The following is a 72,089-nucleotide window of genomic DNA, read 5'->3' as shown; positions in this document are numbered from 1 at the left end:
TCGTCTCTTTAATTCATCCCACAGATGTTCAATGGGATTCATGTCCGGGCTTCTTGCTGGCCATTCCATAATAGAGATATCGACTTCGTTAAGATAATCTCGTACGACGCCCGCGGTGTGAGCCCTAGCATTGTCGTGCATGAATATGAAGCCGTTGCCAATAAAATGTGCATAGGGCATCACATGAGGCTCGAGACACTCTTCGACGTACCGATGACAGTTTAGTGCAGGCAGACGTGGCCCAGACACGAAAGCAAGCTCTGTCTTACCGTCGGCGCTGATTCCTCCCCAAACCGTCCACGAACCGCCACCATAGCTGACCTTTTCTTCAATGCAGCATTGTGCATAGCGTTCTCCGTCTCTTCTGTAGACCTTGTTCCTTCCGTCGTTACCATACAGCATAATTTTACACTCATCAGAAAAGAGAACTTTGCTCCACTGTAGGTATGACCAATTTAGGTGCTCACGTGCAAAGTTAAGGCGCGCTCTTCGATGGTCTGCAGTTAATTTCGGCCCATTTGCTGGCTTATGCGGTACCAGTCCACGATCCTTCAACCTTCTTCTAATTGTAGAGTCACTTACAGCCACCCTTCGTACAACACGAAGACGCTGCTGCAGTTAAAAACCGTTAAGGCGTCGATTTCTTAAAGAAGTTGTTACAATAAATCGATCATCTCGCTCAGAAGTGACCCGATTCCTGCCAGATCCTGAACGGCGCGTGAACAAACCAGTCTCCCGATAACGTTTATAGATTCTATGAACAGATGACAGGCTTAGATGCAGTCTTGCAGCCACAACACGCTGACTAAGGCCAGAATCCAGCAATGCCACAACTTGGGCGGCTTCTGTGGGCGAAGTATCCATACGTTTTAGAAAAAAAACCTTTTTTCAGACGTCCCAAAGTCACAGTATTGAAATAAAAAACAAAAAGTTTAAGGATAGGCGCCAATTTTTAGTTTTTAAACGCTAAATGTACTCCAACCCTAAACACACATTTGTCTCAAAACAGTGATTCATTTCGTTTATAAGATAAACAAATGAAATTCTAATTTTGAATTTAGAATTTTCGCTTATTACTGTAATGGCCAAACTGCCAGCTATATATACATTTATGTATTTTTTTTCATCGTATGAATTCTTTTTTGTGTTAAATTCGGACAGAAACAATGAAAACGGAAGTGTTTCGATTTTTTTGATGAGAAGTGTATATTATAGGTACACACAACAAATAACAATAGGTCTTCTTCTATCGTGTGGGTTGTGGGGTGAATTACCAACCTCATCAAACCTGGTGTCGGGGTTATTATTGAGCCGCCAAAGGCCCCTGGCATGGCTCATGTAACGATTACTCACTTACATCATTAAGTAGTCCGAGCCGCGGACGAGGGTATAATAACACTTAGTCACACACACACACACACACACACACACACTTACACTTATAGGTTTCATACGTTTTCCAACATATTTACAAAACATTTACAGTTGTAAATATTTAACATGTTTGTGAAAAAAGACGACAATGGCGGGCAAATTCATTTTTCTATTATCTTTGGTGAATAACAGTGCGCGCGCAGATAGAATTATATAAATGGCGCCAAGCGCCAAGCGGCTAAATAATAAAAAATAAAAGTTGATAGGCTAGTTTCCAACTAGTCAAATCAGTTATTTTTTAATAAACGTCAAAACACGAAATGACTATGGAATTTGTATGAAAAAGCACACAGTGACGTCATAGAAAAACGTGATAAAATGTCGGATTTATTCTTACGTTTTTCTTGATTAAAATTCATAAATAAGTTAAATTTCATAATTTATCTTGCACCTAGTACACGAACCAAATCGTTACTTAATGAAAATATTTAATTTTCAACAAATGAAATGTTTACAATTTATAATATTTTATTCATCACAGTTTGTTTAAAATTCGTGGAAATAGGTATTGACTGTTTTCGTATTTTATTTTTTGAATATAAGAACTCTATGGTGCATATAATAAAAATTGTAATAAAAAAGAAAAACTAGTGCGGTAATGTTACATTACAACACTGGTGTTTATTAAGGTGCTTTATGTGCCTAAAAACGATGCAATACGAGTTACTTCACGAACAAGTGTGTTGAATAAATAATGTTGATTATTACCTATTTATTATTTAAGTAATGAAATGTCGACCTAAATCTAGCCATCTTAATTCTTTCCGGTCAAGTAGTTAATCCATATTCGACAGATCTACAATATAACAAATGTACGAAAATTAACACTTTAATTCATTCGTCGAGTGTGCTAAGATCAACGCGGACTTTCGCTCCGGAGCTTCCGGACACGAAGACGGAGCCACGTCAAAAAAAGTTCCGCGCATATTTACCATCTATGGCTTCGCGGTTCATGATGCTTCATATTTGTCCGCCGTGAATTTACACGTTAGCATAAATACTAAAATGCCAAAATCATCTTTGCTAAAACGTACCAGGTGCATAAAGGGGTTAAAAAGTTACGAAAGCGCAAAAAATCTTCACTCTTCTACAACCGAAGGGGGGTTTAAGGCCACAGAGAAGCCATTCATCTATTTTTTTTTAATTATGGCAGTGGGTCGCTTAGGAGCCATTCATCTAAAAAGAAACATTGCATATCGACATTTCGCATGTAAAAAGTAAGTGCACAATGTCAAGAAACGTCAAATAGTAATATTGTTTTTTTTTTTCAATGTGGTTTTTTGTAGCTTTTTTGACCCCCTAGTTTTCAAATTTTGTAACCAACGCGGCGGGATGTAGGACGACGACCCGCTGTTCACGGTGCCTGAAGTGGAGGCTGTGCTTATGGCGCAGAATCCTTTGGCGTTTGGCGTTTTCTTACTCATATGGTTACTTACGCCTGTACCCGTCATGAGGCACCCAATGTGTGACAATCCGTGCCCCCCGCTCAGGGTGCAAGCCACAAACATGTTCGGCCCAATCCCATTTGAGTCTGGTGGCTTTTCGTCCCACATCAGCGATTCCCGAAAGAGATGGCGTGACGACTTGGACGCTTGCCGGAGTACGCACAGGACCGCGAAAAATGGAAAGAAGAAGGGGAGGCCTTTGTCCAGCAGTGGGATATTCTAGGCTAGATTAGATTAGATGGTTACTTACGTGTTTTTTTAGTAGAGAAAGCTAAAAAATAAAATCATTTGAGATATAACTGGTAATTGCTATACTATTGTATTCTCTTCATTTTTATGACTTGTCATACAATTTGTATACATAATGGCCCCGATTCCTGCAGACATCTCTTAATTTTACTTTAAGTTATACCTGTCATTTTCTTATCCGCCGAAAAGGAAAGGGACGGATGATTGACAGCGCTTAATTTTAGGAAGAATGAGTAAATAAATAAATGAATAACCCGGGCGAATTTTTAGACGGTTGTTTTAGATTTGCGCTTAAAATTGACGTGTGTTCCATAAATTTTATGCTTGTCGATTACCCGTCCCTTTCCTTTTCGGCGGATAAGAAAATGACAGATATAACTTAAAATAAAATTAGATGGTGTTTACAGGAATTAGCACCATTTTATGATATCGCAATAATTTATTAAATATTGGATAGCGAAATCAACTCAGCATAGACTATCATTACGTGCAAGTCTCATCAGTGGAGGTTCTTGGATCGAGTTCCATACATTTTTGCCCATTGCCAATTTCATGAATATTCCGATAGGAAATTCCTCTCGATATCAACTCAGAGTCATAGTCTGAATCATCTCCAAAATGTTTGTTACGATGTTTCTCTTCTTCTATTGTGTGGGTTGTGAGGTGGATTACCAGCCCCATCAACCCTGGTGTCAGGGCCACTAACATTCACATACGCCTGTACGTACTTGAACGGGGTGTAAGTGACATCGTAACGAATACTGAGGGGGATGTTTTGGTTATTCTGAGTTAATATCAAGTGGAATTTTCTATCGTAAAAGTATAGAATTGAAAATAATACAAAAAAACACGAAAAAAACATGAATTTAGCGATGGAAAATTCCACTTGATATTAAATCCGAATCGCGAGCCGAATCATCCCCCTCAGTATTCGTTACGATGTCACTAACACCCTGTATTATGTTGAGGGACTCTCATTACATTGATGTATATTATATTACTAATTATTATATACTATGTTGATCTTATATTATGATTCTCTACGACATAAATCATCACCATCAGCCCATTAACGTCCCCACTGCTGGGGCACGGGCCTTCCCTATGGATGGATAGGGAAATCGGGCCTTAAACCATCACGCGGGCCCAGTGCGGATTGATAGTTATTAACGACTGCTAATGCAGCCGGGATCAACGGCTTAACGTGCCTTCCGAAGCACGGAGGAGCTCGAGATGAGAACTTTTTTTTTGTGGTCACCCATCCTATGACTGGCCTTTGCGAAAGTTGCTTAACTTCAACAATCGCAGACCGAGCGCGTTAACCGCTGCGCCACCGAGCTCAACGACGACATAAATATAACAATTATTTTTACCTTGTGAAATTTGGTCTCGCCAAAAGCTTCAACGTAGAAAAGGCAACATGAAATTAATAGAAGAATTTTTGCAATCATCATTTCTAAAAAATAATTTTAATTTTGATGTAAAATCATAGGTTTACAATTTGATGTGCTGAATAACGGAATGGTCTCATAAATAGGTAAGTAAGTAAGTGTATAAGTGTACATAATTCATTTGGTTTTCTATTAAGTATTCTTATTGGTGTATGTACTATTGCCTATCAAAACAATGCATACAAAAATTGGTTTCGTCACAGCAGTAGGTATACTATAGAGTGCGTAGTCCGTTCACGTGCGGTGGGCCTGACCTGGATTTTTTTTTTGTTTTGGTTTTCCCCGAAGGGTAAGGCAAAGGGAACTATGCCCATACAACCATGTCTTACGTATTTTTTTTCTTGATGATTAATGAAATGATGAAAGGTGATGATGATGAAACCTAAGCCCCCAACCTCGGAGCAGACTCTTACTCCGAACCCCAAACGAATTACTTAACTCAAAAGTCCGCATAAACTTTCGAGTTATGAAGCGGCTTGTTGGCACGAAGCGAAAATATATAGATACACTTTGTTTATTGAATACTCCGATATAATAACACTGTCGCGAATGTTTTCCGACTAACTTAATGCGATCATTAACCACAAAACACCACTTCGTATTAATTATTTAGATTATTCAATGAAGAAAGCAACTGTCCCGCTCCCGTTTCCCGCCAAAAAGCCCCTGGCCTGGAAACACTGACGTTCTAGACAGTGGTGTTTGTCTATGTTTGTTTCTTTTTTCACAGAGAATTTTGCCATAGGGAAGAAAGAGAGCTGTGATAGTTTCATCGTCATTCTAAAATATTATCTGTCCATTCAAATACTTCTTCCTTGGCTTGGCGGTATATGTATAGAACTGTATAGAACGACAACCCTCCGCTCCCCACTAGCGTCTGAGCCTACTTGACGCCCCCTCGGTCTTACTTTAGTCTTCAACTGTACGGGCGATAGACGTCACAAACACAGATGCGCGTGTACGATAACGTCAATGTGTAGTGTGTGTAAAACGAGGTGTTTTGTATGAAGTGTCCGGGGTGTGGCCAGAGTGTGATCTGGGAGTTAAAAAGGCCACATCGGTTATACGTCGTCAAACTCATTGTTACTCAATTTGTAAAGAAAATTGGTAAGTAAGTCGAAGTTTAGTCTTCAATCGTATGGCCGTCAGACGTCACACACACAGATGCGCGTGTACGATAACGTCAATGTGTAGTCTATGTAAAACGAGGTGTTTTGAATGAAGTGTCTGGGGCGTGCCGATGTTCATCATCATCATCACACATCACATCATAAGGTGCTTTATAATGAAATGAAGTGATAAGGGCCTCCGTGGTCCAGTGGTTGAGCGTTGGGTTCACGATCCGGAGGCCCCGGGTTCGAATCCCGGTGGGGACATATCACAAAAAATCACTTTGTGATCCCTAGTTTGGTTAGGACATTACAGGCTGATCACCTGATTATCCGAAAATAAGATGATCCGTGCTTCGGAAGGCACGTTCAGCCGTTGGTCCCGGTTACTACTTACTGATGTAAGTAAGTAGTCGTTACATGAGCCATGTCAGGGGCCTTTGGCGGCTCAATAATAACCCTGACACCAGGGTTGATGAGGTTGGTATTTCACCTCACAACCCACACGATTAAGAAGAAGAATGAAGTGATTCGAACCCGGGTCCTCCTGATCGTGTGTTGTAGGTACTTATGTTTACCGTTCATCAGTCCCAAAAAGGAATTTGTAAGTACATACTTTTAGTAGAAAATTACAAAAGGCTAATTTCCAACTAGTCAAATCACATACTTTTTACTAAACGTCAAAACACGAAACCACTATGCTAGGTTCTCTTTGTAGTCTGTGCTACTATGGAATTTGTAAGAAAAACACACGGTGACGTCATATAAAAACGTGATAAAATGTCGGAATTATAATTACGTTTTTCTTGATTAAAATTATAAAAATGTAAGTTTAATATAAATAAAAAATAATTTTTCGTTAGTTTTACATCTGTTTTTATTTAGTCATCAGAATTTCATAATTTATCACCACTAAATAAATCAACCGGAGGGGATATGGAGCATTCTCCACAACGCTGCTCCACTGCGGGTTGGTAGAGGTATTTTTAAGACTAATAGCCGGGACCAATGGCTTGACGTGCCCTCCAAAGCACGGAATTATCTTACTTTTTTAGGTATTACTATAGTAACATAGAATTATACACAGGACCCCGATACCGACCCCGCCGGCGTGGTCGACGATTTCCCTCATTCAGCGCTTATCGCTATCGACCCACTAGAGTCGATTAATTCTTTCAAATATTTTTCCTCTCAGACGACGCCCTGAGCCGAGGATCGCGCCCAACTGGGCACCCTCAGGCCTGTTGTCTTAAACGTTGTACCGGGTGAGAGCCTTCAGCGCTCCCCATTTGTCCGGCCAAGTAGTTAATGCCATCTGCGGCAAATCTACAATAAGTCACGTCAAAAAAAAAATAATTAAAAAAAAAAAGTTATATCCAATGTGACCGGGTTTTCAGAACTAAGTTTGGCTTTGCCAGTCACACACATTCGAGCGCACGAGAGGAGAGACTGAGGTCCCCGTTGTCGGATACGACAAGGAGGACTATACTTATATATTTGTATTGGGGTAGTTTTCCCTTCGCGGGTTGGAAGGTCAAAAAAAAACGGAACGAAAAAGAATTACCAATGGCACACCCCGGACACTCTATACAAAACGCCTCGTTTTACACATACACATTGACGTTATCGTACACGCGCATCTGTGTGTGTGACGTCTGGTGACGGTTGAAGACTGAAGTAAGACCGGGTTGGGTGAGGCGAACCTAGCTCAGCCGCTGGTGGGGAGCGGAGAGTTGCCATTCTATACGTAGTATTGATGATGATGATGTGATCCAGCCGATTTCGGCTACGGCGACTGCTTCAACTCCGACGTTCATGTGCTCGCATGTGGCTTATATAGCCAATCTTATTGGAAAAGATCCTCGCACATAGTGGTCATGTGAGTACACCATTTAAATATGCATAATTGATCGCCGTAGGCGGTCGGACTTTCAATTCATCGCGCTTGGCGTCAAGCTCCAAGCGCCGTCGATGTTCAAATTCATAAACTTTGGTGTGAACCAAAGCTCTCCATTCCGGGCGATTAGCGGCTAGATTTCCCCACTGACATGGCTCAATGCCGCACTTTTTCATGTGCCGCTTTAGCACGTCTTTGTACCTAAGGAGTTGTCCGCCATGCTTGCGCTTGCCTTCCTCAAGTTCACAATAAAAGACGAAATAAATTCCTTATATATGTCAACTAGCTTTTGCCCGCGACTTCGTCCGCGTGGCGTGTTATAAAAGAGAGATCTTTGTGTGTGTGAGAGTGCATGTCGAATTTCAAGCGTCTAACTTAAGTGGTTTTGATTTTTCATACAAAAGGATTTTCCCGCTAATTCCCGTTCCGGTGGGAATTTCGGGAATTTCTTGTCTTAGTGAAAGAAAGAAAGAAAGAAACGTTTATTATAAAGGGACACCACAGCAACAAATATAAAACAAACAATAAATATACAATAAAAAACACGGAGCAACACATAACTTACAATCAAACACATAATAATAATAAAAGAAAAAGCAACAACATACACGAGAAACACAAACAATCGAGTGTATGGACTGGTCAACGATGGTGGTGGTGTCCTTTAATGCACCTTTAGTGCAACCTCTACGGTACCTAAGTTACGTCCCTTGCAAATTTCAAGTGCCTACGTTTGGCCGTTTAGGCTGTGCGTTGATATGTCAGTCAGTTTCTCCTTTTATATTATATTTAGATTGGTAAGTAGGTAAACTGAGTTTTGCTGAGTTGTCATGCTTACCTAAACTATAGACCACGGACGCCGTTGAGACAGAGAGGAGTGGAGGAAAGGGAGAGAGGCCCTCGCTCTGCAGTTGGATGGTGTGGGTTAATAAAAGTTAATAATAAAATTAATAAAGTACTTGCAATCAATTTTATTTATTTATTTTATTTTATTTAAGAAACAAAGACGTCATTATTTTCGTATTATTATGTTGGCAGTATGATATGTATATTATGTACTGGTATATACATATATGTACTGGTATTTTCAAATTCCTATATATCGGTAGTCGGGAAAGTCCTCCATTATAATAATGTATTTATATCTAAACCGCGATAGCCCAGTTGAAAGAACGCATCATTTACGGTCGGTATGGTTCTATAAAACACAAATAAAAAACAATGTTAGTGACGTAAAAACTATAACGGGTTTAAGGGCTTTCACCCGTATTCTAAGATGTTAACTCCAATCATTCCCCGATATTAACCCCGCCGGCGTGGCCGACGATTTCCATCAACCACCATCAACCATCTATATTTTTTATTAGGGGACGTGGCGTAGAAAACCCTTCATTCACTTCAAAAATTTTACACGTTGTACCGGGTGAGAGCTTTCAGCGCTCCCCATTTGTCCGGCCAAGTAGTTAATGCCATCTGCGGCAAATCTACAATAAGTCACGTCAAAACAAAAAAAAACTTCAAAAATATCTAAGTATTTTTCAAAATTGGCTTACAAAGATAGCGCTTTTTGAACGTTAAAAAATTAAATTACATTATTATGTAACTAGCTGTAAAACTACTACCACATCGGAATCTGTAACGCTGAGGGAAAGACGTGGCCAGAAAACCTCCCAGCACAGGGCCCTAGTCCTACTGTTTCATGGTTTCCTTTCTTTTCTTTTTTTTTACTTACGTTTTTAATCGGGCAACCACCACAGTGCTCCATAGTCATCTGGCGACACTGGCGTACCGTGATCCACCAATCCATATTGTTGATGCGGACTCTGTTGTACGGAAATTCCAGTTTGTGGATAAACTAAAGGATTTTTTACATTATTGGAATTGGAGTTTTGATTGAAGCGAGGTTTGAACTGAAAAAAAAGGAAAAAAACAGTAGGTAAACATAAACAGTGGTACTGATTTCTGAGTTGATATCAAGTGGAATTTCTTGTCGGAAAATTCATTAATTTTTTTGTGTTATTTTTAAATTATTTTCAGTTCTATACTTTTGCAATGGAAAATTCTACTTGATATTAACTCAGAAATATCGCCTGAATCATCCGAACCCAGACCTCCAGGTCGAGAGCGGAACGCTCTAATCCTTAGACCAATGAGGCATTAAAGTTATGTAAAAAAAATGAAATACTCGTAATAACGGCTGCCGTGGCCCAATTGGTGAGTGTTGGGTGCACCCCTCGGGACTTATCTTCCGCGCGGACTGTTTATCTCGCTCGCACATTGTATACGAGTTAAGCGGCACGGCAACGCCGGGTTTCCACTGACGCGGAGATGGGCGGAGAAGAGCGGAGATGTGCGGATTTGACCAATCACAACGTTCGAGAGAGCGAAAAACGAAGACGCTCTGTCAGTCTCTCCCTCACGGTGATTGGTCGATTCCTGCACATCTCCGCTCCTCTCCGCACAGCTCCGCGTCAATGGAAACGCAGCCTAAGAATGAGATTCTTGCATGGAGTATGTTTTTACTTACTTTTTTGGGGCGATATGGCTTACGATTAATACGAGGGTCATCATACTTTTGAGGCTGCAAAACAATAGTAAGAGAACATTTTATTTTTTTATACACCATAGCTGTAATAATAAATTAGTGCCTATTGGTATATATACAAATATCCAAGCCTATGTATTAAAGTATTAAAAACAAACTATGTTATTCAAAAAATGTATTATTGTGTTTTAAAAAATGTATTATTTCATAACTTTTATGTCTGTAACCTGTTACGTGTGTTTATTAAATAAATAAATAAATCATAAATTCACTTGTTCAATACTCGTTCATAACTCAATTATTCATTCCATCATCCTGTGCTGTGCTGGGAGATTTTCTGGCCTGCTGCGATACAGGGGAAACCCTAGTGCAGGGCCCGCTATTAACTTGTGTTAATTTTACTTTATTTTGTAAATAAATATTTTTTACTTTTTACTTCCGATGTGGTAATAGTTTTACAGCCAGATACATAATACGTACTTAATTTAATTTTTGACGTTCAGAAAGCGCTAAGTATGTAAGCCAATTTTTGAAGAATATTTTTTTTGACTCATGTAACGACTAGGTACTTACATCAGTAAGTAATAACCGGGACCAACGGCTTAACGTGCCTTCCGAAGCACGGATCATCTTACTTTTTGGATAATCAGGTGATCAGCCTATAATGTCTTTCTTTCTAATGTCGTAACCAAACTAGGGATCACAAAGTGATTTTTGTGATTTGTCACCACCGGGATTCGAACCCAGGTCCTCCGGATCGTGAGCACAACGCTCAACCACTAGACAACGGAGTCCGTTTTTCAATTAATCGGAGACTTGTCAATTAATTCCATTACAATCAGTCGCCTTCTTTCGTGGCTTGGTTTATTATTGTAAACCTAGTTTTTTTAGCTTTAGTCTTGGTTTTGTAATAACTCCGTTTTTTTTTCGGACTGTTTATCTCGCTCGCACTTACTAGTTAGGCGGCACGGTAAGGCCGGGTTTCCACTGACGCGGAGATGGGCGGAGAAGAGCGGAGATGTGCGGATTTGACCAACCACAGTGTTCGAGGAAGCGAAAAACGAAGACGCTCTGTCACTCTCTCCCTCGCGGTGATTGGTCGATTCCTGCACATCTCCGCACAGCTCCGCGTCAATGGAAACGCAGTCTAAGAATGAGATTTTTACATGGAGTATGTTTTTGCTTACTTTTTTGGGACGATATGGCTTACGATTAATACGAGGGTCATCATACTTTTGAGGCTGCAAAATAATAAAAAGAGATTTTATTTTTTTACGCCACAGCTGTAATAATAAATTAGTGCCTAGTGCTAGTAAATAATAAGTTATATAAAAAAAATGAAATACTCGTAATAACGGCCGCCGTGGCACTGTCTCGCCCGTCCACTCGGTGAGTGTGATCAAGGCATTTATCTCGCTCGCACTTACGAGTTAGGCAGCATGGTAAGAATGAGATTCTGGCATGGAGTGTGTTTTGACTTACTTTTGTGGGACGATATGGCTTACGATTATTACGAGGGTCATCATACTGCTGAGGCTGCAAAACAATAGTAAGAGAACATTTTTTTTTACGCCACAGCTGTAATAATAAATTAGTGCCTATTAGTATTTACAAATATCCAAGCCTACTCAATATACTTAAAAACAAACTATGTTAATATTCAATCATAAATTCCCTTGTTCAATACTCGTTCGTAACTGAATCATTCATTCCAACATCCTGTGCTGTGTTGGGAGGTTTTCTGGCCACGTCTTTCCCTCAGCGATATAGCGTCCAATGTGGTAGCAGTTTTACAGCCAGGAATAGAATACGTTATTTAATTTTTGACTTTTTAAAAGCGCTAATTATGTAAGCCAATTTTGAAGAATAAATATTATTGATTTTTTCTTTTGATCACACTGTATTTTTCTTTACTTTTAAAGTAGTTCGTTAAACGAGCAAGTTGTTTTCCTTTCCTGCGTCCACCTTTGAAATAGTGTTGGACCCAACTTTCGGCACCAAAAGGTCCCGAAAGCGAAACCAGCGAACCTTTTGTGCGACTTTCGGGCATAGGGAAGGATCTAGAGAGTCCGACTGGAACAGGGTTCTGCCGAAACTACACCCGGACACTTCATACAAAACACCTCGTTTTACACAGACACCACACACTAACGTTATCATACACGCGCATCTGTGTGTGTGACGTCTGACGCCATACGATTGAAGACTAAAGTAAGACCGAGGTGGGGTGAGGTCTAGTTCAGGCGCTGGTGGGGAGCGGAGAGTTGCTTTTTTTTTTTGACGTGACTTATTGTAGATTTGCCGCAGATGGCATTAACTACTTGGCCGGACAAAAGGAGAGTTGCCGTTCTACGCGTAGTATTATTCCTTATTGTATGCTGAAACGAAATCTTCAGGATGTCTGCTAAATGCTTCATTTTCTTTTAGTATTCTTTCATGAAGAAATCATACCTACCGAATTAAACGCGGCGCCAAAATCGAATACTCATTTCGCCGAATACCAAATGAAAAAAAAAACGCCATATGAAAAAAGTCGCATTTCGAAATCGCTTGAAACATGGTTAATTCCCCAGTGACTTCAGTATATTAATTTTATTATTGATTGGGACTATTTTACTTAGGTACTTACTTTATTAGAATTATATATAAAGTCGATGTATTCTGTTCCGTAATCCTGCAACAGTTATATATATCTAGTGATCATGTAAAACTTTATTAAAATTAAAAAAATAATATAACATAACATAACCTGCCTATATACGCCTGCCATCCCACTGCTGGGCACAGGCCTCCCCTCAATCAACCGGAGGGGGTATGGAGCATACTCCACCACGCTGCTCCACTGCGGGTTGGTGGAGGTGTTTTTACGGCTAATAGCCGGGACGAACGGCTTAACGTGCCTTCCGAAGCACGGAATCATCTTACTTTTTCGGACAATCAGGTGATTCAAGCCTGAAAAGTCCTTACCAAACAAAGGACAGTCTCACAAAGTGATTTCGACAATGTCCCCATCGGGAATCAAAAAAAAAAATATATAAAAAAAATATAAAAAAATAATATATCTTTTTAATTTATTTTAGTAAATAAACGTAAAATAGAGATCACAACAACAAAAACAAAAATCCTTTAGGAAAGACTGTGTATTTTATAGAATAGTCACTGTGGTTCTGAGAGCGTCGGTTCGAACCCTGGTACCGGACTTGCACCAATGAGTTATTAATTTATCTTAAGTGCAGTTTTCACTAACACAGTTGGCTCGACCATTATAGACGGCGATACGGCCCACCACCTATCACGTTGGTCTAACAGAAAGCTCGGTGAGGTGTGGGTGCTTAGTTCATCTTGCGATGGATGTACTCTCTACCCCAATTGGGATATAGTCATAAGCCCGAGGAGCTCGGTGGCGCTGCGGTAAACGCGCTCGGTCTGCGATTGTTGAAGTTAAGCAACTTTCGCAAAGGCCGGTCATAGGATGGGTGACCACAAAAAAAAAGTTTTCATCTCGAGCTCCTCCGTGCTTCGGAAGGCACGTTAAGCCGTTGGTCCCGGCTGCATTAGCAGTCGTTAATAACCATCAATCCGCACTGGGCCCGCGTGATGGTTTAAGGCCCGATCTCCCTATCCATCCAAAGGGAAGGTCCGTGCCCCAGCAGTGGGGACGTTAATGGGCTGATAATGAGAGATCACAACGTTTTTGTGATATGTCTCCACCGGGATTCGAATCGGATCGTGAGCCTTAAGCTCAACCACTGGACCACAGAGGCCGTTTAAATAGCAAATCTCTTTCAGGCAACCTACCTACTCGTACATACCCACATACAGTCATGAGCAATATCATCTACTCACTTTAGAACCCTGCCGCACTATCATAATTTAACATTTAATGAGACTTACGGTTTAATTTGTCAAAAAAGTTAATGTGACATGGTTTCAAAGTGTATACATATTACTCGTGACCGTACATAAACTGCCTATTTCCCACCGGGGTATGCAGAGACTATGGAATTCCATTGGTTTTGATCCTGACACACGCATGCAAAGCATCGTCTTCACCATCTCCCTAGCATTAACCAGTTTTTCACAGGGTCCGCTTACCTAACCTGAAGATTTGACAGGTCCGTTTTACAGAAGCGACTGCCTGTCTGACCTTCCAACCCATGAAGGGAAAACCAGCCCAATACAGGTTAGGTCACATACCTCTGAAAATGCATTTCACGGGAATGTGGGTTTCCTCACGATGTTTCCCTTAAACAAATGTAATACTTAAAAAGAAGTGTAAACTTTTTTAAGGCTCAGGGCTCTCACCAATCACAACTCTCAAAATTTAATACAACATGCCTGAGGGTGCCCAGTTGGGTGAGAACCTCGGCTTAGGAAGTCGCCTGAGAGAATATTTGAAAACACTTGGACATCACACACAAGCATACATAATGGCCCCGATTCCTGCAGACACCTCCTAATTTTATTTTAAGTTATACCCGTCATTTTCTTATCCGCCGAAAAGGAAAGGGACGGATGAATAAGCCGTGCGAATAAAATGGACATCTCGCTGGTATGCAATCTGTTTGACGTGCTGTCTACTTTATTCTGTCAGGTAATTGGCCGATGTAAAATTTTTAGCCGTTTGTTTTAGATTCCTGCTTAAAATTGACGTGTATTCCACAAATTTTATGCCGGTCGATTACCCGTCCCTTCCTTTTTCAACGGATAAGAAAATGACAGGTACTTATAACTTAAAATAAAATTAGATGGCGTCTGCAGGAATTTGCACCAATATGTATTTTACAATTACTTACGACAACTAGAAAATAATTGCACTAAACATAACTTACCTTTTTTTTTTTACCTGACTTATTGTACATTTGCCGCAGATGGCATTAACTACTTGGCCGGACAAATGGGGAGCGCTGAAGGCTCTCACCCGGTACAACGTTTAAGACAACAGGCCTGAGGGTGCCCAGTTGGGCGCGAACCTCGGCTCAGGGCGTCGTCTGAGAGGAAAAATATTTGAAAGAATTAATCGACTCTAGTGGGTCGATAGCGATAAGCGCTGAATGAGGGAAATCGTCGACCACGCCGGCGGGGTCGGTATCGGGGTCCTGCATAACTTACCGGTGCATTGATTTTACTCTATAAAAAGAAAAACGAGTTTTATTATAATTATTATTGACGTTAAAATCTGGTACAAAAATCGTAGTACGAAGACATTAGGATGCTATTCTACCAGAGATGTGCTATACTGCATAGGTTCCGTAGAGCCACTTCACAACCTAGTCAAATGAGATACTATTTACTAAACGTCAAAACAAAAGTTTTCTTAGGAGTTTGTATGGGAATACTGTCTTCTGACGTCATCAATAAAAGCGGTCAAACGTCGTACTCATTATTACTTAATTCGTAAAGAAAATTCGAAAGTAAGTCGAAAAGTAACATGAATTTGATTTTTGATTATCTTAGATTGGGTTTTATTTCTAGATTAGCATTTTATAACTTACTTTTGGCTCAGGCAAACTGCACTTAAGATAAATTAATAACTCATAGGTGCAACTCCAGTACTGGTGTTCGAACCGGTGCTTTGAGAAGCAAGCTGGTGAATCACAGGACCATTTTATTTTTCTTTTGCCCATTTGTAGGTCAGGCTAAGATCATAAGACCATGCTGCCTAGTCTTCAGTACATTCATAGGACCATAGTGATTTTTTGCATTTGCTTTCCCCCGAAGGGCAAGGCAAAGGGAACTATGCCCATACAGCCATGTCTTGTGTATTTTTTTTCTTGATGATGATTAATGAAATGATGAAAGGTGATGATGATGAATGATGAAACCTAAGCCCCCACCCTCGGAGTAGACTCCTATTCCGAACCCCAAACGAATTAACTCAAAAGTCCGCATAAACTTTCGAGTTATGAAGCGGCTTGTTGGCAAGAAGTGAAAATAGATAGGTACACTTTGTTTATTGAATATTCCGATATAATAACACTATCGCGAATGTATTCCGACTAACTTAATGCGATCATTAACCACAAAACACCACTTCGTATTAATTATTTAGATTATTCAATGAAGAAAGCAACCGTCCCGTTCTTTTCCCGCCAAAAAGTCAGGACCATAATGACTTTTCTTTTCTTTTTTATTAAGTACTTACGTATGAATAGGTCTAAACAAAAAAAATTGAAAATTTTGTTTGTTAGTGAGTATTTTTTTTTTTTTTATTAAAAAGTATTTTGAGCTTCTATGCTGAGCTATGTTCAGCTGCTGGTCTTCTCGGGCATGTCGGAAAATCCGACAGAGGGTTTGTGTCGTTTCTAACATGCATCATGTTTAGGGATTGCAATCTGGAAGATATTCTTGTTGTCTATTTGAAATGAAGTCGATTTTATATATTTGTGATTTATTTTTTATAAACTACCTACATATAAGTGCAGTGACACTTGATTAACTCACTTATTTTATACTAAAAAGCGAAAATCATCTTGATTTAATCAATCGGATTGATGGGGATCCGGTCATATCCGGCCGGATTGAAAATGACGCCGGATTGCAATCACTAATCATATTACATGATGGACAATTGTTATGGGAGATGAGCTGAGCTCTTGTCACAATTTATCGAATTTCTTTTTTATTTTTTTTCGTAAAAGAAGAATAAGAATAATCAAATAATAATAATTGGGGTTTTTGGGGTTCAGTTTATGTGCGTATGTAAAACGCATTCTGTAAAGATTTACTTAAGTCTACTTACGGGTCTTTTTAGTGCTGATAGCTAAAAAAAAACAAAACATAGGCTTATGACTATATCCCAATTGGGGTAGAGAGTACATTTATCGCAAGATGAACTAAGTACCCACACCTCGCCGAGCTTTTTTTAAAGAACGTCTAGGGCCTGCCGAGGCTTTTCTTGCAGCTTCTTTTCCCCGGCTATACAGGTTGTGAGAAGCTGCAGTAGTTTTAGGCGGATGAGACGTTCGTTATGTAAAAATGGACGATTCAAAGTGTAACTATGTTACCTACTGAATAAAGATATTTTTGAATTTGAATTTGAATTTGAATTTGAACATAAACAGCCTATATACGTTCCACTGCCGGTCACATGGCTCCCCTTAGTTAACTCTAGAAGGTATGGAGTATGCTCCACCATGCTGCTCCACTGCTTCCTGGTGGATGTGTTTTACGGCTAATAGCCGGGAGCAGCGTCTTAACGTGCTCTCCGAAGCACGGAATCATCTTACTTTTTCGGAAAATCTGGTGTATCAAGCATGCAATCTCCTTACTAAACAAAGGACAGTCTCACAAAGTGATTTCGACAACGCCCCCATCGGGAATCGAACTCTAACCACTAGACCACGGAGGCTGTTATTAATAATATCCATTATTCAAAATCCAATTATATTAATCTTCTTCTATCGTATGGGTCGTGAGGTGAATTACCAACCTCATCAACCCTGGTGTCAGGGTTATTGAGCCGCCAAAGGCCCCTGACATGACTCATGTAACGACTACTTACTTACATCAGTAAGTAGTAACCGGGACTAACGGCTTAACGTGCCTTCCGAAGCACGGATCATCTTACTTTTTGGACAATCAGGTGATCAGCCTGTCATGTCCTAACCAAACTAGGGATCACAAAGTGATTTTTGTGATATGTCCCCACCGGGATTCAAACCCGGGACCTACGGATCGTGAGTCCAACGCTCAACCACTGGACCACGGAGGCCGTTAATTATATTATTAATTATTCAATTCAATTCAAAATCATTTATTTCGGATAATACAAGTACTTATACATCCATAATTTGTTAGTAACAATGTACTTACTTGCTGGGTTAGTTAACAATGAAATTAAATATTAAAAGTGTTAGTAACAATGGAACTTAATTCTATGTTAGTAGTACCATGGTGCTAATTCCTGCAGACGCCATCTAATTTTATTTTAAGTTATACCTGTCATTTTCTTATCCGTTGAAAAAGAAAGGGACGGGTAATCGACAGGCATAAAATTTATGGAATACACGTCAATTTTAAGCAAAAATCTAAAACAACCGTCAAAAAATTTTACATCAGCCAATAACCCGACAGAGTTAAGTAGACAGCACGTCAAACGGATTACATACTAGCGAGATGCCTATTTTATTCGCTCGGGTTATTCATTCGTTTTAAAATTAACTTGTTGACAATCATCCCTCCCTTTCCTTTTCGGCGGATAAGAAAATGACGGGTATAACTTAAAATAAAATTGAGGTGTCTGCAGGAATCGGGCCATTACCTAGGTATATCCTAATTGTTTTTTTAGGTCTTACCTTATGAAATTTTTTCTCACCAACAGACTCAGTGAAAAGAACATAATTGAAAATTAATAGAAATATTCCTAAAATCATCGCTTCAAAAGCGAAAGTTGAATTTGATTTGAATTTCGATAATGTAGACCTCTGTGGTTAACAACTTCAGCTGAGCGATAACTTATGGTCTGAACACTTAGGTAGGTAGGTGTATATAATTAACTAATAACGTGTTCAATTACTACTTATTACTTGTTTGCTCAACAGCCTCCGTGGTCTAGTGGTTAGAGCGTTAGGCTCAAGATCTGGAGGTCCGGGTTCGATTCCCGATGGGGACATTGTCGAAATCACTTTGTGAGACTGTCCTTTGTTTGGTAAGGGCTTTTCAGGCTTGAATCACCTGATTGTCCGAAAAAGTAAGATGATTCCGTGCTTCGGAAGGCACGTTAAGCCGTTGGTCCCGGCTATTAGCCGTAAAAACACCTCCACCAACCCGCAGTGGAGCAGCGTGGTGGAGTATGCTCCATACCCCCTCTGGTTGATTGAGGGGAGGCCTGTGCCCAGCAGTGGGACGTATATAGGCAGTTTATGTACTTGTTTGCTCACCTTTCTCTGATCCTTACATTAACTACTTTCTTCTCCGGTTGGTTGCTGTGCCCAGCAGTGGGAAGCATACAGGGTGTTAGTGACACCGTACTGAATTCGGATGATTCAGCTCTTTGATAAGCGGTTAAGCATTCACTGCTTGGCCGGAAAATTTAACAAGCAAATCACACAATTTTATGTATCACTCAAACACTCGCCACTCCTTTGTGGCGCGCACTTGCTTAATGCACTTCTTACATCAGCACCAGAGCATAGAATAAGGAATAATACTACGCATAGAACGACAACTCTCCGCTCCCCACCAGCGGCTGAGCTAGGTTTACCTCACCCTCTCTGGGTCTTACTTTAGTCTTCAACCGTGCGGGCGCTAGACGTCACACACACAGATGCATGTGTACGATAACGTCAATGTGTAGTGTGGTGAAAAAGGCCCAATGGTAAGGTAAAAGGCTTTTTGGCGGGAAACGGGAACGGGACAGTTGCTTTCTTCATTGAGTAATCTAAATAATTAATACGAAGTGGTGTTTTGTGGTTAATGATCGCATTAAGTTAGTCGGAAGACATTCGCGAGTGTTATTATATCGGAGTATTCAATAAACAAAGTGTATCTGCCTATTTTCGCTTCGTGTCAGGAAGCCGCTTCATAACTCAAAAGTTTATGCGGACTTTTGAGTTAATTCGTCTGGGGTTCGGAGTAGGAGTCTACTCCGAGGGTGGGGGCTTAGGTTTCATCATCATCATCTTTCATCATTTGTAATGTCAGAAGTAAAAAGTCATAGAAAAACAATATCGTATTAAAAAGTAAAAATATTCTAAATAAGTAAAAAGATTTTATACAAAAAAAGGTTGTAAAAGATTTGATATCAAAAGTAACCTACAAAATAAATAAATAAATAAATAAATAAATAACAACCCGTATACCTGTTGAGTGGTCTACGTATCTGTTTGTCCATGACAAACGCGAAGCGAATCCCTTATAGACATTTAATTCCAAACATTATTCCATATCATACACGCAATTGTTAATTATGAACGATTAGTAACAGCCAAATCAATCCCAAATCAAATTATTGTTCGACACGACTCGTCATTTGTTTCGGATGGCATTCACTGCCTGGCCGGGCCAGTGAGGAGCGCTGTGGACTGTAATCACTCGACGTATTCCTTCTAACAATTAAATACACTTTGCCACATATACACTGGATACAAAAATTTCATTATTACCGTGTGTCGCCTACCGCGTAAGTGCGAGCGAGATAGGTAGTCAGCGTTTTCCCCCTTACTCCTAATCGGGTTACGGGTATTTTATTTAAGACCCAGAGAGTGCGGATGGCGCCCGATACGAATTGGCGTTATCGAAGACTATCATGGATCATGATAGATCATGGGTCGTGGGTCGTGGGTCGTGGGTCTTCTTCGTCTTACTATTTATTTGCTCAATAACATGTGATTCTGCTGACCCTGTTAGGAATAGGGTGTGACTTTGTTTTTGTTTGTTCATTAGGTAATGAACACATGGGATTGCGGCCAATTCATTTAGTCTTTTAATGAGATTTGTTGATAGCATTGTGAACGTAACATTAAAATGGTTATCAGTTGAACTTCTTTAGGTAGGGTTGTAGGTTCCGGGCAAGTAGTTACCTTGTCAGCATAAGCTCCATTCGGGAAAATTGATGAAAAGTTTAGTGTTTTGTTATTTTTGCGACGGAAAATTCCACATAATATCAACTCAGAATCATGGCCTGAATCATGCCTCAAAGTTTTCGTTACGATGTCACTAACACCCTGTATAAAAAATGGAGTTGGGACAGGTCACCAAACTCAAATTTCGATATTGCCCTAACACAATCCAGTGCTGTAGTAAACATAAAATATATTAGAATTATGCGTTTTTAAATTATGCGATTTTATACCTTTATTCTCAACGCGGACAAGTAAAATTATGAATTGGGATATTCATCCTAATACAGAATAAAAAAATCGTATGGACAGAGAGAGAATCCAATATTAGCTAACACCTGTACGTTAGAAGAGGCAACCCTCAGACGATATAAAAGGCGTACTGAGACCTTTTGAATGGTTAGAACGCAGTCGCAATGAAGATCAATTTTGTTGGTCATACTATATTGGTAATAGTACTGGTGTTGTTGGAAACATCTACTCCTCAAACTACCACCACAGTGGTCTCAAGATCGACTTACGACCCAAACTTCGGCGGGCCCCCAACCAAAACGACCGTTACCATGACAACTGGGAACGGAACAAACAGCACAAATACTACGTGTAAGTTTGTTACTTTATTTAGTGGCGGCCCTAGCAAAATATTTATGTGGTGCGAGACCTAAAGTGGCACCGCTCAGCCCCTTGACACTTTCAAGGACAGAACGTCTAATGACGCACTATGGATCGAAAAATGGCTTTCATAGACATAAGGAGTTTTTTTTTTTTTAAATCTTTATTTATTTAGGGGTTTTTATCTATGCAAACATGCCAACCTCATCGTAACTAAAATTATTAAAATAGCAAATACAACTAGACCTTATTACTAAGTAATTATAATATACTCACTCTAAAAGGGGTCCCTGAAAATATTTTATTACTAGGTTGTAAAAAGCCACAGCCACCTCGGAAGTTGGAGCACTAAGGTGGGCTTGTATATAACCTACGTCTAATTGGTTTAATATTATATATTAAATTAAATAATAAATATAATTATTTAATTATATATTATATTATTATATTAAATTTTAAGTGGCGGTTTTTTTGCTGGATATAGCTTCTATTACCTATTACTATATAGGAAAATGATACCTGAGTTGATTATGTGCAAAAGTCCCTATTTCGGCGCCCGGTTCAGTAGGACTCGCACCGCGCTAGGGCCGCTGCGATCATCTCCTTCCTTAAGACTACCCTCGACCCTGATGTACATCAAGATGGAACTAAGTACAGTCATGAGCAATATCATGTACCCACTTTAGGACTCTGTCGCACTAACATATTTGACATTTAGTGAGACATTTGTCAAAAAAGTTAATGTGACATGGTACCAAAGTGTATATATATATTAATGCTCGTGACCGTACCCACAACTCATCGAGCTTTCTGTTGGACCAACGTGATAGGTGGTGAGCCGTATTTCCGAATTTCGAGCCAACTGTGTTAGTGATAACTGCACTTAAGATAAGCGAAATTAATAACTCATTAGTTCAAGTCCGGTGCTGGGATTTGAACCGGCGCTTCCCATTTAAGAAGCAAACCGGTGAACCACACGCCCACAGTGACCACAATAAGTCACGTCAAAAAAAATACCTGGATCGTGAAAGGACTGGTGAGGTATGGCAACCACATAGTCCACCATTCTCAAATAACCCATATTTAATTATTGTGGTGCGATTATTTTTTACAGTGGCAACGCTAACTGTGCCTCTTGATGCGGACAGGATGGACATCAACCATGAAGACTTGCGTAACCTTCTATTTATGGACCTCGGTTTGTTCTTTCTTTTTCGTAACGAATAATCGACCTTACCAATTCTCAGGGTTGATTCTCAAAGAAAGTGGCACCGCAACCTTTCAAAGTTAAACCTTTATTTATTATGCGTCTCCCTGATAACGGGGAACTTTCCAATCGTCGTTCCCCAAACACACGATAGATGGCGTTGTTCTAATTACCTATTTTCTCATTGCTGGGTTACATAATTATTCAAAAATGTAATGGCAGAAGCGTGTATATGCTTCTAAACTAATTCTTGCTTGTTATTTGGATCATATTATGCATAGAATGATGTTGCTACCTATATTGCTTCTCTTTATTTTGATTAGAATAATAACGGAAGTTGTAATTGTACCCAGAAACAAAGATAAAAGATGCATATTATATCTGTTATCCGTGAAATTAGAAGTTTAAACGAAGAAAAAACTTAACAACGCCATCTATCGTGTTTTTGGGGAACGCCAATTGGAAAGCCTATTATATTATCAAAACACAATAGTTTACATGAAGACATAGTGGTTTGAAATAAATTGAACTTATATTGACAACAATTAAATTAGTTTGTAATAGCTACTTTACATTTTGTCGTTCACTTGATCTGTTCCAACGCGAGATACCAAAGTTTAGAGTAAAAAAAAAATTAGAAACCTAAATAGTTATAATACTTTTTCCTTTGTACGCATTTTCGCCATTCATCCCTGGTTTTATCAAACTTCTCCCAATCATAATATGATCGATTGATTGATTTTTATATTTCGTGCATGTCTGCAATAAAGTATATTAGATTTGATTTGATCAGTCTCAATCGCAGTCATGTCACGTATTGCACAGTCTCTCGAGCATAGAGCATTGGTCTTCTAATATCTCTTTTTAAATTAATTGCTTCCCTCTACGCGACATCGATTAATAAATCCGCAGTTCTTGGGAATTCTTCAAAAAATATTTGAAATCTGGAACTTTTTAAAAAGTGCGACATTAATTTAGCGGTACAACTTTGTTGAAGATCTACCCTTAACCAGTTGCAAACGATTATGACAATAGTCAGTGGCCCCGATTCCTGCAGACATCTCCTAATTTTACTTTAAGTTATATCTGTCATTTTCTTATCCGCCGAAAAGAAAAGGAACGGATGATTGACTGCTCTTAATTTTAGAAAGAATGAGTAAATGAATGAAAGTCCTGGGCGAATGAAAAAGGTATCTCGCTGGTATACAAACCGTTTGACGTGTGCTGTCAACACAATTCTGTCGGGTTATTGGCCAATGTAAAATTTTCAGACGGTTGATTTAGATTTGTGCTTAAAATTGACGTATATTCCATAAATTTTATGCTTGTCGATTACCCGTCCCTTTCCTTTTCGGCGGATAAGAAAATGACAGATATAACTTAAAATAAAATTAGATGGTGTTTACAGGAATTAGCACCAGTGACAGTGTTAAAAATATATGGGATGGACATGTCACATTATGTCACCGTCATCATCTCCCTAGCATTATCCCGTTTTCACGGGGTCCGCTTACCTAACCTGAAGATTTGACAGGTCCGGTTATATCACATTATGTCATCATCATCATTAATTTAAGAGCTCTTGTCGGTGTAGCATTCTCCATTCTTGTCTACCAAAGGCCAACTCTTTGACTTCCTTATAAGACACGACGTTCGCCTTCTCTCTCAGCGAATAAATGATTTCTGATTTCTTTCATTCGTTCCATGTAAGCTCTTCTTGGTCTCCCCATTCCTCTCTTTCCTTCTATTTTTCCTGTGATATTTTTAATGAATTCGCCGTGTCTTATTAAGTGTCCTATCATCGTGCATTTTTTATCACTGTAATCTTTTGCAACTTGACTATAGCTTGTTTTGTTTACAGGTACTTGGTCAGATCAAAACTTCTATTACTACAATAGACAGAATATGCGAGTGTCGACCAAAAAAACCGACCATGAATCCGACAACTGCTTCAAAGAATACTTTCGCTGTGTCGGCAATCAGTAAGTATTAGAGCACACCGGACACTTAATACAAAAAAGCCTCGTTTCACACAGACACATTTCACACATCATTCATTATCTCGCAGAACCTCAGACACACACGACATACGCTCACAAGCATTATACAGGGTGTTAGTGACATCGTAACGAAAACTTTGAGGGATGATTCAGGCCATGATTCTTAGTTGATATCAAGTGGAATTTTCCGTCGCAAAAGTATGGACCGGAAAATAATTTAAAAAAACCTAAAAAAAATCATAAATTTTCCGACAGGAAATTCCACTTAATATCAACTCAGAATCATGGTCTGAATCATCCCCCTCAGTATTCGTTACGGTGTCACTAACACCCATACCTACTTGTATGGCTACCTGTATGTACTGGTAAGGGGTGTAAGTGACATCGTAACGAATACTGAGGGGGCTGATTTAGCTCATTATTCTGAGTTAATATCAAGTGGAATTTTTAATCGCAAAATTATAGAATTGAAAATAATTACAAAAAACTAAAAAAAAAAACATGAATTTTGCGACGGAAAATTCCACTTGATATTAACTCAGAATCATGGTCTGAATCATCCCCCTCAGTATTCGTTACGATGTCACTAACACCCTGTATGTATACACATTGGTACCATGTCACATTAACTTTTTTGACAAATTGAACACATTTTTCTCACTAAATGTCAAATATGTTAGTGCGACAGAGTCCTAAAGTGGGTACATTATATTGCTCATGACTGTTTGGCACTGCGGTTATTTATTCTATGCTGATACCATCGACTTCGTATAGAAACAAAAAGTCAGTGACTAATACCTAATAAAGTACATGTTTTCAGAGTGTTCCCTTCATTCATATGTGCGACAAATGAGATGACGGAGAACGGCGCCAATTGGAACACGTATTGCGAAGTATATCTCGACAATTGTAGGAAAAGAATGCGTAAGAATTATTAAGTTTCCAAATCATAGATAACTACAGGTAACCATGGTAACCATGGAATAGAGGAAAGAGGTTGGACGGGCCAAGGAAGCGCGTTATACGCTTCATACAAGTATGAATAAATAATAGGTCCCACCTTCCCGCGCTGCGCTTTTTTCGCCCGTCATCTGCACTCACTCGTCTGCAAACTTTACTACTCCACGGAGCTCCGCGATTGTGTATTAAGAGGTCGACTTATGCATTATAATCTGCAGGGCAAGAAGTAGAATATTGACTATCATGCCAGGCGGTCCGTCCTTATTTCAGGACGGCTAAAACCTTAGTATGATCAGCTACCTGTTTACTTATAAAAAAAACACATTAATACCTATGCGGTATTTTACGTTCAAGTTATTTAATAACTAGAGGTACACATTCAATACCAGACATTTTTATCATTTAGGTAGTCATTAATCTTATAAGCTTTTTACATAAAGTAAGCTTCACATGAACTTTAAATTTATTTTCTGACAATTATGTTATTTCGCTGTACTTATCTCCCTAACTTTATCCCGTGTCTCACAGGGTCCGTTACCAGACTATACTTATTTATTTATTTATTTTATTTTATTTAAGGAAAACCAACAGTTATAAAATACAGAAAGTAGACAAAAAACATAACAGTTGAAAACTAATTACAGGTTTCCACTGATAAAATTTATATTTTGTTTTATTTCAGGTTATTGGTACATCGTCGACGTCGGCTACTGTCAGGGTTATGGGAATAATCAGTGGTTCAGTAAAGTCATCCCAACTCAAAAGGGGAAACCAAATGACCCGTGGATTTGGGATCCTAACTACCCCTATTAAGCTTCTTGTACAGTCATGAGCAATATCATGTACCCACTTTAGAACCCTGTCGCCCTATCATATTTGATATTTAATGAGACTTACGGTTTAATATGCAAAAAAAGTTAATGTGATATGGTTTCAAAGTATACATATTAGTACTCGTGACCGTACGTAGGCGGCCATAATACATAAATATAAAGAGCATGGATTTACTACTACCGTAGATTGAACATCAGCGCTCAAAAAGTGGGACGCAAAGTTACTGTTAATATAGCGACGTCGACAGTACTTTACCTCAGTGCGCGATTAGGCGCCGAACTGGCAACACGGGGAAGTGCGTGGGAAAAATCTTGCAAAAATAGAAGCTCAAAGCGAAAAAAGAAGGATGGAACATCATATTTTCTAATAAGTAATGACATTGTGCATGTTATCATAGTATAAACATTTTAATTTTCGCAGTATAATCCACCAAAATTAAATTTTTAGTACTTATAAAATACACTAAAACAATTACTCCCGGTCAATTCGAGTCGCAGTATAACCCGACCGCGTTACGAAGCACCACGCGCTAATATAATATGTAATTACACGATGCGTAAGTACTTTCTTAATTTGACATGATTTTATTGAATGTATATGTCACCGTAAAATTGTAAATAACGTTAGATTATAATCTATCTTCGCGATATTGTGAACTGTCGAGAAATTGTGAAACGTAATATACTGCTTACAATTTAACGTATTATTATTCGTCAGATTATAATCTATCGAAGTAAAACTGTTAAATCACAATCTTACAATTGTCAAATTGTCAACTGTCCGACGGCTGTCCCTGATTGGTCAGCCTTACAGTAGACCGTTCTGTGTCCATAGAGTTAGGAATAAAACACAGGTGTCAGTCAAATAAAATAAATGCTCTTCAAGATTGTGAAATCAAGTACGTATTTATTAATTATTTAGTAAGTAATCAATAATTCTGACATCACATGGTAAGAAAAAATGTATCAAAATTAAAAAATCTGAAACGTATTATTCAGTATACTTTTCGTGTGTAAGATAAACATGCTGGCGGCATAGGGGTGGCCCAAGGGCCACCCCCGCCGCACCCTAACCTACTGTTATGCCTTGTAAAAATTATGACAAAACACTATTATTCTAAAAAAGAATTATGGATATCTATTTATTAATCCCAAAAATAAGTTATACCTAACAAACCAGTATTCCTAGATGTTATTATGGGAAAGTAAAACTATTATGCTAAAAAACGTTATGCAAAAAGGATTATGATAATTAAAATTATGACAAAAACATTTATGCATTTTAAGAGAATCCCAAATTAACATTATGCTGACTCTAATAGTTTTGTAACTCTATGGTATAGCACGCGAGGTGCGTTTCGTATCACAATTTGACGGTTTCACTTCGATAAATTATAATCTACCGAAAAATAATACGTTTAATTGTAAGCAATATGATACGATTCATAATTATTCGACAGTTCACAATCTCGCGAGATTCAAATCGATAGATTATAATCTAACGTTATTTACAATTTTGCGGTGACATATATACCGCTGTGTACGAATGTATAGCTAAACAAGCGCCAAGTTTATGCCGCATTTTTGTTTCAAGCGCTGTATCTACGGTAGTGGTAAATCAATGATAAACAGCCCATACAGGGTGTTAGTGACATCGTAATGAAAACTTTGAGAGATGACGATTCAGACCATGGTTCTGAGTTGATAGTAAGTAGAATTTTCCGTCGCAAAAATATGGAACTGAAAATAATTATAAAAAGAACACTAAAACTTTCATGAATTTTCCGACAGGAAATTCAACTTGATATCAACTCAGGATCATGGTCTGAATCGCCTGTAAAAGTTTTTATGTCACTAACACCCTTTATACATGCCACTGCTGGGCACAGGCCTCCCCTCGATCAACCAGAGAGGGTATGGAGCATACTCCACCACGCTGCTCCACTGCGGGTCGCACCAAAACTTATTTATTCAAGTTACAAGACTCACAAGACTCAAGACTCTTTTTTGCGTGCTACACTGCAACTGTACAAGTGTACTATATCCTCTGCCGATGGTTGTCTGGCAGAGATCGCTCTTAGCGATAAGGCCGTCTTTGCCCACCTCAGATTAAGTTTATCCTGTAAATGTTTTGTAAATTTGTGTGCAATATAGTGTTTTTATTATTATTGTTATTAAGACTCATTTGTGTTAGTAATTACATACTCACCCCGATGTAAATAAACAATTACATACATACATAAACTCACGCCCGTAATCCCAAATGGGGTGGGCAGAGCCACAAGTAAACAAAGACAACTTGCAGCCACTGTTGATACGAAGTCCTAAGATGGATATGATGAACATTATGGTGATAAGGGATCAGCCTATCGCCCATAACATTAGTCCATTATGTTAGAGGACGCAATCCCTCTGTCGGTTTTTACGACATGCCCGGGAAGACAAGCAGCTGAACGTGTTCTATGTTTTTTATTTGCTCCCAGAACAGCATAGAAGCAAGCAATAAACAAACAAACAAGCAAACAAGCAATAAACAATTAAATAGTAAAAAAAATAAAAGATAAGAATAGTATTTTTATTATTTATTTATTTGTACACAATAAAACAAACACAAGGAACATACAAAGAAAACAGGCAGTACAGGTAAGCTTATAAATGTCTAAACAAAGAGACTTCTTCCAGCTGACCTACGTGACGAGAGAGATATTCAACTAACAATTTTATCACTAACGAATGTAGGCAGTCTAAACTGCCCCGAAGGACGTAATATACGATCCCGACGATCCGATTACTCTAGCCATAGAGGCAGCCAATCAGCTCGCGACACCAAACACTTCAGGACCCCGATGCGATAAAAGATGCATATTATATGTCTGTTATGTCTGTTATCCATGAAATGGTTTATTAAATCATATATTTGGAGCATTGCACTCTATGGAAGTGAAACGTGGACTATGACACAGAGAGACAGAGAGAGGTTGGAAGCGTTTGAGATGTGGTGTTGGCGAAGGATGGAGGGTATAAGCTGGACTGAAATGGTGTCAAATGAAAAAGTGCTGGAAAGAGTTGAAGAAAAGAGAACTATATTGAAGACTATAGAGAACCGGAGAGGATATATGATTGGTCACCTGATACGACACGATTCATTTATAACAAACATTATAGAAGGAAAAATTTAAGGGAAGAGAGGAAGGGGTAGACCTAGGATAACATTTATGAAACAAATAAAAGAGAAGGTGCAGGTCGTGTCGTATCGGGAGGTGAAGGTTTTGGCGGGAAGAAGAGAGGAATGGCGGTTACTCCACCGACAAGAGCGCAGCTCTTAAATAGAGTGAGATCCATGAAAGAAGGTTAAACGAAGGCTAGCGAGATCCTAATTTTTCGGGATCACTCCCGAAGCACAATATGACGAGATCCCTTGAGTTATAGGTAGTTTTTGTTTTGATTATTCTCCCGAAAGTTAAAGATTGGTATTATCAATCCCTCGGGATCTCGAATTTGCGATGTCAAGTCGGGATTGCATTTTCTACATTTAAAGCGTTGCAAGTTGTGGCACTCAGTAGGTTGAAATCACAGCGTTGCGTCGTCGCAACGGAGCCAGAGGGACTGTGGGTCCCCTCTTTTACATAACGCAACTGTTTATAATTATCAAATTATTTTCAAATTCCGCAAGATGTTTTATAAAGGCGAAAATGATCAAATTACCATACAGAGAATGAGGTAAATGAGAAACGGTGTACGCAATCAAGACTTACCTATGAGACTCATAAGTTCCGGCCAAGCAGTGAGAGTCATTCGAGGCAAATCTACAATAAGCCACGTTTTGGAAAGCTGGTGGCGAGATGTGGACATTTGTCTTGGCGATCATTAGCTTCTATGCCCTTAGCGTAAAGGTTAGTATTGAGTTATTGATATAGAATATGAGGAGCTCGGTGGCGCAGCGGTGAACGCGCTCGGGCTGCGATTGTTGAAGTTAAGCAACTTTCGCAAAGGCCGGTCATAGGATGGGTGGTCTTTGGTCCCGGATGCATTAGCAGTCGTTAATAACCATCAATCCGCACTGGACCCGCGTGATGGTTTAAGGCCCGATCTCCCTATCCATCCATAGGGAAGGCCCGTGCCCCAGCAGTGGGGACGTTAATGGGCTGATGATGATGATATAGAATAAAGGAAAATACTGGCCCCGATTCCTGCACCATCTAATTTTACTTTAAGTTACACCTGTCATTTTCTTATCCGTTGAAAAAGAAAGGGACGGAATCTACTAGGCTTAGCGGCTTACGGCATTTAAGGCTAAAGTAAGACCGAGAGGGGGTGAGGTCGGCGCCCGTTACGAATTGGGGCGGGGCGGAGAGTTATCGTTCTATCTATACGTACAGTAATACTAGTATAAGGCTGCCTGTCCATTGAAGCGGAGCCATTGAATAGGATTGCATAAAAACTCCGCTCAGCTGCAGTGGACAGAGATTGGTCAATCCTATTGGTTAACACTTTGACAGTCCAGTGATCCATATATGGGTCATGACGGACTAGCTCCATACGTCCGTGACCCATACTTGTTCAGTGCCATGAGTGCGGCCTTTGAAAGTTCTAATTTTTCATGATTTTAAGAGATATGGTTTACTTTCAATTGCACTCAATAGGTATTGTGATGTGTTTAGAATTAGAATAATTATTTTATTATTTCCGTTTTTAACAGGACGTATATAAAATTAAGTAATAAGTGGGACTTACAACGAAGTCAAAACATTTTGTATGGGGACTGTCAACGTGTTAATATTTATCCGTTTCACCGCTCCGCAAGCTCGCTCCGCTTAAATGGACAGGCAGCCTAATAGTAGCAGACTAGCAGTGGTAGTAGGTATAGGTACAGTAGTGATAGGTATAGTAATATTTTTATTATATTTATTTTTATTTAACAGCCTCCGTGGTCTAGTGGTTAGAGCGTTAGGCTCACGAAAAAGTAAGATGATTCCGGGCTCGATTCCCGATGGCGACATTGTCGAAATCACTTTGTGAGACTGTCCTTTGTATGGTAAGGACTTTTCAGGCTTGAATCACCTGATTGTCCGAAAAAGTAAGATGTTTCCGTGCTTCGGAGGGCACGTTAAGCCATTGGTCCCGGCTATTAGCAGTAAAAACACCTCCACCAACCCGCATTGGAGCAGCGTGGTGGAGTATGCTTCATACCCCCTCCGGTTGATTGAGGGGAGGCCTGTGCCCAGCAGTGGGACGTATATAGGCTGTTTATTATATTTATTTTTATTGTCTATGCTTATGAGCTTTCTATGTCTAGAATGCTGGTGCCTCGTTTGTGTATTTCCCTGCGGCTGAGGTTTCCAAGGACGAGGTCCCTCTCCACGAGGGATATCTGGTAAAACTGACACCACACAACGACGGCAATGGAGCGAAAAAAGCTGAAAGAGTGAGTATAGTTAGTCATTATTATCACTTACTAGATGACCCGGTGAACTTCGTATCACCCTTTTCCATATTTTATTAACGTTTACACCTACACTTTATTTGTATTGGTTATATCCAACCGACCGGAAAAATAAATGGTCTATTTTTTTTTGCCTTAGAGTCAGTATTACCAAGACAGTTATTCAGCGGAAAACGATCGGAGCCGAGATAGACGCAATCGTAATCGAGAGGAAGAATCAGTGAGCATAGTTCGTATTATTTTCTGTTATCTTTGTAGCGATGATTGGTAACGGCCTCTGTGGTCCAGCGGTTGAGCGTTGGGCTCACGATCCGGAGGTCCCGGGTTCGAATCCCGGTGGGGACATATCACAAAAATCACTTCGTGATCCCTAGTTTGGTTAGGACATTACAGGCTGATCACCTGATTGTCCAAAAAGTAAGATGATCCGTGCTTCGGAAGGCACGTTAAGCCTGTCCCGGCTACTACTCACTTATGTAAGTAGCCGTTACATGAGCCATGTAAGGGGCCTTTTCCGGCTCAATAATAACCCTGACACCAGGGTTGATGAGGTTGGTAATTCACCTCACAACCCACACGATAGAAAACAACTATAGCTACAACTTATCACTAAAAGCTATTACACAGTCAATGAATACATAAATGATAAACTAAAATGAATAAATTTTAATAATATTTTATAAATTAAATCATAATAAACATATAAAACAATACTTAAAATATAAGTGAAATAATATTGTTAAAATATAGTAAGTATAATAAATACAAGTTGTATCACTGACTAATAATTAAGTATGTTGTCCTCTCTACCAGTAGCAGTGCCCTTACCGGGTCCATGTTGATTGATACTATAATACTTACTTCTGTATTTTTATAACACCACAATTTGTACGAACACATGGTCGCAATAAAACATTTCTATTCTATTCTAGAAGTATGATATGCTCGACTCCAGTGAGTAAAGTCCTCAAGTCGAGGACGTAGATGTTAACTTAAATTACCAAAATGCTCAGTTGAGGCTGAATCGAGTGGAGGTAGAATCGAGTTAACATCTGACTACAGGTGTAAATACTTATTTAAGTATTCAGAAATCAGAATCATTTATTCAACATAATTATCATGGATAAACTTGTTGAAGGTCAATGTAACATTTTTGAATTTACGTCATTTCGCAAGGTGTTATGGCTGAAGAGAAGAAATGACAAGAAACTACAACAGCAACACATCTTTTAAATCAATGAGCACACTACAAGTTATTTAAGAACTAAGGAATACATTTAAAACCTGACATTTTTATCATTTAGGTAATCATGAATCTTATTATAAGCTTTTTTACATAAAGTAAGTTTCACGTGAGCTTTACATTTATTTTCTGACAAATTTAAAATATTATCTGGTATTTTATTGTAAAAACGTACATAACACCGAAATAAAAAATGAATTTAATTTACTTACTTAATTTAGAATTTTGAATTCTACATTATTAAAATAATAAACAGGTCACAATTTTATTATAATAATACAATTCAAATTTGGAATTTTGAATTTAGTTTTTTTCGAATTTTGAATTATTATTTTTTTATGTCTAGAGTGTGGAATACCCTCGCCGAGAGGTATTATACTCCTCACCGTATGGAAACCAACGCCTGTGTTTTGATTGTAACGATGACTTCGATTTAAATGCGCGAGCTGTAAGTATAGCCATATTGGTGCTAATTCCTGTAGACCTTTGCCCTGTTGATCAAAACTTAGAAGCCCTGTATTACAAGAAATTGTTCTTGCATTTTTTTTTTATTATTACAAGTATATGTTTATCAAAACTACACATGTAAATTACATGTTACAAGTCATTGGATTTTTTTTAATATTGATTACTTATTTATCAATTATTATTACTAAATACAATGTTAATAAAATATTACAAGTGTCAATATTTATTTCACTAGTAAATTTTACAATCACTCTATTTTTTCTGATAAACGTAATTTACACGATGTGAGTAACTTGTAGCTTGTGAACGTGTAGACTTGTAAGTTTTGATAAACAGAGCACTTAAATTTATTTTAAGTTATACCTGTCATTCTCTTATCCGCCGAAAAGGAAAGGAACGGATGATTGACAGCTGTTAATTTCAAAATGAGTGATTGAATGAATTAATAACCCGGGAAAATCTAATAGGTATCTCTTTTGACGATCGCTTCGTTTGACGTGTGCTGTCAACTTTATTCTGACGGGTTATTGACCAATGAGAGGGTTGTTTAAATTTCTGCCTAGAATTGACGTGTGTTCCATAAATTTTATAGTTACTTACTGATTAATTCGGCGGCTAAGAAAATGACAGGTATAACTTAAAATAGAATAGAAAAGAAACTACCCAATAGTTTCCTAGGTAAAAGAAAAATTATAAAATTCATTATATCAAATAAAAACAGATCTAAAGGTGACAAAAACATTTTGTTTTTTCTATTTTTTTTATTTATGATTTTTTATAAAGAAAAATGTAATAATAAGTGCGACATTTTTCAACGTTTTTCTATGACGTCACAGGTTGCTTTTTCACACGAATTCCATAGTAATTTCGTGTTTTGGCGTTTAGTAAAAAGTAACTGATTTGTCTAGTTGGAAACTAGCCTATTAGATGGCGTGTACGGTCACGAGCATTAATATACATACACTTTGGTACCATGTCACATTAACTTTTTTGACAAATTGAACTGTAAGTCTCACTAAATGTCGAATATGTTAGTGCGACAGAGTCCTAAAGTGGGTACATTATATTGATCATGACTATTCATGACTGTACTGGAATCAGCATCAATAATTTGTTTGTTTTATTACATAGAGTAAGGAGCGATATAATCGTCACTCTTATCGACTTCCTACTGGATATTCAAGATATTCATCACAGTCTTCAAATCGCCATGTCAATCGAGATGTCAATGTAAAAGGAGTGAGTATAATTAATTATTACTTACACAAACATAAGGTTAGTAGTCAGATTTTTTTGCCGCAGATGGCATTAACTACTTGGCCGGACAAATGGGGAGCGCTGAAGGCTCTCACCCGGTACAACGTTTAAGACAACAGGCCTGAAGGTGCCCAGTTGGGCGTGAACCTCGGCTCAGGGCGTCGTCTGAGAGGAAAAATATTTGAAAGAATTAATCGACCCTAGTGGGTCGATAGCGATAAGCGCTGAATGAGGGAAACCGTCGACCACGCCGGCGGGGTCGGTATCGGGGCCCTAACGTACTTGTACGAGGTGTAAGTGACATCGTAATGAATACTGAGAGGGATGATTCAGGTCATTATTCTGAGTTAATATCAAGTGGAATTTTCCATCATAAAAGTGTAGAATTGAATAAATAATAATTTTAAATATTAAAAAAATATGAATTTTGAGACGGAAAATTCCATTTGATATTAACTCTGAATCGTAACCATATACTTAATTAAAAGTTATATGGAGTTATAAATAGTGTTCTTTTTTATTATTTAGAGTAAGGAGCAGTTTAATCGGTATTACTCTTCCCGCCAAGCTCCAAGTTACTCTTCATATGCTTCGAACGACGACAACGAAGATCTACTAAGTGCGCGAGCCGTAAACGTAAGTACAGCTATACATATGATTACCTGAAAACAACTTCAGCGCTATCCTCGTAGTCTAATAAATCAATAATAATAATAAAAAAATAAAATAAAAATAATCATAATAATAAAAAAAGTACTTAGTAAAAATAATTTCTGAGTACACACATGCATCAAAATTCGTATGGAGTATAAATTAATTTAAGTTAATTTAATTATTTATTTAGGTACACATACAGCAATACATTAAACAATTAAACTTTTACAGACAGCATTATAAAGAGAAGAATTTGATATATTGTCAATTACATGCGTACACAGCATTAACCGAAAATGAAAACAAACTACTTACTTATATAAATAATAAATTATAAATATGTAGGATATTATTAAGGATATTAATACATTTTTTTCTAAACAATTTTAACAAAATATAAATGTAAGTAAGTAAGTACAGTTTAACGCTTATGACGTCAACCAAAGTGATTGAGCATTTTATTGCAAGAAACATAATCTGTCATAATAGATCGTAATGAAATTATAATTTTAAGTTTCAATACGTTTCACCAACATTGGCGTGCAAAGCTGTGTGACGTGTGTTAACTCCGTCAAGAACGCGAATTGAGAAGATCTGAAAGTACTATGGCGGATATTACTCGATTTATTTATACTACTTGATTCGATCCCGGTCGATTTTACTAATCCCGGGATTTCGGGATTATCTAAAGTGAACCTCGGGATCCCGGGAAAGTCCCGGGATTGTTTTGGTAATAGAAAGTGATAACAAAAAGACAGTGAAACGTATCAAAATCAACTCTTTTTTTTAAATCTTTAGTTAAATCTTCAAAAAACACTCGTCAAATAGAGTACTGCGGGACGGAAGGCAAGAGGGAAACCGAATATTTTTGTCTAAAAAGTAGCATGAACAATGCTACACCGACAAGAGAGTGGCTCTTAAATTAGTGATGAAAAAATAGAAATAGTACCGATGCCGATACTAATGGTGCCGATGGTTGAAGCTCCACCTCTCTTAAGTTTTATACTAACCGTAGCTTTAAGTTTGCATTGTTACTAACATATGACCTGTGTCTGAAAATAAATGATTTGAATTTGAATTTTTGAATTAGTACCAGTCTAAGATGATCAAAAACAATCTCAGTTTACTTTTAGACTTATTTTCAAATTTTATTTATAAATTAAGTACCTAGCATTGGGTAATAAGGCCACCCTTTTGTACTGTTGCTATAAAGTATATTTGATTTGATTTGACTGAGTACGATGTTTATCTGCTTTTATTGATGACGTCGCAGAACAGTATTTCCATTATAAACTCCAAAGAAAACTTTCGTTTTGACGCTTCGTGAAAAGTATCTCACTTGACTAGGTTGGCAAGTACCTAGCCTATAATAAATACTTTCTTTTTCTCCCTATTTCTTTCTTTCATTTTCATTCTCTCTCTCTCTCCTTTTGATGTGTCCGGGGTGTCCTTAGACGGTTATATTTTATTTTCCAGAGTCCGTATGATCCGTTTGGACCAGCCTATTACATCTCGTACGTACATAATCCTAAACGCTATTACGCTCGTAACACACAGTCGGACCTTATGCAGAACGTAATATTGTCGCCGAACGAAGTAAATACTCCTTTGGCCAAAACTCTACGGTCCAATCTTTTAAAAAGAAACATAATGGCGGCCATTTTTTAAGAAGAATACAAGACAAGAAGACAGTTGACGATCGGGAGCGAAAAGAATTGGTCATGGTTGAACTTATACAGGGTGTTAGTGACACATCGTAATAAATACTGAGGGGGATGATTCAGACCATGATTCTGACTTAATATGAAGTGGAATTTCCTGTCGGAAAATTAATGTTCTTTTGCGACGCAAAATTCCACTTCATATCAACTCAGAATTGTGTTCTGAATCATCCCTTAAAGCTTTCGTTACGATGTCACTAATATACCTTGTATATTAATGGAAACAAATTGTAATGAATTGATATTGTGTGTAATGAATTTTAGATATCAATATAAATGTGTATGAGGTAATATTGTTTTTCTTTAATAGTTTTCTTTTCTCTCTTATACGTGTATTATCTATATAGATAATACACGTCCTTAATCCGCGATGGGGTGGGCAGTGCTACAGACAATCAGAAAACACCTAACCGCCACTTTACGCACTTTACACCGAGCTCACGATCCGGAGGTCCTGGGTTCCAATCCCGGTGGGGACATATCATAAAAATCACTTTATGATCCTTAGTATGATTAGGACATTACAGGCTGATTACCTGATTGTCCGATCCGTACTTAGGAAGGCACGTTAAGCCGTTGGACCCGGTTACTACTCACTGACGTAAGTACGTAGTCGTTATATGAGTCATATCAGAGGCATTTGGCGGCTCTATAGTATCCCTGACACCAGGGTTGATGAGTAAATTTCGGTAGTCAAGGTATGAATTAATCTTAAAAAGAAAATAAAACGAAATATATACTGCTGAATTTTTTATTTTACACTTTACAGGCTTCTATCACGTGTATTTTTTTCTTTATAACAAGTATCAGAGTAAATAATATACATTATCATTGGGTAGTTACCTAGGTCAAAAATAAATTATGAAATTCTGATTACTACTCGTAAATAAAGAAAGATCTAAAGGTGACAAAAAACGTTTTCATCTTTCTATTTAACTTATCTATGAATTGAAATGAAGAAAAATGTAATAATAAGTGCGTCATTTTGTCAAGTTTTTCTATAAAGAAACGGTGTGCTTTTTCATACAAATTCCATAGTAATTTCATGTTTTGACGTTAATTAAAAAAGTAACTGATTTGACTAGTTGGAAACTAGCCATGTTACCAAAAAACGGTGTATAGGTATTTCATTTACCGTGAACGACGAACCAAGTGCTGCCGAGTGGCCTAGGTTTTTTGGTTGATATTCTTGAGCGGTAGTTGTGGTTGCGTTTATTGTTGCTATTTGCAACCCTCCCTGCCCTGGCATAAGTCAAGGCCTCATGCGACTAAAAAAAGAACGAGGCTACGTTTACCAAAAAATATATAGATGGCGCTGTACTTATAACGTTACACGTAACATAACCACCTGCCACAAAAAAAAAGTTTTCATCTCGAGCTCCTCCGTGCTTCGGAACGCACGTTAAGCCGTTGGTCCCGGCTGCATTAGCAGTCGTTAATAACCATCAATCCGCACTGGGCCTGCGTGATGGTTTAAGGCCCGATCTCCCTATCCATCCGTAGGGAAGGCCCGTGCCCCAGCAGTGGGGACGTTAATGGGCTGATGATGATGACATAACATAACATAGGCTCACGACTACATCCAACGGAAGATGAACTAAGCACCCACACCTCACCGAGCTTTCTGTTAGACCAACATGATATTTGGTGAGTCTTATCGCCGTTTATAATGGTCGAGCCTACTGTGTTACGTCTCAACTGCACTTAAGATAAATTAATAACTCATTGGTACAAGTCTGGTACCAGGGTTCGAACCGACGCTCTCCGTTTGAGAGCAATCCAGTGAGCCATAGGACCACAGTGTCTATAATTAATGAAAGAAAGAAAGAAAGAAAGAAACGTTTATTATAAAGGGACACCACAGTTACAAATATAAAACAAATATATAATTTAAAACACGGAGTAACACACAACTTACAATCAAACAAAACACATAATAAAAACAACATACACGAGCAAAGAATGCAAATAATGAGTTGTTTAACATTGAGTTGAGGAGCTCGATGGCGCAGCGGTAAACGCGCTCGGTCTGCGATTGTTGAAGTTAAGCAACTTTCGCAAAGGCCAGTCATAGGATGGGTGACCACAAAAAAAAGTTTTCATCTCGAGCTCCTCCGTGCTTCGGAAGCCACGTTAAGCCGTTGGTCCCGGCTGCATTAGCAGTCGTTAATAACCATCAATCCGCACTGGGCCTGCGTGATGGTTTAAGGCCCGATCTCCCTATCCATCCATAGGGAAGGCCCGTGTCCCAGCAGTGGGGACGTTAATGGGCTGATGATGATGATGAACATTTAGTTAAGTAATTTTAAGTTACGGGTAGCGCATGGTTGCTAGTGTGATGTACGGTGCCACTAACACCCTGTATAAGACCCGTGCAATCTGATAAATAATGAAGTTTAGATAGTAATTAATCATTTAGCCCGATAGAACTGGACATTATTCATAGTTAGTTAGTTAGTGGGCTCTGTTTTCCGCATTTAGACTCTAAGATGGCCCATTACGCGTGTAATTGTTGACTACGTAAGCCAACCTAACTCCTTCCGGAAGCTCAGAAGCCTCCTGGGGTTTTCACAGGCTTCGCGGAGCGACCCCATTTTTCATATTCATAGTATTTTTCATCATTTTTCATTATTCATAGTATATACAGGGTATTAGTGACATCGTAACGAATACTAAGGGGGGTGATTTAGACCATTATTCTGAGTTGATATCACGCTTACCTAGAAAATGCCTATTCGGAAATTGAAATTTTCCGTCGCAAAAGTATGGAACTGAAAATAATTAAAAAAAAAACACTATACGTTTCATGAATTTTCCGACAGGAAATTCCACTTGATATTAACTAAGAATCATGAGCTGAATCATTCCCCTCAGTATTTGGTACAATGTAACTAACACCCTGTATACATCTCTACTTCTTCAGGGATACAGGTCTGATGTTTTATGTTGGTAACAATAAGGTACTGTAATTACCTCTGAATGACGATACGAATAGACGAAACTCAACGCCATTAAAAGTAACAAAATTATCTTCATGATGCAAACTTCGGATTTGAAATGTCAAAGATTATTCTCTTAATCGAAATTTATAGTACAATTGCTATTCATTAGTTAATGGTAATGTTAACAGAAAGTAATTTGGGATCGGAAAGTTATATCAATTTAATTTTCTTTAAGAAGGTACCTACTCATGCGTGAAATTAATGATACTAGTTTCTTTTTTTATAATATAATACTTAATACTTACTTCATTTATGATTAAATTTTACATTCTAGCTTTTTGCTTAATGAATGATAATAGTATGGAGTTATTGGCCAATGTAAAATTTTGTTAGGGTTTTATGTATTAAAATATAGCAATGTCTTTCTAATCTACTCTGAACCGACCACGTGCATCTATGGAACGATTGATGAATGTTGTTGAAGTAAGAGGTATGTCAGAATCGAAGCAAATGGAAATTACACAGTCTCTGCTTACCCCGGTGGGTAATAGGCGTGAGTTCGTGTATAACAGAAGCTTACGACTGTATCCTAATTGGGGTAGTTGGTACATCCATCGCAAGATGAACTAAGTACTCACACTTCACCGAGCTTTTGTTATACAAACGCATAGGTGGTGAGCCGTGTCACACGTTGTTAGAATATGTATGTATATAATTTTCCCTACACGTTGCAAAATTCAGTAGGTAAGAAACATATTATCTACTACTATAATTATAAGTCAAAATTACATTCTGTTGGCCAATTAGTTTTCTGTTATCATAATTAGGGACATTATCAATAAGAAATTAAAACCAATTTTGCTATAAATTTCGATTAAGAAAAGAAAAGTTGACATCTTATGTGTGAATTTTTCATCATGAAGACAATTCTGCTGTTACTCGTCGTGTCGATGGGTTTGGTTGCGGCTCGTCATGATCATGAGGTATATAGAAACACATTTTTTTTTTTTTTTTTTTTTTTTTTTTTTTTTTTTTGACTTATTGTAGATTTGCCGCAGATGGCATTAACTACTTGGCCGGACAAATGGGGAGCGCTGAGCGCAGAGTTTAAGCATAGAATTAGGAATAATACTACGTATAGAACGGTAACTCTCCGCTCCCCACCAGCGGCTGAACTAGGTTTACCTCCCCCTTCACCCGTCGGTATTACTTTATTGTTCAATAGTATGCGCGTCTTACGTCACTAACACAGCGCGTGTACGATAACGTCATTGTGTAGTGTCTGTGTAAAGTGAGGTGTTTTGTATGAAGTGTGGTTTAAGTCCCATGTAATAGGAGGCGAGCCTATTGTCATTATCTGGGCACAAATCTTGGAAGGTACTTAATATTTATTTAATATAATACGACTATGGTGCTAATTCCTGTAAATGCCATCTAATTTTATTTTAAGTTATATCTGTCATTTTCTTATCCGCCCAAAAGGAAAGGGACGGGTAATCGACAAGCATAAAATTTATGGAACACACGTCAATTTTAAGCACAAATCTAAACCAACCGTCTAAAAATTTTACATCCGTCAATAACCCGACACAGTTAAGTAGACAGCACGTCAAACGGATTGCATACCAGCGACGTACCTTTTGATTCGCCCGGGTTATTCATTTATTTACTCATTTTTCCTAAAATTAAGAGCTGTGAATCATCCGTCCCTTTCCTTTTCTACGGATATGAAAATGACGGATATAACTTAAAATAAAATTAGGCGGTGTCTGCAGGAATCGGGGCCTATACTTACATATAGTAACAAATGGTGGCCACGTAATTTATGATCTAAACGTGAATTTGAAAACAAATTCGAAAAACATGGGTTTTGACCTGTGTTGAGATTTGAACCTGCGACCTCAATTTGAAAGTCAAGGGTTCTACCAACTGTATAATAGTATTTTTTTGTATTTTTAGATGGATGACCCTTCTATTTACGCTAGGCAAAGGGAGAGAATATTCATAATGACACTAGCACCACCAAAAAGGCATCGCCTATCAGGAAAGGGAACTCACTATGCTCCTTTTGCGATAAATTCTAATTCATATTACTGATCACGGGGTTTCCCGATTTTCTATTTACAACCCCGGGATCCCGGGATATTGTCGGGATTAAGAATTTAAATGGAAAATAAAAACTGCTTTATATTTCTTTTTTTACTGTTTTTTTGTTTGTGTGATGCTCCCTGGCCGGACCACTATTCAATACAAACTTGTAATTAAGTAAGTATATTAATAAAATCTAGTAATTAATCTGACTATTGCAAGGACTATCGATACTATTGATGTATTCCGATGGACTGATGGACTGCCTGTCTGACCTTCTAACCCGCGAAGGGAAAACCAGCCAAATATAGGTTAGGTCACATACGTCGGGAATGTGGGTTTCCTCACGATATTTTCCTTCGCCGCTGAACACGTGATAATCATTTACGATCTAAACACTTGACAATACTTCTAGAAATACTAGTGATATATTGCTTCTGACTATTGTAAAGAGTACCGATATTAACGATAGTGCCCCCGATTCCTGGAGACACCTAATTTTATTTTAAAGTATACTTACTCGTCATTTTCTTATTCGCCGAAAAGGAAAGGGACGGATAATTGACAACCTGTTAAATTTTAAAATTAATGTATTCATTATGGGTTATTGCCCAGGCGAATCTTTTCTCTTCTCTCATCGTGTCGATGGCAAACTAAATTGTATCGGCCCAAAACTTGGCAACAAGTATGGCGCTATCTGCAGCGCTCATCAGATCCTCCTGCGTACAGGTGTTCGGGCACGCAGGACACGATGTAAGATGTTCCATCGTTTGGGGAACAGTGCCGCACTTGCACTTTAAGTCCGAGCCATCCGAGAAACCCCACCTGAACAAATTGTCCTTACTTCGGCCCACCTGAGTCCGAAGTCTATTTAGAGACTTCCAGGTAAATCAAGACCTGGCGGAGGTCTCTCGGACGGCGAAACAAAAGGTTTTGGGAGGTGTACCCGTTCCTGCGAATGAAAAGGCGTCTCGCTGGTATGTTAGCCGTTTGACGTGTAATTGGCCAATATCTAAATTTTTGAGGGTTTTTAAAATTTCTGTCTAAAATTGACGTGTGTTCCATAAATTTTATGCCTGTCGATAAATCCGTCCCTTTCCTTTTCAGCGGATAAGAAAACTTCATTTCATCAAAAACAAAAAAACGTTTTTAAATTAACAGTTGTCAATTATCCGTCACTTTCCTTTTTGGCGGATAAGAAAATGACAGCTATAACTTAAAATAAAATTAGGATGTGTCTGCAGGAATCGGGGCCAATGTGTATGAGAAGTAATATGTAGTACTTATTATCATTTTACATTGTAAATGAAAACCTTAAAATACTGATGCATTATTTAATTCACTGTGTATTTTATTGTTCACCTAGATCTTCTTGCTTGGGCATCAAATAATAAATATGTTTCGGTGAAGGGCTGGGTGTGATGTCCTTGTCTCACAATTTTAAATTGGTCATCCGGCTGAAAATAAAATAATATATTATTTAGTTATTATTTGCAAAGATAAAAATGGAAAATACCTCGGGCATGATTCGATCTAAGTAGTTCTAATACTCCAATAGTATTAGAATAGATTCTTTCCTGTATTAGGGTGAATATCCCAACTCATAATTTTACTTGTCCGCGTTCAAAAATAAGGTGTAAAATCGCATAATTTAAAAACGCATCATTCTAATATTTTTTTAATGTTTACTACAGCACTTGATTGTGTTAGGGCAATATCGAAATTTGAGTTTGGTGGCCTGTCCCAACTCCATTTTTTATACAGGGTGTTAGTGACATCATAACGAAAACTTCGAGGGATGATTTAGACCATGATTCTAAGTTGATATCAAGTGGAATTTTCTGTCGCAAAAGTATGGAACGGAAAAATATAATAAAAAAAAAACACAAAAACGCAAAAGTATAGAAATGAAAATAATGAAAAAAAAAACCTAATAAAAACTTGAATTTTGCGACGAGAAATTCAACTTGATATTAACCTAGGATCATAGTTTTTAACATCCCCCTGAGTATTCGTTACGATGTCACTTACACCGTGTATAATTTCCGTCCCCAAAGTGTATATAAGTATACAGATAATTAAATCGGTATAAACATAAAATACATTATCTAAAAGTAGTTATACAATATAAGATAAATTTATTTAAATGCATATGACATTATTTTCTAAAAAAGCGTCGGACCTATGTTGTAAATACGTATACATTTAATTATGTAGATAGTATTAATTCGTTCTCATAAATTAAGATGTTATTGCTGTTCAAATAAAGTGCAATATCGGTTGTAAAGTATCTTTACAAGCTGTCTCCTGTGACAAGATGCGCCGCAGACACTTTATTTATTTATTTTATTTAAGGAAAACCAACAGTTACAAAAAAAAAATTAATAAAAAAAATAAATGATTGAATAAAAAAAATGGTTGATTAAATAAATGATTTGATTTTGATTTGATTTATAAAATACAGAATGTAGACAACAAACTTATGTTTTCTGTTGAAAACTGTTATCAGTTGGAAACTACCACTCCACTCCACTCTAAACCACTGATAACCCTAAACTAGTTAATATGATATCAGAGAGTTGTGCGCAGGCAAATTAAAATTAAAAGAGAGAACATAAAAAGAAGATTAGGTATCAAAAAACCTTTGACTGAGTAATCTCCTCGCCGCTGCAAAACCGGTGTTAAACAAGCACACAGCATTTTAGAAAGATTGGTTGTCTATTTTTTATACGAGGTCCATGCCAGTACTAAAAAAATATTCCAAGGTTCAATTCAGGTTTTTAAAGAGGTACATACTCTAAGTCCATGCTTCTTTTCATGGACCGGTCCAAATTTCTTTACGCCTATGAAATCGTGTTGCTCCTGTAATTAAAAATTAGCGACAAAATAGGAATTTATGATATTAAAATTAAATTAAATAAAATCTTTATTTCGGACTATTATACATCCATAATGGTTAGTAAGGGACTTATACTATGTAAGCAAGCATATTGCTCTATTGCAAATTGTATTTTTCAACCAACAGTTATAAAAAAAATGATTGATTAAATAAATGATTTGATTTTGATTTGATTTATAAAATACAGAAAGTAGACAACAAACTTATTTTTTCTGTTGAAAACTGTTATCAGTTGGAAACTACCACTCCACTCCACCCTAAACCACTGATAACCCTTAACTAGTTAATATGATATCAGAGTTGTGTACAGTCAAATTAAAATTAAAAGAGACAACATAAAAAGAAGATTAGGTATCAAAAAACCTTTGACTGAGTAATCTCCTCGCCGCTGCAAAACCGGTGTTAAACAAACACACAGCATTTTACAAAGATTGGTTGTCTATTTTTTATACGAGGACCATGCCAATACTAAAAAAATATTCCAAGGTTCAATTTCAGGTTTATAAAAAGGTACATACTCTAAGTTCATGCTTCTTTTCATCGACCGGTCCAAAATTCTTTACGCCTATGAAATCGTGTTGCTCCTGTAATTAAAAATAGCGACAAAATAGGAATTTATGATATTTAAATTAAATTAAATTAAATAAAAACTTTATTTCGGACTATTATACATCCATAATAGTTAGTAAGGGACTTAAACTATGTTAGTAAGCATATTCCTCTATTGCATATTGTTCTATTGTATTTTTCAACTAACAGTTATAAAAAAAAATGATTGATTAAATAAATGATTTGATTTTGATTTATAAAATACAGAAAGTAGACAACAAACTTATGTTTTCTGTTGAAAACTGTTATCAGTTGGAAACTACCACTCCACTCCACCCTAAACCACTGATAACCCTAAACTAGTTAATATGATATCAGAGAGTTGTGTACAGGCAAATTAAAAGAGAGAACATAAGAAGACGATTAGGTATCAAAAAAGCTTTGACTGAGTAATCTCCTCGCCGCTGCAAAACCGGTGTTAAACAAACACACAGCATTTTACAAAGATTGGTTGTCTATTTTTTATACGAGGTCCATGCCAATACTAAAAAAATATTCCAAGGTTCAATTTCAGGTTTATAAAAAGGTACATACTCTAAGTTCATGCTTCTTTTCATGGAGCGGTCCAAATTTATTTACGCCTATGAAATCGTGTTGCTCCTGTAATTAAAAATAGCGACAAAATAGGAATTTATGATATTAAAATTAAATTAAATTAAATTAAATAAAAACTTTATTTCGGACTATTATACATCCATAATAGTTAGTAAGGGACTTATACTATGTTAGTAAGCATATTCCTCTATTGCATATTGTTCTATTGTATTTTTCAACCTACAGTTATAAAAAATAATAATAATAAAAAAATGATTGATTAAATAAATGATTTGATTTTGATTTGATTTATAAAATACAGAAAGTAGACAACAAACTTATGTTTTCTGTTGAAAACTGTTATCAGTTGGAAACTACCACTCCACTCCACCCTAAACCACTGATAACCCTAAACTAGTTAATATGATATCAGAGAGTTGTGCACAGGCAAATTAAAAGAGAGAACATAAGAAGACGATTAGGTATCAAAAAAGCTTTGACTGAGTAATCTCCTCGCCGCTGCAAAACCTGTGTTAAACAAGCACACAGCATTTTACAAAGATTGGTTGTCTATTTTTTATACGAGGTCCATGCCAATAGTAAAAAAAATATTCCAAGGTTCAATTTCAGGTTTATAAAAAGGTACATACTCTAAGTTCATGCTTCTTTTCATCGACCGGTCCAAATTTCTTTACGCCTATGAAATCGTGTTGCTCCTGTAATTAAAAATAGCGACAAAATAGGAATTTATGATATTTAAATTAAATTAAATTAAAACTTTATTTCGGACTATTATACATCCATAATGGTTAGTAAGGGACTTATACTATGTAAGCATATTGCTCTATTGCATATTGTTCTATTGTATTTTTCAGAATGAAAAAGAAAATGGAGAATTGCTTTTTTGGATGAATTGCTTCGATGTGGCTTTTTTAGCCCCTATGTCCATGTTTCTCGAAAAAAAAAAAAACTCTTTAATTCTTTGGTAGGTACGATAAGCTGCAAAAGTCAAATCAGTTACTACACTACAGTAAAGTAATGGTTCATAATTTCACCACTGTTTACAAATAATTCGCTGGGCTCAGTGACTGAACTTTTGCTCTTTGATTGTACGTACTTCAGATGAATCCGAAGAGTCCACTCTAAATTGTTTTGCTGCTATGAAATCGTGGTCACCCTGTAAATAAAAAGGTGGTATTTTTTTATTTAAGTAGGATATTTATTTATTTTATTTTATTTTATTTTCTTAGGAAGATTAACAGTCAAATAATAACTATGAAAAGAGAAAAGCCCTGGTATCCAAGTTGGAAGAACATTTGGCTCGCTGAGGTCGCTGGTTGAATCCCATCGCGGGCCTAAACCAGAAATTTTCGAATTTGTTTTCGAATTCATGTGTGGATATGTAAATGATTGTCACGTGCTCAGTGGTGAAGGAAAACATTGTGAGGAAACCCATATTCTCGAGAAATGAGTTTCGGAGGCATCTGACTGGGTGCTTTTGTAAAATAAACCAGACCTGTCAAATCTTCAGGTTAGGTAAGTGAACCCTGTGACGAATGGACTAACGCTATGGACATGATAGTAAGTAATATAAAAACAGAAGACTCTTGTCAAACAGGGACAAGAGTGTCGACTTGATTCGGATGACATTCACTAATTCATCTTCATCATGTCGTCCAAACCGTATCCGGCGACGGTGACTCCTAAATATCTACCCCAGGTCATTGTTGTGGTGGGCTCTGATGTGGCTGGCGAAACCGAACTTGGACTTCACATGGCAGACAATTATGCTGGCCTGGCGAATTGAGTGTGTATTTATAGAAGGGTTTCGGTCGAGTCTTTCGTATTTGGCGCTTTTCAAGATGAACTAAGAACCCATACCTCACCGAGCTTATTGTTAGACCAACGTGGTAGGTGGTGCGCCGTATCGCAGTCTATAATGGGGTACAGTTCGAATTCCGGTCGACATATCACAAAAATCACTTTGTGATCCCTAGTTTGGTTAGGACATTACAGGCTGATCACCAGATTGTCCGAAAGTAAGACGATCCGTGCTTCGGAAGGCAGGCCGTTGGTCCCGGTTACTATTTACTGTTTTAAGTACGTAGTCGTTACATGAGTCATGTCAGGGCCTTTGGCGGCTCAATAGTAACCCTGACACCAAGGTTGATGAGGTTGGTAATCCGCCTCACAACCCTGGAAGAAGAAGATGGTCAAGCCAACTGTGTGTATAATATTAAATAATTATGTAATACTGTACGTACTCTACAGCATTGCGTGTCAGCGTGCGCACTCGACGACGAAACCTTTACCTTGGGCTTGTAATTAAAAATAAATTAATTTTATATGACAACAAAAAAAAAAGAAAAACAATACCAGCGGTCTTAGCACCGTTAGCGCGCGACTCTTTCTCGCCTCGACATACGTCACCCGTCACTCTCTCACAGTACTGCACAGAAAGAGACAGACGATCTCTGTTGCGGCGAGAAAGAGTCGCGTGCTTACGGTGCTAGGGGCCTAGCAGGTTATTATAAATAGAATATCTCCTCCAGCGCGCCACACTGAGGCAGAGCGCCCAAAACGCTGGCAGCAATCCCCCTTTGAACTGCCAGGCCTATCTTCGCAAAATAGCTGCCAGATCTCGGATCGCCAGTTGCCTCAATGAGACGCGCCGAAATGTTACTCAGACAACTTATAATATGGATAACATAACATAAAACAATAAGTCAAGTTAAATTAAGTTATGGAATAAGCTCAATATGTGTGATGTGGTTGTACTTTTTTAAATAAATAAATAAATAAGTCTACGTACGTATATATACGTCCCAATGCTGGGCACAGGCTTCCCTTCAATCAATCAATGGGGGTATTGACACCGCACCGGGCGCCGAAATAGGGGGGGTGCCAAAATCAACCAAGACTGGTCCACCCTGGCCGGAAACTAACTTCATCTGGTTAGATTGCGGCTACATCTCGTACCGGGTGGCCGTAAACAATTTTTAAAAGACTTCAGAAGGCCGTCAACTAATGCTAAAATTTTGTAGTTTAAGGGACTGAGGGGTGTTAATTTGAGAGCTCCACCTAAATATTATGGCAGCGCCGCCACTGGGTATGGAACTTCACCACGCTGCTCCACTGCGGGTTGGTGGTGGTGTATAATATGGATAGGCAATTGGAATGTTTTACTTTTACTTTAACTTGAAATGATACCTTCACTTAAAGTAAAGAGTAAAAATAAAAACATAGCATTGTGCATATATCCCCAAAGGGTAGGTTGCAACATGTGTATAACAGACAGTACAGGTAAGCTTATCTCTAATATTATTAAGCTTAGCAATAGGGAATGCAATCACGATCTCGCGAGATCTCGTTTAATTTTTCGGGATCAATCCCGAAGCATAATATGACGAGATCCCATTCGAGATTGACGGGATTGGGCGAATTTTCTTGAGTTATACTTTTTGTTTTGATTTACGATGTCACGAACACCCTGCATATGCCTCTAACATTAAAATATATTTTTGAATAAATAAATAAATTAAAATAATTAGTTATATAATTAAATCAATTTAACTAATTTAATCAATTAAGTTAATTAAATAATATAATCAATTTAACTAATTAAATAATTTAAACAAATTAAATAATTTAAACAAATTAATTAATTAAGTCATGATTAATTTAATTAGGTATCCCGAGCAATGAGAAAATAGGTAACGATAAATCTGATCAGCGCCATCTATATTTATTTTGGAGATCGTAGACTGGAAAGTTCCTTATTATGATGGCAAGCAAAAGCAAATAAAGAGTATTTCTATTTCTAAGCCACGTCTTATGATAAAGGATAATAAATATGGCTAATTACCCCGATTAACACCTGTTAAAAAAAAATCAACAATGTTAACTTGGAACAAAAAAAAATTAAGTGATTTATTTTCTTGACTTTGTGCGTGGCGTCCTTTTATAATAAACAATTTCTAATCTATTCTATTCTATTAATATTCCGGGAAGCTTAGAAAACACGAAGAAACGAGTTTTTTTGTATGAATTGTCCGGGTGTGGTTTTAAAATAATACTTACCCATTGGTTCTTTGCCAGCTAAAATAGAAAATAAAATAATATAAGTACTTTTATTGCAACAAGGGCTGAATTTGGGTGTTATGTTATTATATGAAAGCATAAAGAATAATACTACGTAAAGAACGGTCAAGAAAAGTAACTCTCTGCTCAGCACCAATTCGTATCAGACTCCCCCCCCCTCACCCCGCACCCCCTCTGAGTCTTATTTCAGTTTTAAATGGCCGTAAACCGAAAGGAGTAAAAAGGAGCGTACGCGGATTGCCTGTCTCCCTCGCACTTAGGCGTTAGGTTAGGTTAGAATGAGATTAATCTTCTTTTCATTGCCTTACACGTTGTCGTAGTTTTGACTTTACTATGATCAATATAAAAAAAGTCCAAAGTACTTAAAAGTTAAAACTAAAACTAATGTATTTATAAAAATAATCTAAAAGCCATGATATTTAAAAAGAGCTATTATACTGTAGACGAATATTTAAATGTTAAGTTTTAATTTTAATACACACTCTCTTCCGCAACGTTGCTGTGCCCTACAGGGTCCATGTTTTAGTTGCTACGCCTATATAACACCCCATTGTGCTACATGGAATACAATAAAAAATTTAATATTGAATTGAATTGAATATTAAATAAATAATATTAATATTTAATTTGAAATTGTATTATAATAATTTTAACACGAATTGTGAATAAGTAAAAATGAATCAAATTAATTTTAAATCTGATTATTGAATATTTAAGAAAAACTGTTTGATCTTTCAGTGAGTAGTAACAGACGCGCATAAATTCACGCCCCTAGTCCGTAATGAGCTGGCCAGAGCAACAAATCTTTTGATACGAATTTCTAAGATGGGATATAAACGTTGGGAGATAATGAAATAGAAAAAGGACATAATATAATGGGGTAGTCAGAGGTACATCCATCGCAAGAGGAACTGAGAATCCACACCTCACCGAGCTTTCTGTTAGACCAACGTGATAGGTGGTGAGAAAAAAAATTGATACATACCCTAGATCGACTGATACGAGGTTTTGGTTGTACCTGTAATTCAATATATGTTATTTTTTATTATACTTAAAGAAAAAAGAAAGAAATCGTCATTTCCCTAACGTTATCCCGTTTTCACAAGATCCGCTTACCTAACCTGAAGATTTCACAAGACCGTTTTTTTTACAAAAGCGACTGCTTGTCTGACCTTCCAACCGCGAAGGGAAAACCAGCCCAATACAGGTTAAGTCAGATACGCATTTCTCGGGAATGTGGGTTTCCTCACGATGTTTTCCTTCACCGCTGAGCACGTGATAATCATTTATGATTCAAACATTGTATTCGAAAAACGATTTCTAAAATCATAGGTTAAGGCCCATGCTGGATTCGAACCTGCGACTTACAGTGAGAGTCAAGCATTATTCAAATAAGATTTCGAATTATAAGTATCTATTGTCAGAATCGAATTATATATAGGTATGGTCGTATACTAGCTTCAAGATAATTATGAAATTCTGATTACTAAATAAAGACACATCTAAAACTAACGAAAAACATTTTATTTTTTCTTACTGACTTTTCATTTTATTTTTAAATTTTATTCAAGAAAAACGTAATAATAAGTCACAGTGTGCTTTCTTGTTTTGCTTGTTTAAGAGAGATATAGAAGTCTACAGAACGCACGTGGTAATATATTTTTTTAAATTTTAATTTGAAGCTACTTACCCCGATTAATCCCTGTTGAAATTAATAAAAGATAATTTTCATAGAACATAAAATTTCAGAAACATTGTAGTTTTTATACTTACGTATTAAATAAATTAGCTAGAAAATACAGTAATTTCACTTAAAGAAAAAAGTATTTTTTATAGTTTTTTTGTTTATTAATTAAAGAAACATGTTTTATTTTTCATGAAGAATAATTCTAAATTTAAAAAGGCCAATGTTGCAAAGCACCTATAAAAGTAATATTGCTATTTGACATTGTGCACTTACTTTTATACGCGCAAATGTCAAATTGCAATATTGCTTTTTAGATACATTGCTTCAATGTGGCTTTTTAACCCACATGTGGCGGACCCAACTAGTTGGCCAGCTAGTTCCGCCCACATGCAACAGATGGCGCCACATTCAATAATGCAGTATTGAAGCAATCGTAAAACGCGATATCTGTATCTGTAATCACTTCATTGTAATATTTTTTTTTATTTAAAATATTTCGGCTTTAAAAAATAAGGAAAACAAAACGCTATTTAAGCTTTTTGTATAAGTAGGTATGTTTATATAATGCCTAGCGTGAATATTGAGTATTAGGTGGTCTGGTAGAAATTGCTATACCTTAGCAATAAGGTCACCTTTTGTAATTTTGGTTAATTTGTATTCTAGTGTTGTGTGTCCCTTCTGTGCGATAAAATATTGTGTATTGTATTGGTTTGTTCTTTTATTCGTAGTTTGAAGCGTTAGGATTTATTCATATTAGGTGCTATAAAAATACTATTATCTTTTTTTTATTATTTTTTGATATTATTATTTAGTAAATAATTATGTAACGTAGTCGTAAGATGTGTGTAAATACGTTACAAAAAAATACTCTAGTAATAAAAAAATCAAGATGTCGAATTCCGGGTCAGAATCCGCCATTGAAATATAAGGACACTTTACGAAGAAATTTACAAAGTATCGTTTTATAAATCCTGACAAATCTAGAAAGATCTAGAAAGATTTATCCGGATTTGGAAATTTGGATTTGATAATGGGATTCCACAAATTTGGAAATGGAATCCCAAGAAACGAACTAAGAGATTTAAGAATTAACAATATTACTCAAGAATATTTTTTTTTATTTATTTTTTATGGAATACGAAAAGGAGTAGGTGTATCCTTCCATGATTTCAAGAAATACGTAGTCGAAAAATACAGCGTAAATAGTGATAAAATTAATTACTATTAATAAAATACTTACAACCTCTTTAAACTGCGAACTGGTGGAGAAATTCGAGCTATTTTTAAAGATTCATGGTGTCTAGATCTATCTAGGTCTGGGTTTTATATAGTATAATGCTTTTTTAATGGTAAGTATTTCAAAGAACTTAAAAAAAGATATTTTATAAAATCCTGTCCGGTTAAACCCAATCTTATTAATTAAATAAAGTGGTTTTGAGAAAGTCGTTGTAATTCAAATTATAGATAGGTTTACTTTGATAAGTTTAGGTGTTTACTTTGAATAAAATAAATCCTATTGGCCTTTAAGCCCCGTTTTTTTTGACTACGATCGCCTCAACTGAGGACAGACCCGTTTAAGGTTTGAGTTAAATCTTAGAAAACGGGTGTAAGCGTTGTTACACTATTTCGTACCTATTATAGTTAAGTACTAACATAGTTTGGAAATTAGTCGGTTACAAAAAAAAAATAAACAACGATTAAAAAAAAAATATATATATTATTTTAATTGTGGATTTGCGGCGATTACAAAAAAAAACGTAAAAAGGAAATTATTAAAATTAATTTTGTTTTTTTTAAATTTCTTACCGTATTTTGATAAGGGCCGTTTGTGGAATTATAATAGATAATAAATAAATCGGTGTTTTGGTGGACTAACTATTTTAATTCAGCCTAATTTTTTAAACTTTAATGCATGTAGAGGTTTTGAATTCGATTTTTTTGGATGATTCCGATGTTTTGACTTGATGTGATTTGCGCCAGATCGAATGATACGATCATCTAGATGGATCTGTAATTAAAAATACGATTCGTAACATTATTTTTATTTAACACCAGAATAGGTAGTGAGGGACATTCCAAGCCACGTTCCCAAAAAAATAATAGATGGCGCTGTACAACAGTCTATTATAACGAAGAAATAAAATGCTTATTGAAAGGCGATCATATTAAAGGCTCATTAAAACCTTTGCATCCATTTCTCGACGAGGAGGGCGTAGGTACTTAGAGTAGGTAGACTACACAACTCAAACATTCCATACACACAAAAAACACCCTGTTGCGTTCGTTTAACCTTCTAATTTTATGGATAAAAGACGTATGCATCTTTTCTCTTTGTTTTTGGGTATAAATGATGACCCTTGTTGTTACACCCAGACGCAACCCATCTTTTACCCATTATTATTCTCATCAAAATAAAGAGAAGCAATATAGGTAGCCACATATCTGATCCAAATATCAAGCAACAATTATTTAACATTATATTTTTAAATATTTATGTTCCCGAGAAATCAGAAAATAGTTATAGGTATAAGTCCAACGCCATCTATATTTTTTGAGGAAAGTTACCAAATCTATACCTATTTCTTTAACGAGTGCGTGCGCCTGCGCTTTGCGCGAACGTCTGCGCACCTTAATATATCCTGCGTACCTGACCGCGTCATCATCATCATCAGGATATATTTTTGTTTATAAAATATCTTTATTTGTCAACATAAACATTTAACATTACAACTTAGTGTACATTTATCCTAAGTGAACGTAACCTAATTTAAATAGTTTGCAGGTTGTATATAAACCTATATCAAACTTAAAAAAATTAGGTAATAAATACAAAGTATCATCATCATCATCAGCCCATTAACGTTCCCACTGCTGGGGCACGGGCCTTCCCTATGGATGGATAGGGAGATCGGGCCTTAAACAATCACGCGGGCCCAGTGCGGATTGATGGTTATTAACGACTGCTAATGCAGCCGGGACCAACGGCTTAACGTGCCTTCCGAAGCACGGAGGAGCTCGAGATGAAAACTTTTTTTTGTGGTCACCCATCCTATGACCGGCCTTTGCGAAAGTTGCTTTACTTCAACAATCGCAGACCGAGCGCGTTAACCGCTGCGCCACCGAGCTCCTCAAAAAGTATCATAGTAACTGTTAATCAACAAGTAAGTAGGTAAGTAGTTGTGTCATCAGGATATAATAATAGTGGGAAGTATCCATTTTATTTACTGTACTTATTGTTACCTCAGCGCTCCCCATTTGATTTGATTTGCGGGGGTTTTTATTTAATAATTAGAGGAACACATTTAATATCAGGCATTTTTAACGTTTAGGTAATAATTAATCTTTTACGCTTTTTTACATAAAGTACGCTTCACTAGCCTTAAATTTATTTTCTGACAAATAAAAAATACTGTTTGGTATTTTATTGTAAAAACGTATTATATAACCCCAAAAAAGATGAATTTAATTTACTTAGTTTAGAATTCTGGATAGCAATTTTATTTATTTTCCTTGTATTGTGTGTATGTCTTTGACAGTTTCTCGGAAGGAGAGATAAATGTTTACGGACATACATAATGTTTTCATAGATATGACCTGCAAAAGTCAGTTATATTAATTTCTTTAAACAGCTCCCTCAGAGTATCCGCCATAGTATTTGGTACGATGTCACTAAGGCCAGAGTTTTTTGCCGCGCGGCAGAAAAACGCAGCGGCATAATGTCGCACTGTAATACTGTACCAAACAGTTTTAAATTGCGCGCACTTGACGGCAGAGCCACCGCAGCGGCGCGACATTATGCCGCTGCTCTTTTCTGCCGCGCGGCGAAAAACTCGTAGTGCGCGCCTGGCCTTAACACCCTTTATATACAGGATGTTAGTGACATCGTAACGAATACTCAGGGGGATGATTCAGACCATGATTCTAAGTTAATATCAAGTGGAATTTTTCGTCGCAAAATTCTTGTTTTTTTTAGTTTTTTTAAATTTATTTTCAATTCTTTACTTGTGCGATGGAGAGTTCCACTTGATATTAACTCAGAATAATTAGCTGAATCATCCCCCTCAGTATTTGTTACGATGTCACTTACACCCCGCACAAGTACATATGGTAGCCATACAAGTAGGTATGGGTGTTAGTGACACCGTAACGAATACTGAGGGGGATGGTCCAGACCATCATTCTGAGTTGATATCAAGTGGAATTTTCAGTCTGAATATTCGTGAAAATGTTTGTGTTTTTTAAAATTATTTTCAGTTCCATACTTTTGCGACGGAAAATTCCACTTGACATCAACTCAGAATCTTGGCCTCAATCGCCCCTCAAAGTTTTCGTTACGATGTCACTAACACCCTGTATATGTGTTAGTGAAATAAAAATAAAAGCAAGGTGTCAAGACATGTTTGATTTTATTTTAATAACACACAGCTGACAAGGGATGAGATTGCCTTAGTAGATGTTGTTAGTAAATTTTCGCTGGACGCGTAGTCTCGATGTCGTCATCATAATACCAGTACATAGACTTCTTCCCAAATTGTTTCGATTCATCACTTTTAATCCGCGAGGAAGCCTGTCAAAGAAATGCCTATAAGGAGAAAATAGAAGTAAAAAGGAACTTAATTAAAATACGTTTTCATTCTTGTTAGCTCAAGTCAGATCAGTTCATCTTGCGATGGTACCTTTGACTAACCCAATGAGAGACTTTCCAAGCTATGTACCTCAAAAACAATATAGATAGCGCTGTAAAGATTTTCCTACGCTTAACCTTCTAATTTCAGTGGACTTTAAGTCCGGGTGAGAGCCTTCAGCGCTCCCCATTTGTCCGGCCAAGTATAGTTAATAAGTCACGTCAAAAAAAAAAAAAAAAAAAAAAAAAAAAAAAAAAAAAAAGTGGACTTTAAGCAACTAAAAGTTAAGAGGCATAGTAGAGATATAGGTATCATGGAGACTCTTTTTTCAGAGCCTTTACGAGCAGAAAATCATATTTGTTTTATGCTGTTTGTTAAAAGCCACATAATTATATAAAAAAAAAATATTATTGTAGTCAATACATAATAAGGTGAAAGAGAGCCCTCAGCGCTGCCCCTATTGTCTGGCCAAGTAGTCAATGCCATCCGAGTCGTCTAAACGTCAAAAAAAGCGATCAATCAAAATATACTTTATTGCACAAACACAGCATTTAAGGAGCAATAGCGCGGCCTTTTTGGTCTACAGCAATTTCTTCCAGGCAACCAGCAATAAAAGCAAGACGCAATGCAAGTCAGCGGACAAAATTAAAGCCTTGCTAAAATGCAAAAGTATAATTTATAACTTGCGCGAATTAACTTGATGTAACGTGTTCTAAATGTTGGTGATAACGACCTCTGTCGTCCAGTGGTTGAGCGTTGAGTTCGAATCCCGGTGGGGACATATCACAAAAATCACTTTGTGATCCCTAGTTCGGTTAGGACATTACAGGCTGATCACCTGATTGTCAGTAAGGCACGTTAAGCCGTTGGTCCCGGTTACTATTTACTGATGTAAGTGCGTAATCGTTACATGAACCATGTCAGGGGCCTTTGGCGGCTCAATAATAACCCTGATATCAGGGTTGATGACCCTGGTATTCCCCCTCACAACTCACACGATAGACTAAATTATCGATAGTTCAGCATCGCTACAGGGATGCTTTTATTCGCCTCTCGCGTTGTTTTAATGTATTAGAGGGAGACAGAAGCACACAAGCGAAAGCGTAAGGTTTCAGCAGCCGTAGTACAGCAAGCGCGAGAAAACATTTATAGATCTACGTAAATATCATAAGACTTATAAACTTTTTTTCTCTCTTTATTTAAGAGCTGCGCTCTTGTTGGTGTAATAATCGCCATTCCTCTCTTCTTCCCGCCAAATCCTTCACCTCCTGATACGATACGACCTGCACCTTCTCTTTTATTTATTTCATAAATTTTCTCCTAGGTCTACTTCTTCCTCTCTTTTCTTAAATTTTTCATTCTATGATGTTTTTTTATAAACGAATCGTTTCGTATCAGGTGGCAAATCATATTTCCTCTCCGGTTATCTATAGTCTTTATTATGGTTCTATTTTCTTCTAATCTTTCCAGCACTTTTTCATTTCACACCATTTCAGTCTAGCTTACACCCTCCATTCTTCGCCAACACCACATGTCAAACGCTTCCAACCTCTCTCTGTCTCTCTGTGTCATAGTCCACGTTTCACTTCCATAGAGTGCAATGCTCCAATTGTAGGATTTAATAAACCGTTTCCTGATTTTTACTTTTATATTTTATTACTTATATATTATTACTTATATATTTTATTGTATCAACACTCAAATTTAATTATCAAACGTGGTAGGATACGAGTAGAATAACAAAACAGTACTTACATGCCGTAAATTCACACAATAAAGTCACTCAAAGAAATATAACCTCTATCAGTTGCTATTTAGCAATAAGGCTGCCGATTTATGTGCTATTTGTAATTGTATTTTTTTTTGTTTTATGTGCAATATAGTATTTTTGAATTGTACTTGTAAAGTGTAGTTATACGCGGATGTTGTTTCTAGACTCTAGAGGTATACTATAGCATGACATTCGCGACAAATACTGTAGGCTTCGACTAACAGACGCAGCGAGTGTTGGCTATACAGATAAACATCGTACGTCTATTGTTATGTAGATAGCATACGCTGCGTCTATCTATCGAAACCCAGCCGGGTCTGCATGACAACGGGTCTGCTTTATATTGAGCGCTTCGACCAATAGCCGTTTGACGTCCGTCTACGTAGATAGCATTCGTATCGTTTATTGGTCGAAGCGCTCGATATAATTAGGGCCGCGCGCGGTTGTCATGCAGATCCGGCAGGATTTATATCGTGTCGAGAGTGTCATGTTACAGATACAAGATCAAAAATAGAAAAGCCGCGTTTGACATAACGTTTGGCTGGACATTCGCTTCTAGAAGCCGTTTTATTTTATAATTATAAAGAGTTATATTATAGAACTAAGAATACTAAGATATGTGTCGATCGTAATCAGCTTACCACATGGACCACTGGTCTGTTCAAGGAGGACTGTGAAGAGAATAAACAAGCATTTAGTACCTACATACACAGGATGCAATCTAGGAATCAGAGTCACAAGTAATCAGAAAACAACATACAACTCTTCAAGGCAAGAGTGTATGAACAGGCACTGTCTGGGCACACCTAGGACACTCCATACAAAACACCTAGTTTTACACAGACACTACACGCATCTGTGTGTGTGACGTTAGACGCCCATACGATTGAATACTAAAGTAAGACCGAGGGGGTGAGGTTAACCTAGCTCAGCCGCTGGTGGGGAGCGGAGAGTTGCCGTTCTATACGTAGTATTATTCCTTATTCTTTGGTCACTTACCAACAGGTAAGATTGTGGTCAAATGCTTGGCTATTATTCCATAAAAAGAAACTGGGGATTATAAAATTTATTATTTCTGGGATTCGATCACAGGACCTCCGGATCGTGAGTCCAATGCTTAACCACAGGACTGCGGAGGCAGTTTTTAAAAAGGAATAAGATAATATCATCATCATCATCAGCCCATTAACGTCCCCACTGCTGGGGCACGGGCCTTCCCTATGGATGGATAGGGAGATCGGGTCTTAAACCATCACGCGGGCCCAGTGCGGATTGATGGTTATTAACGACTGCTAATGCAGCCGGGACCAACGGCTTAACGTGCTTTCCGAAGCACGGAGGAGCTCGAGATGAAAACTTTTTTTTTGTGGTCACCCATCCTATGACCGGCCTTTGCGAAAGTTGCTTTACTTCAAAAATCGGCGGCCGAGCGCGTTAACCGCTGCGCCACCGAGCTCCTCAAGATAATATATCATGACTATATCCCAATTGGGCTAGGCAGTGGTACATCCATTGCAAGATGAACTAAATACCCACACTTCACCAAGCTTTCTGTTAAACCAACGTGACAGGTGGTGAGCCGTATCGCCGTCTATAATGGTCGAGCCAACTGTGTTAGTAAAAACTATACCAAAAGGCGAGGATTTTATTAATTTGAAGCTACTTACTGCTGAATTCCGATATCTATCTCTCTCGACTGAGGAAGTCAGTGGATGAAATGACTGGAAGGAGAAAACGGTCATCATCATCGCAAATTAAAGAGCCGCGCTCGGTATAGCATTCTCCATACTACTTAAAACACATAATAACGGCTATTACTGGTAAATATGTTGTAAAAAGCTTGAAACGGCCTAATGTGGTGAAAAAACGTGAGGACACAGTGAGTGCGGTTTGTCGTAGTGAGTTTGGTGCGAGTTCAGATGGTTCCGAACTTTCCGATATCAAAAACATAAACAACCGGCAAAGAAAGAGGGTAGACAGATATGTCTGCCCGTAGAAAATTATGGATCTACCTACTCCACTCCAATCTCATCAGTCATCCCGTGATCATGGCACTTGCAACAGTGTCGAAATATCGGGAGTCTCATATCCCCATTTAAACGCGGTAAGAACCCGTTATTATGTGTTTTAATTATGATAATAACCGCGTAAACTTAAAACTCCATACTACTTTTAGGGAAAAATAGGGCACTGAAAAAAAACGGTACTACAAAAGGTAATTCCTAAAAGTGTTTTTATTTTTTAATATCTAACACCCGTATTCCAGGATGTTAACTCGAACGTTGAGGCGGCCTGAAAATTATTTTTTTTGACGTGACTTATTGTAGATTTGCCGCAGATGGCATTGACTACTTGGCCGGACAAATGGGGAGCGCTAAAGGCTCTCACCCGGTACAACGTTTAAGACAACAGGCCTGAGGGTGCCCAGTTGAGCGCGAACCTCGGCTCAGGGCGTCGTCTGAGAGGAACAATATTGAAAGGATTAATCGACCCTAGTGGGTCGATAGCGATAAGCGCTGAATGAGAGAAATCGTCGACCACGCCGGCGGGGTCGGTATCGGGATTCAAGGCAGCCTGAAGGAAGAGATCGAACTCAGCTCAAAATCGGTATTCTTAGACGACGCCTGAACCTTAACTAGAGTGTATACTCGACGAAAAAAACGTTTATATATGTATAACTGCGGATTTATATTATTAACTAAAATGCGCGGCCACACGATGCGCAGAGGTGATGACAGTTTAGAGAAACTGATTGTGGTTGGGAACACTGAAGGCGAATGATCGCGTGGTCGTTCACCAACTAGATGGACTGATCAAGTGAAAGACTCGTCGTCATCCAAGTTCTACACAGTAGTAAGGGAAGCGCTGGACAGGAACCGGTGGAGGCAGATCATACGCTCCAGGTGCAACCCTGATGCTGACCACGATCCTCAGATATGAGGGACCGACTAAGAGAGAGAGATTAACACGTTCACTGCGAACGAACCACGGCATGAATGAATATGAGGCAATAAATTTGAAACTCATACGTAAGAATTAGATCTCGAATTGAACTTAAAATCGGTATTAGACCACGCCTCAACCTTAACTCGAGTGTAAACTCAACGAAAATAATGACGTCATTAAAATGTCTGGTATTGAATGTGTTCCTCTAGTTATTAAATAACTTGTAATGTACCCTCATTGATTTAAAAGATGTGTTGCTGTTGCAGTTTCTTGTCATTTTTTCTCCTCAGCCATAACACCTTGCGAAATGACGTAAATTCAAAAATGTTACATTGCCCTTCAACAAGTTTATCCATGATAATTACGTTGAATAAATGATTCTGATTTCTGATTTCTTGTACAGGGTGTAAGTGACATCATAACAAATACTGAGGGGCATGATTCAGCTCATTATTCTGAGTAATATCTAGTGGAATTCTCCATCGCAAAAGTATAGAATTGAAAATCTTTTAAAAAAATAAACAAAAAAATCCAATATGAATTTTGCGACGGAAAAATTCCACTTGATATTAACTCAGAATCATGGTCTGAATCCCCTCAGTATTTGTTACAATGTCACTAACACTGTATTGTGGCTGGAAATCTTGGCCTTATGATGTTAAGATAGGCACGTACCTTGTCTAAACCTGCACCATCACCAACGTCAAACAGGTCGTCATCTAAAGACTGTTGAATAAAAACAAATCTTAATTCTTAACGAAAGTTACGTAGTACGTTCGGTCACTATTATAGTCACACCCCGGACATCACATCACTAATTTAAGAGCCAAGTTCTTGTCGGTGTAGCATTCTCCATGCTACTTTTTAGGGAAAAATAGGGCAGTGGTGTCCATCTTATTCTTATTCCATCTTGCCTTTCACCCAGGAGACTTCATACAAAACACATCGTTTTACACAGACACTACACATTGACGTTCTGTCATCATGTCTTATGCCCACACGATTGAAGACTAAAGTGAGACCAAGGGCGGCAGAGCTGCTCAGCCACAGATGGGGAGCGGAAAGTTGTCGTCTCGTCTATCGTCTTCACAACTCAACCAATATTGATATTTATTGTTGTCGTATACACAACTGCTTGATAAACCTCATAACCATTTTAGATAAAGAAGAAGCATTCGTATTTATTCGATGCGATGGCTACCGACGGCCATTAAGAAAACAGTGGGGCTGATTCTTGTACACACCATCTAATTTTATTTTAAGTTATACCTGTCATTTTCTTATCCACTGTAAAACAAAGGGACGCGTAATCGACACGCATAAAATTTATGGAACACACGTCAATTTTAGGCAGAAATATAAAAAGCCATTGAACATTTTTATATTGGCCGATAACTCGACAGAATTAAGTTGACAGCACACGTCAAACGTGTAGCGTATGCGCGAGATGTCTATTTTGTTCGCCCGGGTTATTCATTCATTTTAAAATTAACAGTTGTCAACTTTTCGGCGGATAAGAAAATGACAGTTATAACTTAAAATAAAATTAGGATGTGTCGGCAGAAATCGGGGCCAGAAACACAGTACTTACATGGTCCGCAGATATGGAATTTATTGCAACGAACACTAACACACACCAAGTTATCTTTAACATGATGAAGAGTGAGTGAAAGTGTTAAATAAAAAAAAATATTTATATAACGCACATAGTAATAACATTAATAATTTAATGGCGAGAAAAAAATTACACAGCAATAAGTAATTTTACGTATGTTATGTATGTCATAATTTAACTTGATAAGTTAATATTAATGTTATCTACCATGTTTTCGCAGTAAATGTTTAATTAGTTATTAAAGTTAACAAGTAAGCAATTTTGATATTTACAAATAGCCTATTACAGTTTGCGATAACTATTATCATAATTTTAATTATGTAGTTAAATTTGTGATAGCCCTAATTGGAGAACACGTGATTAGAGATTTCAATTCCGGGAATAATCCATTATTCATTAATCGATTATTAATCGATTATTGTAATATAAATAAATATAATAAATTAAAGCCAAAAAAAAAAAAAAATATTTAAGTCCGAAATAAACTTTTATTACATACATAAACTCACGCCCGTAATCCCTAATGGGGTGGGCAGAGCCACAAGTAATCAAAGACAACTTGCAGCCACTGTTGATACGATGTCGTAAGCTGGATATGATGAACTTTATGGTGATAAGGGATCAGCCTATCGCCCATAACATTAGTCCATCATGTTAGAGGACACAATCCCTCTGTCGGTTTTTACGACATGCCCGGGAAGACAAGCAGCTGAACGTGTTCTATGTTTTTTATTTGCTCCCAGAACAGCATAGAAGCTAAACTAAACTAAACTAAACTTTTATTATTATTATTAAAGCGCAATAATCGATTTAATCGATAGAATTGCAATTATTTTACAGGTGTTATTATCGATTTAATTGTAGAATTTCCAATATCGATCATCATCTCCCTAGCATTTTACCGTTTTTAACAGGGTCCGCTTACCTAACCTGAAGATTTGACAGGTCCGGTTTTTTTACAGAAGGAACTGCTTGTCTGACCTTCCAACCCGCGAAGGTAAAACTAGCCCAATACAGGTTAGGTCACATACCTCCGAAAATGCATTTCTCGGGAATGTGGATTTCCTCACGATGTTTTTCCCTCACCGCTGAGCACGTGATAATCGTTTATGATCCAATGTTCGCTCATATGTTCCCACATATATTTATATTATTTGGGTTGTAAAAACTCATTAAAATTAAAGACACCAGCTGTTTTTATTTTTCATATTGTTCTTTCCTGTACTCTGGTCTTATTTGTATTATGGATAGGTAATAATGGTCCTTTTAGAAAAGTTTTACGCCTTTTTCTGTTTTTTTTTTCCCAAAGACAACTCTAGTGCACCATCGTGCACGTCTTTAATTGCCAATTGTGTAGAGGGTCGTTAGATTTATCATTGTACAAAATTCTTATCAAAAAATTACCGAATCATATTACTTGCTATGTCACGCTAATTGAGGTTATAAACTTAAGTTTGTAGTCGAATTTGAATCCAATCACGTTTTGAATGTTTTAATTTGTCTTGCTTGATGTACCTACCGTTCCCAGCAATGTTGCCAACAGTAAAAAACCGCAAAACTTATGTATAAAGAGCTTTGTTTATTTATTTAATAAACACACGTACCTAACTTTTAGGCAGATAAGCCCAGAACGAATTTTTACATGATTTTCACATTGGTGCTAATTCCTGTAAACACCATCTAATTTTATTTTAAGTTATATCTGTCATTTTTTTATCCGCCGAAAAGGAAAGGGACGGACGGGTAATCGACAAGAATAAAATTTATGGAACACACGTCAATTTTAAGCACAAATTTAATCTAAAATAACCGTCTAAAAATTTTACATTGGCCAATAACCCGACATAATTATGTTGACAGCACAACGGTTTGCATACCAACGAGATACCTTTTTGATTCGCCCGGGTTATTCATTCATTTACTCATTCTTGCTAAAATTAAGAACTGTCAATCATCCGTTCCTTTCCTTTTCGGCGCATAAGAAAATGACAGATATAACTTAAAGTAAAATTAGGAGGTGTCTGCAGGAATCGGGGCCATTATATCTCTTCCCTTCAACATTGCTGTGCCCTACTGGGTCCATGTTTTAGTTCCTATTCCTATGTAACACTCTGTACTACATGGAAATCAATAAATAATTGAGTATTGAGTACAAGAAAGGACATTGTATTGGAAACTAGAGCCCTTACACTTGGAAGGATTATCTACTCTGGTGTCGTAATAAAACGAACAGTGGACTGTAAAAACTGGTAATTATTTGTTCTAAGAGAATAATAGAAAAAGGGCGTTGTCAGCTGTTCCGCCGAGAACGTCGCAGTATCCTCGTAGCGGCGCGCAAACCCGTTGCTGTAACATTGTAAAGGCGCGCAGACGCGTTGCGCCTTTTATGCCGCTCGTAGGTCCGGGTGGGTTTAATGTCACAACCAGACATTGTGAAAAAGAAAAGAAGCAAATTCCCTTCCTATTAAAGAGATTTTACAACAGGAACTTTGGGAACATTCCCAGAAACGGCACATCACTAGACATGACTAATTATATAGGTAGGTAGGTATTGTACAGGCAGGTACGTACTTATAAACATAAGAAACGAAAAAAAAGAAAAAAGGAGGTGCAGATCGTATCGTATCAGGAGGTGAAGCATTTGGCGGAGAGAAGAGAGGAATGGCGATTACTCCACCGACAAGAGCGCAGCTCTTAAATAAAGTGAGAGAGAGAACTGAAACATAATCATAAATATAATAATCAAGTTTTCAGTCAAAAGAAATGATTTTAAAATTCATATTACCATTTACGTAGGTATGTTTTATTAAAGTAATTAATAATAAATCTATGATAGCTCTGTTCGGGAAACGCGTGACTTAATCGTCGAGTCACGGGTTCAAATCCCAGCTTGGGCTCTAAACCACTGAATTTGACTTTATGAGATTTAATGTATGTTTGGGTCGTATAATTTGTTTACGTTTGCCGCTTTACCCCGTGCGAGCGAGAGAGGTAGACAGTCTGCGCGCTATTTTACTCCTTAACAGCTTACGGACAAAAAGTGGCTACAATCGCAGGGGCAGCTTAGACAATATTATGTTATTCCATAATTAGCATGAAAAAGTTACATAACTCTTTATCAAATGCATTCAAATAATAATCCAACGCGTCATCAGTACATAGTATAAAACAATGTCGCTTATTCCCTTATACAGCGATTATTGCTATTGATCCACTAGTGTCTTCTCAAAGACGCCCAGAGCCGAGGGTTGCGTTTCACTGGGCACCTTCAGGCCTGTTGTCTTAATATTTGCTGTGTGAGAGCTCTCAGCGCTCTCCATTTATACGGCCAGGTAGTTAATGCTATTCGTATTTGCAGCAAATCTATGATTTTTTTTACCTTTGATGGGTTTGCTCTTGGCCCTAGACTTGCCTGAAGGTATTGACGAGACTTAAGATGGAACGAGCTCGCCCAGAAGGTAATAATCCTGACATCAGGGTTGATGAGCTGGGTATTCCACTTTACAATCCACACGATAATGACACGATTTACCTAGTTTCACTCAGCGTAGCTTCTATGAACACAGCCCAGCGGGGCTAATTGGTTGGGCAACCCACGTATACACTGAGGTTAGGTTACATATACACAACCTTATAACCATTTTAGATAAAAAAAAATCATTTATTTTGAATAACTTGTCTTATAGATTGATTGACAAGTTTGTAGGTAACAAGTAAGAAAACAAATAAAACAAATGTTTTTTGTTGAAATTTATTTAGCACTCAAGGGAAAACAAACAAAGATAGATTTATAAATGAGAACATGGGCGTACGTAACGTTTGGCCTAATGTATTATGCTCTCGTCACATTATCAGCGTGACAGGATGCGAACGTGACGAAAGCGGTGCTAGTAGATCTAATGTACTGAAATGTAGGAGAGACGCCACACTGCCGAAGACACGCTCAAAGTGTGACGTGCCCACAGTGTGACATCTCTAGGTAGGACTTCGCACACCGGAAGTAATATCATTATCGTTAACGCAAAAAGTCCTAGATCTTTTTGCAAATATCCAGATAAAACTTAAGTAATTTGGCGACATACATAACTGGATATTTCCAAAAAGACAAAAGAGTCTGAGATCTTTTTGAGTTTAGGGTAATAATGATTATGATTAATGTTGTCATCCGTATTCTGTAGATAATTACTTATTTATTTAGGTACACATACAGCAATACATATTAAACTTTTACAGACAACATTATAAATAGAAAGAAATACTTGGTATATATGCTTGCCAATTACATGCGTACACAGCATTCACCGTAAATTAACCGTAATGAACCGTAATTCACCGTAAATTACAATTATTACCTACCCTCGCCCTGTCCTGACAACTTAAGTCACACCAAGGGCGGTTTAGAGTGAGCATAAAATAAAATATCGGAAATTTATAAAAAAAAAAAACGGCGGAATGGAACCCGCGCGTACGCCCATGAAACGCAAGGCGTTTTGATTAATTCCTTCTTTATCCGAAATTGTACATTAAAGGAACCGATCTCAGTAATTTTTGTTTTACACTTTTATCTCTTTTGTCCTTAGCATGATGTCTTTCTTGTTTGATCTGTAAAAAAAGTTCATATCTTATTATTATTATTATTAAATTAACGCAAGAAAAGGTGTGCTGTCTATGTCGATAACAATCGTGAGTTAAAGCTTGCACCCCCCCACCCTCCCCACACACACACACACACACACACACACACACATAAACACACACGCACGCAAGCACAAACACCCTCTGACACACATAAACACGGTAGCATCTATGTCATTTACTACGTGTTAGCTCGGTGAGGTGTGGGTACTTAGTTCTTGCGATTGATGCACCTATGACTACCCCAATTGGGCAATTGAGCTTCATGTTAAAGCTACGTACCCGGAGATGATGCTGAAATACGAAAAATGCGGGATTATTTTTATGATTTGTTTAAAATTTACTTAATTAATTACTTAAAGAACTCTATTTTTTAGTTTTTGGGCTTAATTCCGCCGTAGTGGTTTTCATTTGGTGCTGATCCAGTACACACTAACTAATTTTATTTTAAGTTATACCTGTCATTTATTGAATGAAGTTTATGGAGCACACGTCAATTTTAAGCAGAAGTTTATAAAAAACCCTTCATAGATTTTATATTGTCCGTCTACTGAAGACGATTGAAGCCGCGTTTCGACCGACTATATGGTCCGATACACACATAAAGATAGTACGCACGTACAACCACAGTCTCCTCCGCACACACGAACGAATTGACACACACACACACACATAAAAAACACAGTAGTATCTTTCTCATTTACTACGTGTTAGCTTGGTGAGGTGTGGGTACTTAGTTCATCTTGCGATGGATGTACCTCTGATTACCCCAATTGGGATATAGTCGTGAGCTTCATGTTAAAGCTACGTACCCGGATAAGATGCTGAAATAGGAAAAATGCAGTATTATTTTTATAATTTGTTTTAAAACTTCTTAAGTCATTACTTAAAGAACTCTAGTTTTAAATTTATGGAGCACACGTCAATTTTAGGCAAAAATTGGTGCTAATTCCTGCAGACGCCATCTAAGTTTATTTTAAGTTATACCTGTCATTTTCTTATCCGTTGATAAAGAAAGGGACGGGTAATCGACAGGCATAAAATTTATGGAATACACGTCAATTTTAAGCAGAAATCTAAAACAACCGTCTAAAAATTTGACATCGGCCAATAACCCAACAGAGTTCAGTAGATAGCACGTCAAACGGATTGCATACTAGCGAGATGCCTGTTTTATTCGCACGGGTTATCCATTCATTTTAAAATTAACTTGTTGACAATCACTCGTTTCTTTCCTTTTGGGCGGATAAGAAAATGATGGGTGTAACTTAAAATAAAATTAGGTGTCTGCAAGAATCGGGGCCATTACTTTTTATATTAATATGTAGGTATAATTGAGGAGTTTATTGTATGAAGCTCCGTAACCTGAAATAAATGTTTAAAATTTTTTAAAGTATAAAATAAATATCTAAATAGACATTATTATTGATTTCAAGCTACGTACCCCTCCGCCGCTGCGGTCGTTGTTGTGAAAAGACTGTTCAATGGAAAAATGCTATAATTACTTATTATAGTCTACGCAATAATTTAGTAACACTACCCAAAGCATACACATGCACATTCGTACCTTTATACATATAGGTAGGTCGGTAGACACGCAACATAGGCGTCGTCCGTCTACTGAAGACGATTTAAGCCCACCGACGGGTCGAAACGCGGTGTGTAGTCACACGACTTCAACTATACAGGGTGCTAATGACATCGTAACGAATACTCAGGGGGATGATTCAGACCATGATTCTGAGTTTATGTCAAGTGATTTTTTTTTCGCAAAATTTATGTTATTTTTTTAGCTTTTTTAAATTATTTTCAATTCTATACTTTGCGACGGAAAATTCCACTCGATATCAACTCAGAATCATAGCCTCAATCACCCATCAAAGTCCTGTATAGTCCGATACATATACGTATACATACATAAGCATAGTACGCACGTACAGCCACAATCTCATCCGTAGGCACGCAACGTACGCACGAATACACACACACACGCACACAAACATAGTAACAGCTGCATCATTTGGTATTATTTTAATATTAAGCTGCGTACCCGAAGATGATGCTGAAATAAAATATATTTATTACATTGTAATAGTTCTTTGTTACACAAGTGTAGAAAGTGACCGATTATCAACGAGGGTGCAATATGTAATCGGTCACTTTGTATTAATACAAGCGGGGAATCGTACTATTTTCCTAGTGATAGTTACTTGTATTGGCAATTTCACGAAAGGAACGTCAAGTCACTAAAAAAAGAAGTAGCAGTAAAAGTGAGTGGGGTTGAACCGGCGACAGCGGTTCTCATACAAAATGCGCGTTAGGGGCTTTCCATCCTCTTTTTTTCTTATCCATGGGTAGCTCTATTTTTCTAATCCAGCTTTTAAAGTGTATTATTTATTATAATATTAAGTGTATATGATAATATACTTACATTTTCTTTATTCACACGAGAGAAACGATCATTCGATCGCATCTAAAAATTGAATTTATTTATTATATAACATTGACCCTGATTACTGCAAACACTTAATTTTATTTTAAGTTTTATCTGTCATTTTCTTATCCGCTGAAAAGGAGAAGGACGGATGATTGACAACTGTTAATTTTAAAATGAATGAGAGAATCACACGGCCGAATCTAAACATTTTTTTTTCGTCCTCAGTTTATGTCCTCTAGAGGGCATTAATTTTATTTACAAGACGTCAAATAGCCTAATAACACGCAGACAATCAACTCGCTTCTAGTGACACCTCAATTGTTTAATTCTGATTAGGGATATAGAAGTTAGGAGGGAACAGACGCACTACATACATACATAGCGGTCAAACACATTATTTTTTGCTTCGCCGTAATTGAGTAAAAATATACTAAACTTCATACAATTATGTATTATAGTGTAAATTTGTTAACAAAAATATTTTACATACATACATACATAAACTCACGCCCGTAATCCCAAATGGGGTGGGCAGAGCCACAAGTAATCAAAGACAACTTGCAGCCACTGTTGATACGAAGTCCTAAGATGGATATGATGAACCTTATGGTGATAAGGGATCAGCCTATCGCCCATAACATTAGTCCATCATGTTAGAGGACGCAATCCCTCTGTCGGTTTTTACGACATGCCCGGGAAGACAAGCAGCTGAACGTGTTCTATGTTTTTTATTTGCTCCCAGAACAGCATAGAAGAAATATTTTCTAGAAAGAAATCTTTAAAAATAGCTAAGGTGTCATGTAATGCCATCTGCGGCAAATCTACAATAAGTCAGGCTAAAAAAAATAGTTAAAGCACTGGTGAGTGCTATAAGAACAAAAATCCTATAGTAATAGTAATTTTTGCTTTCATACATTGTTTCCTATGTGCATTTATCTAATAAATAAGTATAGTTAAGTTACATTAGAATGCTGTCTGGATATTCGGCTGTCATGATAATAATCACGTCTCTGCAAATAATAAACAATAAGTATAATGTAACAGCATGCGTGGTTGAGTGGTTAGAGCGTTAGGCTCACTATCTGGAGGTTCAGGTTCGAAACCTGATGAGGACATTGTCAAAACCTGTGAGACTGTCCTTTGTTTGGTTGAATCACCTGATTGTCCGAGAAAGTAAGATGATTCCGTACTTCGGAGGGTACGTTAAGCCGTTGGTCCCGGCTATTAGCCGTAAAAAACACCTCCACCAACCCGCAGTGGAGCAGCGTGGTGGAGTATGCTCTGTCTCCAGAAGTGGGACGTATATAAGTAAGTAAGTAAGTAAGTAAAATGTTTATTTTTCATGAGGAATACAGAAAATATGGGTACAATAAAAACCCCACAAAACCAATTCCTCGGTTTGTCTGTGAGAGTGGAGTTCGCTTAATGTTATTATGTTTAAGATACTTAAAGTTAACTTACAGCTAAGAGATCTTTTGCATGAGATGTTTAAATAAAGATTTCCGAAAGATTTTCGATAGTCCATTTATGTTATGTGGTTATAAATGTTATGTATGTTCGGAACCCTAATATAAGTATTTATTATTCTAAAACAGTTTCTTGTTTATTTATAAGCATGAAAGTAGAATTAATGCCGTAGAAATGAGGTCGTTACGTAGAAGGGAATGTTAAGTTGATTTTGACATGTCGAGCGGACGGAGGATTAACTAATAATAAAATTGACTTACACTGTGTCTGTTCACATGATCGACGTAATTATTCGACCGCATCTAAAAATAAGTTTATTTATTAAATAACATTGGCCCTGATTCCTGCACACTCCTCTTAAATTTATTTTAAGTTATACCTGTCATTTTGTAATTCACCGAAAAGGAAAAGGACGGATGATTGACAACTGTACTTAAATTTTAAAATGATTGAATAACCCGCGCGAATTAAACGAAGTTTTGTTTTCTTAGATAAAAAAAAAAAAACTACTAAATAAGTAAATAAATATATTTACATTAGAATGCCGCCTGGATATTTGGCTACCATGATGATTATCCCGTCCCTGCAAATGATAAACAATAAGTATAATTATTTAAAAAAAATGATGATGGTGTCCCCTCAT

The 72,089-nt window shown here is 37.4% G+C and overlaps 3 protein-coding genes and 2 long non-coding RNA genes across 15 annotated transcripts; 2 read left to right on the top strand and 3 right to left on the bottom strand.

Moving 5' to 3' along the window:
* Positions 1-8,977: 8,977 nt before the first annotated feature.
* On the bottom strand, positions 8,978-11,666 carry LOC126378236 (uncharacterized). Its single transcript, XR_007568051.1, has 4 exons — positions 11,613-11,666; positions 11,318-11,371; positions 10,113-10,166; positions 8,978-9,495 (listed from the first exon to the last, which is right to left on the bottom strand). It is a non-coding gene; the product is annotated as an uncharacterized LOC126378236 (long non-coding RNA).
* Positions 11,667-20,527: 8,861 nt separating this feature from the next.
* Positions 20,528-28,470, top strand: LOC126378196 (uncharacterized). Its single transcript, XM_050026415.1, has 5 exons — positions 20,528-21,295; positions 22,419-22,502; positions 24,373-24,493; positions 25,332-25,435; positions 26,154-28,470. The coding sequence occupies exons 1-5, from the start codon at positions 21,109-21,111 to the stop codon at positions 26,282-26,284; spliced, it is 627 nt and encodes a 208-aa protein (XP_049882372.1). The 5' UTR covers positions 20,528-21,108; the 3' UTR covers positions 26,285-28,470.
* A 1,448-nt stretch (positions 28,471-29,918) lies between these two features.
* On the top strand, positions 29,919-37,069 carry LOC126378178 (uncharacterized). The gene is made up of 7 exons (XM_050026377.1): positions 29,919-30,197; positions 31,601-31,729; positions 31,887-31,976; positions 33,337-33,438; positions 34,590-34,697; positions 35,244-35,351; positions 36,846-37,069. The coding sequence occupies exons 1-7, from the start codon at positions 30,147-30,149 to the stop codon at positions 37,035-37,037; spliced, it is 780 nt and encodes a 259-aa protein (XP_049882334.1). The 5' UTR covers positions 29,919-30,146; the 3' UTR covers positions 37,038-37,069.
* A 6,399-nt stretch (positions 37,070-43,468) lies between these two features.
* LOC126378186 (uncharacterized) lies at positions 43,469-63,052 on the bottom strand. Of its 11 annotated transcripts, XM_050026389.1 has the most exons (13): positions 62,884-63,052; positions 61,968-62,018; positions 60,014-60,067; positions 58,988-59,017; positions 51,249-51,281; positions 50,243-50,260; positions 48,427-48,480; positions 47,280-47,339; positions 46,813-46,878; positions 46,163-46,228; positions 45,538-45,603; positions 44,917-44,982; positions 43,469-43,577 (listed from the first exon to the last, which is right to left on the bottom strand). In XM_050026389.1, exons 1-13 carry the CDS (start codon positions 62,944-62,946, stop codon positions 43,479-43,481), a joined length of 726 nt encoding a protein of 241 aa, XP_049882346.1. In that variant the 5' UTR covers positions 62,947-63,052; the 3' UTR covers positions 43,469-43,478. The 11 variants fall into 11 exon arrangements, with proteins under 11 accessions (XP_049882346.1, XP_049882349.1, XP_049882350.1 ...); XM_050026392.1 differs by lacking the exon at positions 45,538-45,603; XM_050026393.1 differs by lacking the exon at positions 46,163-46,228.
* A 4,389-nt stretch (positions 63,053-67,441) lies between these two features.
* Positions 67,442-71,756, bottom strand: LOC126378247 (uncharacterized). Its single transcript, XR_007568062.1, has 4 exons — positions 71,707-71,756; positions 70,942-70,989; positions 69,974-70,015; positions 67,442-67,509 (listed from the first exon to the last, which is right to left on the bottom strand). It is a non-coding gene; the product is annotated as an uncharacterized LOC126378247 (long non-coding RNA).
* Positions 71,757-72,089: the final 333 nt, after the last annotated feature.

Source organism: Pectinophora gossypiella, chromosome 25 (assembly GCF_024362695.1).
Source record: "Pectinophora gossypiella chromosome 25, ilPecGoss1.1, whole genome shotgun sequence".
Classification (NCBI taxonomy): domain Eukaryota; kingdom Metazoa; phylum Arthropoda; class Insecta; order Lepidoptera; family Gelechiidae; genus Pectinophora; species Pectinophora gossypiella.
This window is presented reverse-complemented; position numbering and strand designations above follow the sequence as displayed.

Excerpts from the sequence above, each read along its gene's own strand:
- LOC126378196 (XM_050026415.1), top strand. The coding sequence starts at position 21,109 with ATGAAGATCAATTTTGTTGGTCATACTATATTGGTAATAGTACTGGTG. Across the intron at positions 22,503-24,372 it reads CCTTCTATTTATGGACCTCG|GTACTTGGTCAGATCAAAAC; the intron begins GTTTGTTCTTTC and ends TTTTGTTTACAG. Across the intron at positions 24,494-25,331 it reads TTTCGCTGTGTCGGCAATCA|AGTGTTCCCTTCATTCATAT; the intron begins GTAAGTATTAGA and ends ACATGTTTTCAG.
- LOC126378178 (XM_050026377.1), top strand. The coding sequence starts at position 30,147 with ATGTGGACATTTGTCTTGGCGATCATTAGCTTCTATGCCCTTAGCGTA. Across the intron at positions 30,198-31,600 it reads TCTATGCCCTTAGCGTAAAG|AATGCTGGTGCCTCGTTTGT; the intron begins GTTAGTATTGAG and ends TTCTATGTCTAG. Across the intron at positions 31,977-33,336 it reads AGGAAGAATCAGTGAGCATA|AGTGTGGAATACCCTCGCCG; the intron begins GTTCGTATTATT and ends TTTTATGTCTAG.
- LOC126378186 (XM_050026389.1), bottom strand. The coding sequence starts at position 62,946 with ATGTTAAAGATAACTTGGTGTGTGTTAGTGTTCGTTGCAATAAATTCC. Across the intron at positions 51,282-58,987 it reads ACAGACCAGTGGTCCATGTG|GTACAACCAAAACCTCGTAT; the intron begins GTAAGCTGATTA and ends ATTGAATTACAG. Across the intron at positions 46,229-46,812 it reads AAAAGAAGCATGAACTTAGA|GAGCAACACGATTTCATAGG; the intron begins GTATGTACCTTT and ends TTTTAATTACAG.